We start from the raw sequence: 60948 nt of genomic DNA, 5'->3' as shown, positions 1-60948 counted from the left end.
AGTTGAGCCAAGTTAATTGATACCCATAATTAAGCTAAGTTGACCTAAACTTAGGTAGAGCCGAGTCGGGGTGGACCTTGATCAAATTAAGCTAATTCAAGTTAATTCAAGATAGTTTTGGTCATACCTAGAGTTTCACGACATATGGGACGTCCAACACACTTTTTCATACCGAGATATATCTCATGTGTGGAATTATATATTAATGGGTGATTCAATAATAAGTGGAATAATATGTCCAATAAATATAAATCTCATTAGGATCTAATCGACGTAAGATATGAACCCATATACACCTATCATTTAAAAATAATACATTAGTTTATTTATTTTAGTAATGTATAAAGCTATATGATGTTATTTGAGTGGTAACATGTTGAATTATGGCTTGTTATCTATTTTAGTATTAGCATGATGTTTGTTTAAAAATATTTATAAATATTTTAAAATATGTTATTATCCGTGAATACCTAACAAAAATTTTATAATTTTTTTAAATAAAATTATAAAAAAATATAAAGTAAATTAAAATTTATTTTTAATTAAACTTAATACAAAAAAACATATTATAATTGTAATTTTAATTTTTTTAGACAAAGATATCTATGAATACGGGTGTTTTTACCATCTTAAACAAAATGTATTGTTTGTCGGAAAACATGCCTACGATCTTTGTTAATATATCATTATTTTATCATATATTCAGTGTTAGTTGCATATGGTAAGAAAAAACAATTTAAGTGGTTAATTTTGAAGACATAATAGATGAATATTTACATGAAAGAGGAAGAAAAATAAAAAACATAATTGTATTATGGAGTAGTGGTGTGTGTGAGTCTTAAGTGGATGTGTTTTAGAAAAATTCAGTGATTGTGCAATAGAACCAGAGATACTGAAGCTACGCATTTATCACTGGGTTTGATTCTTGCTCTTCGCATATTCTGAAGTGCAATGACAGCCTTTTGACTCTGTCCAGCCATAGCATAAGCATCAACAACCAAACTACTCATCATCATAGTAAATGCAAATGTCTTTCTGGAAACTGGGTGGTAGAAATTGGGTTATACTCTTATCGTTGGAAAGAAAAAACGGGGATAGAAATAGTATGAACGAAAAGACATAGCTACCCTCAACCCTTTCTTCTAACGGAGGGTAGTTAAATAAATTCACATGCACCGGAACTGTAATCTTCAATCCTAAACTGTTTCACTCTCTGCCATTACTGCCATAACTTGCTTTAGATCCCCAAAACGTAACTCGCTCTTCCCGTAACTCACTGAGTCAATTTGCGGCCATTTCTCTGCGAGTTCCACCAGCCGGAGCGAGAGGATCCTAGGTGCGTCACTGAGCCGTGACTCGTTCTTAACTCGGGAATGGCTTCTTCGGAAGCCGATTCCCGTCTGAAGCAGGTGCTCGTTCCCGCGCTCGAGAAAATCATCAAGAACGCGTCGTGGAGAAAACACGCGAAGCTCGCACACGAGTGCAAATCCGTGATCGAAAACCTAACCTCACAGCCGAAGCCTCAGTCGCCGGCCTCCGACGACGCCGCCGATCTGGAGGCATCCGTACCCGGCCCGATCCACGATGGAGGTCCAGTGGAGTACTCGCTCGCAGAGTCGGAGTCGATCCTACGCCCGCTCATCGCAGCCGCGGGCTCCGGCGTCGTGAAGATCGCCGATCCCGCTGTCGACGCCGTACAGCGACTCATCGCGCACGGATTCCTTCGCGGTGAGGCCGACTCCGGTGGCGGCGCGCCCGAGGCCAAGCTGCTCGCGAGCCTGATTGAGGCAGTGTGCAAGTGCCACGAATTCGGCGACGACGCCGTCGAATTGCTCGTGCTGAAGACTCTCTTGTCAGCGGTGACTTCGATTTCGCTGCGAATTCACGGCGATTGCTTGCTGTTGATTGTGAGAACTTGTTATGACATATTCCTAGATAGTAAGAATTTGGTGAATCAGACGACGGCGAAAGCGTCGTTGATTCAGATGTTAGTGATTGTGTTTAGGAGGATGGAGGCGGATTCGTCCACGGTTCCTGTTCAGCCTATTGTTGTGGCTGAATTGATGGATCCTGTAGAGAAATCTGACGCGGAAAACTCCATGACGCAGTCTGTACAGGGTTTTATCACCAAGATTGTGCAGGACATCGATGGAGTTCTGAATCCGGTGGCGCCGTCATCTTTGGGCGCACATGACGGTGCCTTTGAGACAACAGTGGCGGCAACCGTGGAGGCTGCGAATCCAGCGGATTTGTTGGATTCCACTGACAAAGACATGTTGGATGCCAAGTATTGGGAGATCAGTATGTATAAGACGGCATTGGAAGGGAGGAAAGAGGAACTGGTGGATGGCGAGGTGGTGGAGAGGGACGATGATCTGGAGATTCAGATTGGGAATAAGCTCAGGAGAGATGCATTTTTGGTGTTCAGGGCCCTTTGTAAGTTGTCCATGAAGACGCCGACGAAGGAGGCATCTGTGGACCCTCAGTTGATGAAGGGGAAGATTGTGGCCCTGGAGTTGTTGAAGATCTTGTTGGAGAATGCCGGAGCTGTCTTCAGGACTAGCGAAAGGTAAATTAGTGGGGTTATCATATTGCATTGTCTTTTTGGGATTTAGCTTAAACATTGAAATGCTAGCATGTTTTCTTAGTCAGGGTGTAGACGGGCTTTGATTTAAATATGGTGATGTACTGTGATAGTCAACTAGGTGGTGTAATTGTGTGTTGATGATATTGTAAAGTGGTAATGTGACTACATTTTGTCATAGTTCTGTTGAGGTCGATATAGATCACATTTTGCTCTCTTCAGTACATTTTTAGCCAATTCGGGAACAAGTTAGAATTGTTCTTGAGAGCTTCTCTACTAGAAATATGGAGCTTTAAACTCTCTAAAACACATCTAGCTTCGTATCCAAATAGACTTTATGTCATTTGGATTGTTACCGTGAAAATGAAATTGTGGAGAACTATCTGGAAAAGTTTAGACTGATGTTGATGGGGTTATGATATATCTAGAGATAAGTATGAAATTGTGATTTTGTTATATTGCTAGATTAGGTTTTCAGGCGTGGGGAACAGATTCGGAACTATGAAAAACCTGCTTTGGTCGCATGATTTACATTACGCAGAATTTGTATGATTTCTGCTTGGATAGAAATTCTGTGTTTAAAGAAAATAGAATTCACAGGGCCAGGTATTCAACTTCTTTTGAAGCTTTTTGTTTTGGTCCTCTATAACAGTGGTAATCATTGTCCACTATAATAATATTTGAAAGCAATATGGTGCTTATATTAGTAGTGTAAAGGTTCTTGTTGTTATCATCTTATCTCAATCCATTCCACATACACTTCACACTTTAAAGTAGTGCAAGTGGTCTTAGTCAACCTGTGAATCCAATCAATCAAATATACATCAAATTCATAAGAATTAACTAATTATTCTAATTCTGCCAATATGTTGTGTGCGTTACAACCCTTAGAAAGAACATAGGCAAAACAGAGTTGTGGCCATGTCTTCAGCTAATTCTTGAATGCTTGCCTAGAAAGAATATGCAATGTAAGTGGAATAGTTTAATATCAACAAAATGTTATGAATGTCAGAAGAATTAATCTTTCTCCAGCAGCAACTGTTAAATAATGTTGTAGGGTGCTTGATGATAAGAATGCAAAATTAGAGTAGGTTTTAATAGAAATGAATTTTAATTCATTAGCCACTTAAGCAGAATCTTTAATAGTTTTGGGTGTAGAGGGATTAATTTTTAAATTACACGGGTTAAAAATATCAATTTCAAATTTGAGGACAAAAAAAGCTTACTCCAAATTCGAAAGACTAAAAGCATATTTGATTGAGACTTATTTTAATTAGTTAACCTGATAACTCTATATGAACCAACCCAACTAAAGTTAGGGCTGTTTGGGCCTCAAACAAAAAGCAGCAAAATTGAACCTGCTCAACTATGTTTCATTGGGTTGAATCTAAATTTTGACCAAATTCAACCCCATCCATGTCACTTAAATCCCTACTATTTTCTCGAGTTAATAATCAAGATCTAAGAGCAAGCTAAATATGATGTTTAGATTCCAAGTATTCCTATTCCTAGAGTTGATATTCCCTCCAATGAATAGACAATATTTTTTGTGAATCTCCTGTCAATGCAACAACCAACCCAATATGTATCACAATACCCTAAGATTTTAGTATTTCCCTTTTCGTCATACAATAATCCCTATCCTGGATCCTTTTTTTATATTTGAGAATGTGAAAACATTTAGTTGTCAATGTGAGGATTCTAAATGAATTGACTAACAACTCCAACTGCATAAGAAATAGCATCTTGGTTCACCATTAACTTTTGATTCGGGTTCATAGGAGTATAGATGGGCTTTGAAATTTTCCAATCCTATCTCCTCTATAATATCAAGAGCATATTTCATTTGTGAAACTGGAATACCTTCCTTTGACTAAATAACTTCAATACCAAAAGAGTATTTCAGACAGCCAAAGTCCTTGATCTGAATACGATTGAATAAGTGTTCTTTCAATTGACAAATCCTAGTGGCATTGTTTTTGTGTAATAACTGTATTTATATAGACAATTAAAAAACCCTTTTTATCATAAGCATAACCAATGAATATGCATTTAGCACCTCTAGGGTCTAACTTCCCACAAAACTAATTGTGAACATGGATAAACACAACACACATAAAAACATGACTAGGAAGGTTAGACGGGAAAGGAACGTATGGAAAGAAAGAAGATATAGATTCAACAAGACAACATCTTTCTAGAACCCAAGAGGGTAATCGGTGATGAAGTATGTAGCAGTGAGTGCAACCTCTCTCCAATAAGATTCAGGGATATTATTTTGAAAGAGTAGGGTCCATGTCACTTGAAGAAGACACCTATTTTTTTCTTTCAACAATGTCCTTTTGTTGAGCTCATGAACAATATCATTTTCTGAAAGGAATCTAAACACATCATGGTTTATACATTCTTTCCCAATATCAGAATGCAAATGTTTAATTGACTTTTCAAATTGTGTATATCATGCTGAAGAGTTTTACCAGTAAGGGAAAAATTTCAAATTCTCCTTTCTCTAGGAAAATTTGTGGCATAGATGCAATCATAAGGAAAAGTAACAAACCATTTAACACCAAATATACTAGAATTAAATGCAAACCCCAAGAATAACCATTTTTTTTTATTACTAAGAGAATATGTGACACGATGGTGCTTTGCAAACTGACATATGTCACACTTGACTGACTCAACAAACTCTTTGAAAAAAAGGAAACATAGACTTGACAAATTAAAATTATGAATATCCTAGTTGTGTTGGATTGGAGACAGAAGGTTGCCATTTGTTTACTGATCCTTGGTTCCTTGGCTTTTAAGACAATATAACCCTCCATGTTCCTTAACAATTACAATAGTCCTCCTTGTGACATGATCCTAAAAGAGACATTAGAGGGAAAGAAATTGATAAAGCAATTTAAGGTCGTGAGTAAATTTTGAACAGAAACAAGGTTATTAGAAAGTTTTTGAACAAGAATATCTTTATGGTTAAGAGATGGCAAAAGAAAAATATTACCATGTCTAGTTATTGAGCACAAGTTCCATTTGCAACAATGTGATTACTGGAAAGAGGAACATATGATGTCAAAAGAAGGGAATGAGGTGGCATATGGTTAGTTGCACTAGAATCCTGAAGCCAAGAATTCTCACATATAGTTTCAGAAACGCCAAAAACGGAATTGAAGTTATTATTAGTTATGATTAGAGGCAAGTACCAAAAGATAGCCTACTGGTGGAATCCTTAAGAGGTTTTAGGCATTCAATCTTAGCACATAAAGCGTGCATTTCAATTGATGAGGATGAAGTAGCCTTGCCAATACTATTACAATTCAAATTGCTTGATGAGCCTTCCTTGAGGATTGAACTCAGAGTTTTCCAAACAAACAAGACTCTTTACCTTTCCATGCAACTTGAAGCAAGTCTCCTTGGTGACCAAATTTCTAAAATTGAGAGCACTAGCAGTCCTCCTTGCCTTTTGAATTAAGCTTCTATTCTCAAGGTTTTTAGGTCTCAGGTTTAAAAGCCTTTCCAGAGAGCAAGGCTCCCTTTGCTGGTGGCTCATTCATCATGATCATCAAATGAGTCTCCTTTCCCTGAAGAATATAGAAAGACTTCAGAAAGAGAGAAAATTCTTTCCTTGCAAAGAACGTGTGCCCTAATGGGGTCATGATCATGATTCAATGTCGATAATAACTTAAAAATATAAGATTGCTCAACAAAGTGAGCAAGAGTGACAACATCGCTATTAGTTTCGAGTTTCAAATTCTCATACTAGTCTCGTTCAGTTCATAGATCCTTTAGGACTCCATAGTATTCCACAATTGAAACTGTGCCTTGTTTGGCACCTAATATCATACCTTCTAGCTCATAGCAAGTAGAGATATACTGTGTTATAAAGTATTTCCAAGATCTTCCTTAGATTTTGGGTATTGAAAGTGAACATGTTATTGATTGATCTTAATAACCATGTTATAATCCAAAAGTCATCATTGTCCAAGGTTTGTGTTAAAACACTAAGACATTTTATTCATACATGAAAAGTGTAAGTTACAAGGTTATGGTATTCTATATATATATATAGAATACCATGACAGAACACAATGACACAATACAACCCACTTCTCAAGTTGGGTACTCACTCACAAAACAACATCAAACAACAACATAAACTTAATACATTTTAACACTCCCCCTCAAGCTAGAGCATATAAATCATATGCACCAAGCTTGGAACATATAAACTGAATCCTAGGCCCTCTTAAAGACTTAGTAAAAATATCTGCAAATTGTTCATTAGAATTGACAAATTCTGTAATGAGATCCTTGGACAATAACTTCTCTCTGATGAAATGACAATCAATTTCTATATGTTTTGTTCTCTCATGGAACACTGGATTGGAGGCAATGTGAAGAGCTGCTTGGTTATCACAATACAACTTCATAGGCTTGTTTTCACAGAATTTTAATTCTTGAAGGAGTTGTTTGATCCATATAAGTTCACATGTACTTATGGCCATAGATCGGTATTCAGCTTCTGCACTAGATCGAGCAACAACACTTTGTTTCTTGCTTTTTCATGATACAAGGTTCCCTCCAAGGAGTACACAATATCCTGTGGTAGATCTTCGATCATTCGGACAACCAGCCCAATCTGCATCACAATATCCTTCTAACTCAGTACTTCCCTTGTTCTCATACAACAGTCCATGACGTGGATTCCCTTTTACATATCTAAGGATGCGTACCACGGCATTCCAATGATCAATATGGGGATTTTGCATAAATTGGCTCACAACTCCCACTGGATAAGAAAGATCAGGTCTTGTTATGGTGAGATATATTAGTTTTCCAACCAACCTTCTGTATCTTTCTGGATCTGAGAAAGGTTCACCATGGTCTTTCATTAACTTTTTATTTGAGTCCATAGGACTATCAATGGGCTTGCAATCTATCAGACCTGTTTCCTCCAAAATATCCAGGGCATATTTTCTTTGTGAAATGATGACTCCTTCTTTTGATTGTGCCACTTCAATACCAAGGAAGTATTTCAACCGACCTAAGTCTTTGGTTTGAAAGTGGTTGAACAAATGATCCTTTAATTGAGCAATTCTCGCAACATCATTTCCTATAATTACAATATCATCAACATAAACCATAAGATAAACACATTTATCAGGAGTAGAATGCCCATAAAACACTGAATGATCTGCTTCACATCGTTTTAATCCGAATTGTTGCACAACATGGCTAAATTTACCAAACCAAGCTCGAGGTGATTGTTTCAAACCGTAGAGTGAACGACGTAATTTACAAACTAACTTAGACTCCCCCTGAGCAACACAACTAAATCCAGGAGGTTGCTCCATGTATATCTCCTCTTCCAGATCACCATGAAGAAAGGCATTTTTAATATCCAATTGGTGAAGTGGCCACTGTCTAATGGCAGCCATGGCAAGAAATAGACGAACACTACTGATTTTGGCCACCGGAGAAAAAGTATCACAATAGTCGAGACCATAAACCTGAGTATAACCCTTTGCGACTAGACGAGCTTTAAGACGATCAATGGCACCAGTAGGACCAACTTTAATAGCATATACCCATCTGCATCCCACGGGTTTCTTATCTGGAGGAAGAGGTACAAGTTCCCAAGTGCCACTTTTGTCAAGTGCCTGCATTTCATCAATCATGGCTTGTCGCCATCCAGGGTGATCAAGTGCCTCACGAACATTATTAGGAACTTTGATGTTAGAAAGGGAGGAAACAAAGGAGAAATATGTAGGAGACAGACGATGGTAACTTAAAAAATTATAAACAGGATAAGGATTTCGAGTAGATCGAATACCTTTTCGAAGAGCAATAGGCCAAGCCTGATTTGAGTCAAGAGAGGACGAGGAGGATGAAGGATCCATGGTCTGGGAATCTGATGGAGAAGGAGCTGAGTCTCGAGGATCTTCAGGCAAGGAGGAAGGTGGTTCAACAATATCTTGTGCATTCTGAGTTTGAGCTGAAGATGGAGAAGCGGGAATGACCAAGGGATCACATAATGGTATAGGAAGCATCTCTTCAACAGATGAAGGATACTCCTTGGAAGACAAGAAGAAGGGTGTATCCTCAAAAAAGGTGACATCAGAAGACATATAATACCTTCTTGTGGAGGGAGAATAACATCTATATCCTTTCTGAATGCGAGAACATCCCAAAAAGACACATTTAATAGACTTGGGAGAAAGTTTATCAAGACTAGGAGAAACATTATGGACAAAACATGTACACCCAAATACACGTGGGGGAATATGATATAGGGCGTCATTTGGAAAAATAACAGAATAAGGAACTTTATTCTCAAGAGAGGAAAACGGCATCCTATTAATTTGAAAACAGGCAGTGAGGATTGCATCCCCCCAATGATGAACAGGAACATTAGTATTTAACATCAGGGAACGTGTTGTTTCAATGAGATGTCTATTCTTTCTCTCAGCTATGCCATATTTTTGTGGATTGTGAGGACATGTTGACTGATGTAAAATTCCTTTGGAAGATAAAAATGAAGAAAATGCAGCAGAAAAATATTCCTTAGCATTATCACTTCTGAGAATTTTAATTGTCTTTCCAAATTGATTCTGAATTTCATTAACAAAGGACATAAAAATGGCTAAAAGTTCAGATCTCTCTTTCATAAGATAAACCCACGTACATCGAGAAAATCCATCAATGAAGGTTACAAAATAGTTAAAACCAAAGGAAGTAACTCGACTCGATCCCCAAATATCAGAGTGAATGGTAGAAAAAATAGACTTACATCGTATCTCAGATTTCTTTGGATAAGAAGATCTAACATGTTTTCCTAACTGACAAGACTCACAATCTAAGACAGGAATGTGTTTAAGACTTGGAACCATCAACTTCAGCTTAGACAAATTTGGGTGACCCAAACGATCATGTAAAATTTTAGGAGATGAAGTTGAAATGCAAGAAACAATAGGAAATACAATCCTCCTGACTCATCCTTCTCCAATTCGACGACCCGTATATGACAAAGGAAGTAGCAGTAAAGGTTATAGAACAATTTAATGAACGTGTCAATTGACTCACGGACATTAAGTTATAAGGACAATGAGGAATATACAAAACATAATTTAAGTTCAGTGAGGGAGATAAAGACACTTTGCCAATTCCTTGAGATGTCAATTCGGATCCATTGGCAATAGTAACTAACTGAGGAACTTTTTGAGAGGTAATGGAGGAAAACAAACGAGTGTTACCAGACAAATGATTTGAGGCACCTGAATCAAGAATCCATGAACCTTGACATTCCGCAGATTGTGAGATACGTGCACTTGACACACTTGGCACTAAAGGAAACTGACAATGGCCAGTGGATTTGTCAGACTTGTATCTCAAAAATTCTTGATACTCTTCATTTGAACATTGCACATACCCACTTCGACTACCATGGCATCCTCCATTAGCTCCGTTCCTTGAAGTGGCAGATAAGGAGAAATTAGTTTTAGTAGACGATGTCATTCTAGATTTGTGAGTAGGATCCAAAAAGAAACAAGGTCTTATGACTATGGGAAATCAGAATCCCTCTTCAACCATACTAAGAAATGAAGCTCATCAATGTGAAATTTAAGGGAGAAAACCCTAGGTGCAAACAACAACTACCAAACTAGCGAAGCAAGGGCCAAAACACACTGAGGAAGCTACGACGAAACTGTCTGCAACGGCGCAGTGTCGACCCAACACAGAGGAGGTGGCGAGTGAGGAACACGCGCCGGAGATTCGCCAGAAACAGGCGGCGCATGAGGACCACGCGCCGGGAACTTGCTGGAGATAGGTGGCACGTGGCGGCGCGTGAAGAGGAGTCTGCTCTTGACTCCGACGAGGTTGGCCGTCGCTCGAGAAGACGGTCCAGATCCGCTGGTCATCGGTCAAAACCGTGACGGTGGCCGGCGTAGATCGGAAAGAAGCTGTGCGTGGAGGAGCGTGTGGAGGTTTCTGAGGAAGCGGCCACCAGGGTTGGGTCGCGCTTCTCTAGGCGAACCAAACCCTCAACTTTGCCTGACAAACGGCGGCGGCGGCGGTGATAGCATCGATGGCGGCGGAAACTGGCGGCGACAGCAGTGGCACACTGGGTCTGGCTCTTGATACCATGTTAAAACACTAAGACACATACATGAAAAGTGTAAGTTACAAGGTTATGGTATTCTATATATATATATATATATATATATATATATATAGAATACCATGATAGAACACAATGACACAATACAACCCACTTCTCAAGTTAGGTACTCACTCACAAAACAACATCAAACAACAACATAAACTTAATACATTTTAACAGTTTGAAAGTTAGGGTTGTTTGGAGGTACAACCTCCCTTTGAATATGATTAAGCCTCCCCGTATCCTTCAATGAGTGTCACATAATTGGACGTAGAGTACTTTCTACTTAGACAGATATGTGTGTGCACTTGTACAAGTGTAATGTGAAACATGCTATGGAACTGTGGTCTTGTTCTTTGTGACTGATGACAACTATCAAATATGTCAGAAAATCACTCATGTAGTTGATGTGTAGGATCTATTTACCAGATTATCCAAACTAATGAGTTTTGGTTGTGTGTATTAGTGTTTTTTATCTTGTGCAATTATCAATGCTAAGTTTTGGTTTCCAACACTACGAAATTATGCATTGTTCACAGACTTTAGCTTGGGTATGATAGTCAGTAGCAAAGTCTTTTTTCCTGCAATCTGTAAAAGTAGATCAGTTATTGTTGGATTGAGTGCATTAAAGGGGAAAACTCAATCCTGCACTCTCTGCATGAATTATTTTTAGGTGTGGTATATACTAAAAATTTCTCTTCTGTCCTCATAATATTAAATTCATAAGGAATTAGAGTAACTGATCAAATTACATAAAAATTGTGTCCATTAATTTCATGAGATTAATACTGTTTAATCATATTTTTTTGCACAAGATGGACTATTAATGTGTTGCTATTTTTAATTCCTGTACTGCCTTTTGAATTTTCTTTTTATATTTTTTTTCAATTTGAACATATTTTAAGCTCTCGTTAATGAAATGTGAAATTATCTTGTCTTTTAGGCACAAGTGGACACTTTTTCCTTCAATTTTATTATGTATCCTTCTGGGATGATAAAAAACACTACTGATGGTTGCATTGACTGTGGTGAAGCAGGTTTTTGGGTGCCATCAAGCAGTACTTATGTTTATCATTGCTGAAGAACAGTGCCTCAACTCTTTTGATCGTTTTTCAGCTATCTTGCTCCATCTTCATTAGTCTGGTATCAAGATTTAGAGCTGGACTGAAAGCAGAAATTGGAGTATTTTTCCCCATGATTGTTCTTAGGGTTCTAGAAAATGTTGCTCAACCTAATTTCCAGCAAAAGATGATTGTGCTTCGTTTTCTGGAGAAGCTCTGTGATGATTCACAGATATTGGTAGACATTTTTATCAATTATGACTGTGATGTCAATTCAACAAACATATTTGAGAGGTCTGCAATATTTTGTTTTATTTGGTATACTATGAACAATGTGTTCTATTTTATATTTATGATATGGATCCCCAATTTATTATAATTTATGTTTTTGGATTTATTTGTGTGGCATTTGTGCTGGTGTGGACTTGGTTGTTTTTATTATTGATTTGTCTATGTACTCTATACTTACATCTAATTGTTGTGTTCCCCTTAGGATGGTAAATGGACTCCTTAAAACTGCCCAGGGTGTCCCTCCTGGTGCAACAACCACAGTTTTGCCACCTCAAGAGGAAACACTGAAACTTGAAGCCATGAAGTGTTTAGTTGCTGTTTTAAAATCCATGGGAGACTGGATGAACAAACAATTCCGCATTCCAGATCCTCTTTCAGGCAAAAAAGTTGAAGCAGTTGATAATGATCATGATGCTGGAGTTCCTCCCACTGCAAATGGGAATGGTGAAGAGCCAGCTGAAGGATCAGATACTCAGTCTGAAGTCTCCAATGAGACATCTGAGGTTTCAAACATTGAGCAACGTCGGGCTTATAAACTGAAACTTCAGGTGACCAAGTTTTAAAATTTGGATTTGGACTTAACTAAACTTTACAAAACCAGTTTACAAATAGGTTTGCACTCCACTTATATATTTTATTTTAACTATATTGTTAGTTGATGTAGGACTAAGCAACCACCTTTAAGTTTGTAATCCAGGCAACCTCCAAAGTAGTCACAACTAAGGTGGGATTGTGGTCACTGCAATTAAGGGGGTTACCGATATTCCCTCTCATATCCAGGACTTCCATCCTAGAGTGTGGCTGTTAGGAATCTTTAGTGTAAGAACCTAACAGTCACCCTCACCACTGATATGCACTCACACAAGACAGAAAGAATCAAACAATGGGTATGTTATTCACAGTAACAATCACTGAGTACCAAGTGTAACTTGAGAGCCTAACCCCTCTCACCAGGTTCGAAACCGGTATGTACAAAGTATACAATTGACTAACTCCCTTACAGAATTACAAAAGGTTTACATTTATAGGCCCCTTGCCCACCTTCTCCAACTGTTCCACTACCCTATCTTATATCCTATCAGTGGCAAATTCAAATGACCCATAAATTTATTTAGGATGTTTTTTGATACTATATTAATAATAGGATTTAGGAACTAACTCTATCTTACGAAATTGATTTGAAATGAGTTTTGTGCTACATTTGTATATTTTATTTACCATATCAGTAATTGATGAGGACACCACCCTTAAGGTGTAATTAGGGCTCCAAATACACCTCAACTAAGGTGAGTTAGGTAGGTGTGACCTCAATGGACCAAGAGCAAGTTCTTAAATTTTAGAATAGCAAACAAATCTCTGGTATTTCTTCAACTATCTGACATCTATGAAGCTAATGCTAAGTTTATGGCAGGAAGGTATATCACTTTTTAACAGGAAGCCAAAGAAAGGAATTGAATTCCTCATCAATGCCAACAAAGTGGGTAATTCACCAGAGGAAATAGCAGCTTTTCTTAAAGATGCATCTGGGTTGAACAAGACTTTGATTGGGGATTATCTAGGAGAAAGGGAAGAATTATCCTTGAAAGTAATGCATGCATATGTGGATTCTTTTGACTTTCAAGGGTTGGAGTTTGATGAAGCAATCAGGGCCTTTCTTCAAGGCTTTAGACTGCCTGGTGAGGCACAGAAAATTGATCGAATTATGGAAAAGTTTGCAGAACGATATTGTAAATGTAATCCAAAAGTCTTTTCTAGTGCTGATACGGCGTATGTTCTTGCCTATTCTGTGATACTGCTTAACACTGATGCTCATAATCCTATGGTGAAAAACAAGGTGCGGGTTTATTAGTTCTAGAAGTTGATTTATATATGATTATGATAGATGTAATGAGCTTCTTTTTTGTTTATTGAGTTATGCAGATGTCGGCTGAAGATTTCATAAAAAATAATCGTGGCATAGATGATGGAAAAGATGTACCAGAAGAATATTTGAGGTCTTTGTATGAACGAATATCTAGAAATGAGATCAAAATGAAAGAAGTTGATCTGGAAACCCAGCAAATTCAGGCTGTGAACTCGAACAGACTTTTAGGCTTGGATAGTATATTGAATATTGTGATCCGGAAGCGAGGGGAAGACAGTAATATGGAGACCAGTGATGATCTAATCCGACATATGCAGGAACAATTCAAAGAAAAAGCTCGCAAAACTGAGTATGTTCCTCAGTATTTTCTCATTACGTTATAAAAATAATTCCTAGTCAATGAATTTTCTTAGGTCATGAGTGAACCTTAATCTACATTTTTTATGAAGAACCTTTTGTTGCTGCTATTCAGTCACCTTCTCTTTATAGATCAAACCACTTTTACTAGTATATTTTGGAGGGCTTCTAGAACCCCTCTTATGATCTTCAATTTATAATGATAGAAATGAGATACAATGGGGAGATGAAAGATCAAAAGACTTCCCTAGACTACTTGGTACAAAACTAGGTACAACTCAGAGTGCCGTAGACTCCTAGGTAAAGAACTAGACAAAAATCATAAGTGTAGCAGAAAAGGGTTCCCAACACCCTACTTCTTATGTTGTATTTAATAACACTCCCATTCAAACTAGAACATACAATTATATGTATCAAGCTGGGAACAAATAAACTCATTCGAAATTCTCTTAAGGACTTGGTTATCACATATGTAAGTTGGTCATTTGATCTAACAAAATCCAAACAACTTTTCTTGAATGAGACAATAGATATGAGAACCTTGACTTTGAACAAGGTGCACGTAACATCCCGGGGAGGTGTAACAATAGAAAACAGAATGGTCTCTCTCACTATGTTTCAGTCCAAAGGATTGAACAATGTAGCTAAACTTTCCAATCATAGAAAGATTGCTTTAGACCATAGAGTGAGCGGCACAACTTACAAACCAAACCAATCTCTCCCAAAGAACAGACCGAGGAGGTTGCTCCATGCTCATTGCACCAATATGATGTCATCGCAACAAACACCAGACAAGATGCAACGGAACCAATGGCGATTGAAGAAAGAAACCAAGAGGGGAAAGAGGAAAATTCCCAACCCCAAATTGCTTAATCCTCACAGTGAAATGTATGCCCGAATTATAGAAGTTGTTGTATGATCAAGAAAGCTACTAGGGAGACATTGAGGCTGGGATCAACCATAAAGACATGTAGAAGGTCCTTGGATTTTGAGACCAGAGCACAAGAAAGAGATGATAATTCTAGACACATAGAAACTATGCATTTTAACAAAGCCATCAGTTAGAGGAATTGAATGGCTGATCATAATGGACTTTAAGAGTGTGGTATCAAAATCAAAAGCACAATGAAGTCCAAATCTATTGATTTATTTATCTTTTTATACTTCTTTCCTTTTCTTTTTATTACTGTTTGTTTTGAAATATTTTTTGTGGGGAAGTATTATTGATATTTATTTGCTTGCAAATTGTAGGTCAATCTATTATGCAGCAACTGATGTTGTAATCCTCAGATTCATGATTGAGGTCTGCTGGGCACCAATGTTAGCTGCCTTCAGTGTTCCTCTTGATCAAAGTGATGATGAATTTATAATAGCGCTGTGTCTTGAGGGCTTTCGATATGCTATTCATGTTACTTCTGTAATGTCCATGAAGACTCACAGAGATGCTTTTGTGACTTCACTAGCAAAATTTACCTCCCTTCATTCTCCTGCTGATATTAAGCAGAAAAATATAGATGCGATCAAGGTTGGTGAATAATTCTTTTAGCTGGCTTATAATTCCCTGCATTCCAAATTGATGGGCTATTATTGTTTTAGTTTTGCTTTTATTTAAAATGTCATTTATTATTTTATCTTAGACACTTGGTTATTTTGGAAAAGCTTAGAAAGAATTATACTTATATTCGAATTTGACACCATTGGCAACTACCTCTTAATTATCTAAACGTGGGTAAGGCAACTTTCAAACATAGTCTAGTGGTATTCCTTAAAATGTTGCTTTTCATGGCTTTCACAACTCCATCCTAAAACAAATTAATCATAATTTTCCCTGATTTGATATGAAGTCATTATTTATATCGTCTGGCCCTTTGGTTCTGTAAGGATATTTTTCAATTCCTTCTGCGTAAAAACTTTTCTCTAATGCACTCGGTTCTTGAACCTGTTTTGAAGTATTTCTAAGGTTTCGTGTTGTACTTTTTGCATAAAGTGCTTTCAGCATCAAGTTGTATGCACCACTTTCACGTAGTTTGAACAAGTTTTACTTCCAAAATGGATACTTCTTAATGGTTCAGAACTATCTAAAGCTTAATTCTCTGCAAGTTTTTTCCCACTGCATGCATGTTAATTAAAAAAGGCTGTCCTTTTTGTTACTGAATCACATAAGTTTCTGCTACAATTTTAGTAATTGTGGAATTAATGGAATGATTTTTGGAAGTTTTCCTTCCTGAAGCAGTAAAACAAATCTCTGAAGATGCTTATACTTAATTTCAATGTATACTTATGGCCAACTACATGTCTAAAAGCAATCGTTACACTGTTATGGATTTGACTTCATATTTTGCATATTAATTGTTGATAGGTGATTGTTACTATTGCTGATGAGGATGGGAATTACTTGCAAGAAGCTTGGGAGCATATCTTGACCTGTGTTTCCCGATTTGAACATCTACATCTTCTCGGAGAGGGGGCCCCACCTGATGCCACTTTCTTTGCATTCCCTCAAAATGATTCTGAAAAAACAAAGCAATCAAAATCAACTATTCTTCCTGTTTTAAAGAAAAAGGGACCCGGAAGGATGCAATATGCAGCTGCCACAGTGATGCGGGGTTCATATGATAGCACTGGAATCGGTAGTAATACTTCTGGAGCTGTGACTTCGGAACAGGTGAACAATCTAGTCTCCAATTTGAACATGTTGGAACAAGTCGGAAGCTCGGAAATGAATCGCATATACACTCGGAGTCAGAAGCTGAACAGTGAGGCCATAATAGATTTTGTCAAGGCTTTGTGCAAAGTTTCCATGGAGGAACTTAGATCTCCATCTGATCCACGGGTGTTCAGCCTTACAAAGATAGTTGAAATTGCGTATGTATTATGTTTCTACTAATACTTACTGCTTCCTAGGTTCCTTCTGAAAAATATTTTCTCTTGAGGCTCTTGTTACAGGTTGGGGATTAGTATAAATAAATAGTAAATTCAATGGCATCTTTGGAACCTTGATCTTCTTGGCAGTTTAAATATCCTTTGTTGGTTATAATCAGATAACACTGTTGCCCTGGTTATATTTTTCTCATTTGACAGGTCGCCCCAAATCTTATGCAAAGTTGTAGGTTGGGTAACTTTATCATTTGAACTCTAAACTAGTTTCTTGTCTAATTCTTGTTCTTGTAAAAAAATGTGGAATCTTTGATTGTGAGACCATTCAGAAAGTGTCTAATTTTCTTGGTGAGGTGAAGTTGCAAATGCCCCTAAAAATGACATTGGGAAGGTGCAATTGATCTAGAAAATAATAGTAATCAGGAAAGCATTCGGTTTATAATTTTATTGTTCATGAATGATTAATGTCTATGCACTGCTTTCTTATTTTATTGTTTGACTTTGAGGTGATTATTCTGTAACAGACACTATAATATGAACCGCATCAGGCTTGTGTGGTCAAGCATATGGCATGTTCTCTCAGATTTCTTTGTAACCATTGGCTGTTCTGGGAACCTTTCAATTGCAATTTTTGCAATGGATTCCTTGCGTCAGTTGTCAATGAAATTTCTGGAGCGAGAGGAATTGGCTAATTATAATTTTCAGAATGAATTTATGAAGCCTTTCGTCATTGTTATGAGGAAGAGTAGTGCTGTTGAAATTAGAGAACTTATCATTAGATGTGTCTCCCAAATGGTTTTATCACGGGTCAACAATGTAAAATCAGGATGGAAGAGCATGTTCATGGTAGGCTAATTTCTGTTCCCTAGAGGGCTTCAATTTTCATGTAAAATGTTTGTCTGCTGTAAGTTATTTTTTATTATTTCCACTAATGGCTTGTGGTCTTGATTCCAGGTATTCACAACAGCAGCATATGATGACCACAAAAATATTGTACTCTTGTCTTTTGAAATTATGGAGAAAATTATTCGAGATTACTTTCCATACATCACTGAGACTGAAACCACCACCTTTACAGATTGTGTTAATTGTCTAATTGCATTCACCAATAGTAGATTTAACAAAGAGATTAGCCTAAATGCCATTGCTTTCCTTCGATTCTGTGCCACAAAACTAGCAGCAGGAGACCTTGGATCTTCGTCCAGAAATAGTGACAAGGAAACTTATGGAAAGGTGTCTACTCCTTCACCTCGAACAGGAAAAGAGGGGAAACAAGAAAATGGGGAGGTGACAGACAAAGATGATCATCTCTATTTCTGGTTTCCTTTATTGGCTGGTAAGGACATTGTATTGAGTAAATGCCCTGGCACTAATTAGAGAAAATCTAGATAGCTTATATTTCGTTACTTACTCAAATGGTTAGTTACTACTTATTGCTATCTGTATCGGAAGCTTAGTGGGTTATGCATGTACTTATATTCAACACCTATTTTTTGCAGGTTTGTCTGAACTTAGCTTTGACCCAAGATCTGAAATAAGGCAAAGCGCCTTGAAGGTCCTGTTTGAAACGTTACGCAACCATGGCCACCTTTTTTCACTACCTTTATGGGAAAGAGTATTTGAATCAGTCCTATTTCCAATATTTGATTATGTTCGTCATGCCATTGATCCTTCTGGGAGTAACTCAGAGGTCAATGAATCAGAGACTGACGGTCAGCTTGATCAAGATGCATGGCTTTACGAGACATGCACACTAGCCCTGCAATTGGTTGTAGATCTTTTTGTCAACTTCTATAACACTGTCAATCCACTTTTAAGGAAGGTTTTGATGCTCCTGGTAAGCTTTATAAAGCGCCCTCATCAAAGCCTGGCTGGCATTGGTATTGCTGCTTTTGTTCGTTTGATGAGTAATGCTGGGGAGCTGTTTTCTGATGAGAAGTGGTTAGAAGTGGTTTTTTCACTAAAAGAAGCAGCAAATGCAACACTCCCTAACTTTCAATTCCTTGACAGTGGAGACATTGCGACTGGAAATCATGAACATGCTTCAATGGCTGAAGATGACAGGGATCCTGAGCAGTCTGGCTCACATGATAGTTTACAAAGCGTGAGGACTCAACATCTTTATGCACATTTATCTGATGCAAAGTGCCGAGCTGCTGTTCAGCTTTTATTGATCCAGGTAGATTTATTTTATTTCTCCGTTGTTAAAATGCCCTATGGAAAGAATGTCCTAAAAATTGCCCAGTAGCAAGAAATATGACGAAATATTCCTTTGAAACTTATGGTCTGTAACATTACTGTCGTAGGTTACCATTTTACTAAAATATAATTTTAAAGTATGCTCTAGAGATGAAGAAATATTTACCATTTAATACCTCCCTTCTGTTAAAATCATCAGTATCTAGATTTTAAAAAATGGTGTTAACTCACTGAAATTGGCAGGCGGTGATGGAGATCTATAACATGTATCGATCTCAGCTTTCAGCAAAAGCTCTACTTGTCTTGTTTGAGGCTTTGCATGATGTGGCATTACATGCTCACAAGATTAACAGCAATCTCATTTTACGTTCAAAATTACAAGAGTATGGCTCTATGACTCAAATGCAAGACCCTCCACTGTTACGCCTGGAGAATGAGTCCTACCAAATATGCCTCACATTTTTACAGAACCTTGTTGTGGATACGCCTCCTAATTATGAGGAGATTGAGGTAGAGACACTTTTTGTTCAGCTTTGTCAGGAAGTCTTGAAGTTTTATATTGAAGTTGCAGGTTCTGGAAGAGTATCCGAATCTTCTAATGGTAGGCAGCTGAATTGGTTAGTTCCACTAGGGTCTGGGAAGAGGAGAGAATTGGCTGCACGTGCACCCCTTGTTGTGGCCTCTCTTCAAGGTATGTGTAATTTGGGAGATACATCTTTGGAGAAGAACCTGGATCATTTTTTCCCTCTTATCACTGGCTTGATAAGTTGCGAACATGGGTCAACTGAGGTTCAGGTAGCTCTCAGTGATATGCTTAGTTTATCAGTTGGTCCTCTTCTGCTACGCTCATGTTAATTGATTGGGGTAAGATCAACCCTGAATTTTGAGATATAGGATATTTTTTCCTTAAATCTTTTTGTTCATATTGTCTTTCTTTCCTACGGCTTGCAAAAGTGTAGTTCGATAGTGTTTGAATAGTTGGTAGTGATTTTGTGTTTATACCTTCCCGGCTCTTCTATATATTAGAAGCCTAGGATTACTGATTCCAATTTATCTGTACTACCAGGAGGTTTAATGTTGTATCTTGTATGCGTAATTATTTTATCCCCATTTTTTGAAACAATGAGTTTTTCCATCTTCATTAATTTTCTTTTTCAACTTTAATAGTTTTCTACTTGTACTACGGAATTTGTATTTCTACACTGCACAATGTTTGACAGAAAACATAAAGAATGGGCTTTTAATTTTTGCAGCCCACATTTTCCCCACTGCAACTCCAAATTTTAAATGCCACTTTGGCCATTTTATACCCCACCGCAGCAACTGCACCCAATGGAGTTTCAAACTCCGTTGGTCCCCGACACCACCCTTTTCATCCATTTGTTGTCTCTTTTTATTACCATGACTGATTTTTCAAAACATTGTCATGATACTTAATGAATTTATCTTTTAAGAAATAAAAGAATTTCACGGGAGACCGAAGAAATTATTGTAAAGATGGAGAAAGAAGAATGGTGTGGTGAAATAGGCTATGAGAGACGTGCATGCGAGATTGTTGTGATTGCCTTTGCGTATCATCACAAAATTACCAAAACTCCAATCAATCATATTTAGACAACATACTATAATATTCTAATATTATAAAATAATGTTTTTAAATATATCATAAGCATGAAAATTTTATCTCTGAAGAAAAAATAATAATAAAAATTTTAGTATTTTTGGAATTAATAATTATAATATATTAAAATTAAATGTAAAATTAAATAATAAGCATTATTCTTTTCTTTGTAAGAGTAATATAAAAAAATTGACTTAAATATATTTTAAATATAAATATTATGTCATATCTAGTTTCTGTAAATTCTCTTATACTTTCAAATCTTGGATTTTTTTAGTGGTTTAGTTCCTGTTAAAACAAAAATATTATATACACCTTAGTTTATAATTATAAATTTATCATTTTATTCACAAAACATAATTAATGACATAATATATTAAGATATTATTAATAAAGTAATTTTATCAGTTTTAAGTTATGTAAAAAAAAAGAATAATAAATTATACTCCCCATTTATAAAAAACACAAAAGAGCGTAATTAAAAGTTTTGAAATAACATAATTAAAAGTTTTTAAATAGCACCGAAAAGAGCATATCCCTACAAAGTCTCAAACTTAGACTCTGTTAGGAAACCACAGAACCAGAAATAAACTAAGAGGAAAATATAGTATGAGAAAGGATCATAGATCCTGTTTTATTGATATAAAGGTCAAAAACAGAAGGAATAACCTACTGTCCAGAGCTAGGCTCCTTAAGAGATCAAAACGGTACTCTCCAGTCTATATTTCATTCCACCCATAAACTCCCCTCTCCACACCACTGTCCTGACAATATAAAGGAAATAACAAAAAGGTAAATCTTCCTAGGATCCTCCAATTCTCTCTCTCTAACTAATTTTGTCCACCTCAGCCTCTTTATTTTGTTTTCTCCTGCTATAAACTTGTCCCCACCTCTTTTGCTCTTTTGTTTCTTTATCCACTATATTGTGTGGCCCAACAGGTATTTGGGCTGTATCAATACCGCCCTCTTGAAAGATAGTCTTGTCCTCAAGACTAAAAGTTGGAAATTGGACCTTCATTGACATCTCATCCTCCCACGTTGCTTCTTCTGCTGTTTTTCCTAGCCAATGCACCAACCATTGGTTAACCCTTTCTCCCCCCTTGAGTATGCTTCTAGTAGCCAACACTTTCTGGGGTAACCATACCTCTGATTGGTCCTCTTCTAGCCCTGTGGGCAGTCCTTCTGCTGTTTTATACTCCCCAATGGCTTTCTTGATCAGCGAAACATGAAACACAGGGTGGATTTTTGAATTAGGTGGTAACTGCAACCGATAAGCTACCTCTCCAATCCTTTCAATGACTTCAAAAGGTCCGTAGTACCTTGCACTAAGCTTAGGACTAATGCGCGAAATAACCGAGTTTTGCCTGTGAGGTTTCAGTTTGAGAAACACCATGTCCCCTATCTCAAAACTTCTCTCCTTCCGATGTTTGTTTGCTTGTGCCTTCATACGATCCTAGGAACGCACCAAGTGTCTCTTCAGCTGACGAATAGCTTCATCTCTATCAACTAATTCACGCTGAACTGCCTCAACTTTCACCTCTCCTCTTACAACTGGAATAATCCTTGGGGGAGGCCTCCCATAAACTGCCTCAAAGGGTGTAGTTCCTATAGATTCATGGTAAGTGGTGTTCAACCACAATTCTGCCCGCGGCAGCCAATTAATCCACACTTTCGGTTGATCAGTGATGAAACAACGTAGGTATGTTTCCAGGCATCGATTGGTCACTTCCGTTTGACCATTGGTTTGTGGATGATACGCTGAACTCATCCTTAACTTAGTCCCCTGTAGTCTGAAAAATTCCCTCCAAAAAGCACTTATGAATGTAGGATCTCTGTCACTTACCACTGATTTAGGTACCCCATGTAAGCGGACTACCTCTCTGATAAAAATCTCAGCGATGCTCTTAGCCGTAAAAGGATGTTTTACTAGAATGAAATGGCTATATTTTGTAAGTCTATCAACAACCACCAGCACCGTATCAAATCCCTTGGATTTTGGTAAGTTTGTGATAAAATATAAGCTTATGTCCTCCCAAACTTCTTCCGGAATTGGCATGGGTTGTAACAATCCTCCTGGGGCAGCAGTTATATATTTTTGACGTTGACATGTGTCACATTCTTGAACAAATATCATGATATCCCCCTTCATTCCTTTCCAATATAAGTTCGCCGTAGCCCGTCTATATGTTCGGTAGAAACCAGAATGTCCGGATTGGGGAGATGCATGCAACTCTTTCAACAATTCAGGAATCCAAGGTGATTGAGATGAAATGACTAACCTGCCTTTATACTGCAGTACACCTTGTTGATAGCTGAATCTTGTATACTTACCCTCAATTCTTCCCTCTTTAAGTGCTTTAATAATCTCCACCAGCTCCCCGTCCTTATGCGCCTCATCAACTATTGCAGGGTAATCCATCCAAATTGGCTCCGTGACCAGTTTTCTTAAAGCTGCAGCGTCCTTGCTCTGCGACAGTGCATCTGCACCTTTATTCTCACAACCCGACTTGTACACTATTTCAAAGTTATACCCCAATAATTTTGCTACCCAATTCTGTTGGCTCCCTGTTGTGATGTGCTGCTGCAATAGTTGTTTAAGGCTTTTCTGATCAGAAAAAACCTTAAATTTTCGCCCCAGCAAATATGGTCTCCAATGTTGGATGGATAGAACTACGACCATCAATTCCTTCTCATACGCTGATTTGGACAGATTCTTTGGGCTTAGAGCCTTGCTATAGTAGGCGATTGGTTGCCTGTCCTGCATCAGAATGGCCCCAACCCCAATACCTGATGCATCACACTCAAGTTCAAATTCCTTCTCAAAGTTGGGCAAACAAAGACATGGAGCAGTTGTTATCAATTTCTTCAACTCATCAAAAGCTTTGTGGGCATTTTCATTCCAACTAAAGTTATCTTTCTTCGTCAATTCAGTTAAGGGGCGCGCCACATTTCCATAGTTCTTCACAAATTTCCTATAGTAACCTGTGAGGCCCAAGAAACCCCTCACGCCTTTTACATTCTTTGGCACGGGCCATTCAACCACACTTGTTACCTTCTCAGGGTCTACAAAAACTCCTTTCTCTGATATCACATGTCCCAGGTAGTTAACACTACTTCTCCCGAAACTACATTTCTCTTTATTTGCAAATAAAATATTCTCCCTTAACAGCTGTAGTACCTTAGTGAGGTTTGTTCAATGCTCTTCCCAATCCTTTCCATATATCAATATGTCATCGAAAAATACCAGGACTCCCTTTCTCAACATCTTCTTAAAAACTTCATTCATTAAAGCTTGAAATGTTGAAGGTGCATTCATGAGTCCGAAGGGCATTACCAAGTACTCGTAATGTCCCTCATGGGTTCGGAAAGCCGTCTTCTCGATGTCTTGTTCCCTCATCCTAACTTGATGATACCCGGAAGTGAGATCTAATTTTGAAAAATACTTAGCTCCATGCAACTCGTCCAAGAGCTCTTCAATTACGGGAATTGGGAATTTGTCAGGTACCATCACCTTGTTCAACGCTCTATAATCTACACACATTCGCCAACTCTTGTTTTTCTTTTTCACCAGGATTACCGGGCTCGAGAAAGCACTTTGACTATGTCGAACATGCCCCACTTCCAGCAAGGAACGAACCTGATTCTCTATCTCGTTTTTCTGGTGAAACGGATACCGGTAAGGTCTCACGTTAACTGGTGCACTTCCGGGAAGCAAGTTGATGCAGTGCTCCTTTTGGCGTTTTGGAGGTAGACCTTCTGGGTCCTTGAAAACATCTTCATATTGACCCATCGTCTGTTTTAATTTTTCCAACAGAGTTTGATTAGTTTCCTCTTCCTTCTTAGCCTCCCCTTTGATTTCGAACTTGTAGAGATTAGCACTCAAAGATTCACTTTGCTCTGTCCCTCGCAGTACTTTAATTCCTTGGGTCAAATTAAGCTTCATGATTTACTTCTTCCAATCTACCCGCATCTCTCCCAACGACTCCAACCATGCCATGCCTAGGATAAGATCAATATCCTCAAGTTCGAATAAAAACGCATCCACTACGAACTCCCCTGTTTCAAGAACAATCTTCAATCCCCGACAAACCCCAGCTGTTTCTGTTTGATGCCCATCTCCCATCAAAATACGCATTTTCCGCGTATTTTGCCACTCCCATTCCATTGCTTTCACTAACCTTCTCGAAATGAAGTTGTGAGACGCTCCGGAATCTATCAAAATGAGAAGAGGTACTCCTTTGATCATCCCTTTTAGTTTCATCGTTCTGGGCGCATCTCGAGTCTCTTTCTCCAGCACGAAGAGACTGATTGCACTACAAACTTCATCGGCTTCCTCCGTTTCGCCCTCGTCGTCACTTGTTTTGGTTCCTTCTTCATCTTCACATTCAATCTGAATTTCATTCTCGGCTACTATGGCCCTTAATTGTTTAATTGGGCATTGATGATTTGGCCCATACGACCCACCACACTTGAAACACAGCCCTTTATTTTTTCCTATCCACCAAACCCTTACACCCATACTCTCTTTGACCCACTCGTCCTATTACATTGGATCTAGTTTTGTGACCCGACTTGTCACCTCCTATTACCTGTGCTTCGTTCCGCCTGTGCCACCCTCTGCTTCGTCCCGACACCTCTAGGTCAACAGCACGAGCAACATTCATCAAACGTCCCCTGGTTAGAGGGTTTGCGATATGTAAGCTTCGTACCTTCGCTCGGACCTCCTCCCTGAGCCCATGGGTAAAATATGAAAAATATTGTTCATCGTGGAGCTTAGGAATTTGGGCGATCAGGCATTCAAATCGTCCAATATATTCATCCATGTTCCCTGTTTGGTTCAGCGTCGTCAGTTGATCATATACACTCCCTTCCCCCATTCCTCCGTAACGTTCAAGCAACTCCTTCTTCAAATTATCCCATGACAACACCTCATAATCGTTTAACAATGAATTAAAAAAGTGGATTGTCCCTCCTTCCATGCACAAATGAGCCAGATGTACTTTCACCGTCTCGCTGGTCTCCTGGACCTTGAAATAAATCTCCGCTCTTGAAATCCACCCAGCCGGATCCTCGCCCGTGAATGCTGGTAATTCAATCCTTTTTACTGATTGTTGAAACTCTGCCAAAGCATCCCCTTCTAGGGCTGTAAAACCCGCTCCACCCTTGGTATTTTCCTTAGTCTCTGTTTTTTTGTTTCCCACAGAACCTTCACCCTCTTCATATATTCTCTTTTCAAAACTCCTAGTCATCAACTCCATTTTTGTTTGATTTTCTGCAGTTTCTTTTCTCATCTCTTCTAGTGTTGAATAATTTTGAGTTGCTTGCAGACGCAACTCTTCCATGATTGCCTTCATTCGAATAACTTCTTCTTCTACATACCCTACCCTCTCCTCCATTTTTCCTGAAACCACTGGTTCTCCTTGTTTTCTGCTGTCTGCTCGAGTGTTAACCATTCACCCTCTAATGAAGTTATCCGGCAGGTCGGACCAGAATTGTTAGGAAACCACAGAACCAGAAATAAACTAAGAGGAAAATATAGTATGAGAAAGGATCATAGATCCTGTTTTATTGATATAAAAGGTCAAAAACAGAAGGAATAACCTACTGTCCAGAGCTAGGCTCCTTAAGAGACCAAAACGGTACTCTCCAGTCTATATTTCATTCCACCCAAAAACTCCCCTCCCCACACCACTGTCCTGACAATATAAAGGAAATAACAAAAAGGTAAATCTTCCTAGGATCCTCCAATTCTCTCTCTCAAACTAATTATGTCCACCTCAGCCTCTTTATTTTGTTTTTTCCTGCCATAAACTTGTCCCCACCTCTTTTGCTCTTTTGTTTCTTTATCCACTATATTGTGTAGCCCAACAGGTATTTGGACTGTATCAGACTCATCGTTGACTAAAAAAAAGGGTTGCTGAGAAAATCCCAAAGAATTTAGACTAACATTATTTGGGGATTAAAATCAAATAGAATCGTATTACATGGGCACCAGTTAGAATGATGATTTTCATTACTTACACAAATCAATAATCAATTACAAATAACAATATGGGGCAGCTCTATGGAATTTGTGGTGGTCAAAATTTGACAAACCAATGTTTAACAACATATTTTCACCATCTCTCCCCTGCCCAAAAACCTCAAATTTTCCTCTCTATAGATTATACATACATTCATTCTGGTCAGTAATGGCTACATAACAAGTAGATGCTAAACCCCTGCTGCTTCACTTAACACAAAAATAGCAAGGTAAGCTACCATTCCATAACTGTGGAACTATTATCAAGTACGTGCCTCACAAGCTGTGGAACAACAATAAATGCGCAGATTCATAATTAATAATCTATTCGTAGGCGCCGCAATTCAGCTTTGAATGTTGAGACAGAACTAAGAGTCCGACGAGCAAGATTCCGTATATCCTCTCGTGAACAATCTCGTGAAATTCGAACAAGCTCCCAAAGAGCACCTCCACTAACCAGGTCCTTTGCATTCACTTCTGTAATGTTTATTTTGAAACATCACATTTTAAAGTTTGCAATAATGTATTATGAAAAAGTGAAACATGATGAGAAGTCTCGTTACCATGCTGTGCCAAGTGGCAGAGTGCAAGCTCTAAGTGACGCCTGATTGGTGCAGCTTCATTATTAGCATTTTGTACTATCCATGGAAGTGCACCATCTTCTATCAAAAAAGATCTGCCACTTTTTATCCCTGTGAGAGCAGAACTATAATTGTAAGGTTTGAAGTTTTCAGTGACTTTGAGGAAGTGAAATGGTGGGAGCAAATTGACTATTGCTTGCTTAGAAACATCAAATACATCTTTAAATAATCATTGCAGGACTGAATTTTTTTGGTGACATTCGTGAGTAACTATTTTGTCCATTTTCTATCTAACTTGAAGCTTAATGTTCTCAGTGTTGAGAATCAATAGGAGAAAAAGTAGACCTTGATTGGAAGCTCGAGACTCGCATTTTGCGAAGTTTGCAATTCCTCGTGCAACTTGGGAAAGGACGTCGGGATGTCCACATCTTACGATTCCCAGTAAAGCCTTAATACCTCCCTGGGATCTCAGAGTCATCAATATTCTATCTGAAGAACATGGAAAACAAAAATATGAAACCTACAGAAAAATACATATGGATGGAAATACAATGATTTCAAATACAAAATCTACTATAGCGCCATCTGTACATATGCTTTAATGTAACAGGAACACTGAATGTAGAATTCTCAATGACATTAAGCTAGAACTGGTTTTATATATGAAAGTCAGCTAAGACAAGAAAATAGAGAAAATGCTCCTGTTATTTCAAAAATAAGTTATACAAAAGTTTCAGCTTTGTATGATTAGTGCAAGACAGATTGTATGAGGCAGCATTTGGACATGGTTCATGTATAAAGGGGTAAATATCAGCAAGAGCAGTGCAAACTATTCAGGATTAGTTGGCATTTTTCTGAGCGTTGGCCATTACAATTTTAGACAATCTTTGTAAAAAGATGGAGTTCACTTAAATGTGGGTTAAAGTAATTTATATTTAGATATCTTATTTGAAAATGATTTCAACATAATGATGATTGTTTGAGGAGAATAATAATCGCGAAAGCAGAAATTCATTATTCCATTCAAACCCATGTTTGACCTTATGTTCACAAAAAAAATGCCAAACAAGATGTCAATTTCTCAACCCACAAGCACATAATGTCCAAAGAAACAATTAGTAGACAATAGTGGAGATTACATCACCAACATAGTGTAATTTTAAGTAACTATCCAAATTGAATTTATCTGATGGCTAAAATTATATTTTCATGCACTTATCAACATAAATAAATGACTTGCTAAAAAACAACAAATTATACCATTTCCACATAAGTTAGCAATTGCCCCAGCAACCATTCGAAGAGTTTGTGGATCTTCAGCATCAGATGCAGTCATTGATAACAGAGTAATTCCTCCTTCAGCCATAATAAGTTCTTGATTCGCTTCTGATTTAACAAAAGAAAGCAAAACAATATCAATTGTAACATTAGGTAAATGCACAACACTAATAAACGAAGGTAGTAAACAAAGTGTGAAGCAAGATCCAATTGTCTATAATATGCAAAAAAATATACTAACGATATTCACCATTCATAGCAAGATTGGCAATTGCCCCAGCAGCTACTCTGCGAACAGTTTCATCCTCATATCTTCGAAGAAGCATCAGCAAGGAAGTAAGCCCCCCAGACTCAACAATTCTCTTTTGATTAGCCTCTGCATATCAGATTGAGAAAAACTACTAAAGGAAATACTACACATAAGAAAATATACATGAGCATATAACAAAACGACCAGTCTTGGTCTTCGGAATGTATGAGCAGAGAAAATGTAGAATGAAAGAATGGTCTAGTGGACAGTGAAAACAAGACGAATTTTATGGAAAACTAATACAGATGCTTTTCAGAAAAAAGTAGAATTTTCCAGATAAATTACAACCAATGATTTAAAAAAATAAATCAAGCTGCAATATATACAACTATCAGAAGACAATCAACATAAAAGAAACAGAGGGACTTTTGATTTATGAAACAATTTTCTATATACATTATTATGTTTTGTGAAAATAGGAAATGAAAACAGAAAATATTTTTCTGAAACTAAACAGACTCCTAACTCAAGTACTGTTTTTAACAATTGTAAGCATTGCCAGAAATTTTTTTTTACAGAAAGTAGATGATCAAATATAGAGCCTTAAGATGAGATTAGCTTCAACCTTCTGCAGCTAGGTTGGCTACCACTTTCACAGCATGAATTCGTACATTGGCATCATCTGACTCCAGCAACGATAAAATCTTTTGCAGTCCAACTGTTAAAATAACGAGTCATTAACACCGATATGATGGAATGTTTCAGTTATAACTCAAAAGAACTCATTCATACCTTGCTCAAAGAGAGTAGCAACAGATGACTTCTGACCATTTGCAGTGTCCTTGAATTGGTTAGGCCGGGAGGAATCCATGGCAGAAAATGTGCTACCAGAGCTTCCATTTTCCAAACACTTTCTCATCTATAAACATAGAATTATATCATACTATACCAAAGATTCAAAGTTATGTCAAAGAACATAATGTAACATGCAGCTAGAAGCAATGGAGAGATCAAAGAATCTTTGATTTGACAACATCTACTACTTCATTAGTTCAGAATGAAATTATGTTTAGGACCTACATTTGGAGCTCTGGTTGGGTTTGTTACAAGAATTTTCTACAAAATTAAATACTGAAGAGCATTGTGCATTTTATGGCCACTTTCATTAAATCAAAGCAAACTCAATGACTCAAAGCATAGAATTACAATCCAAGTTAAAGTTTATTACTAAAGAATATGCTGAATTCTCAAATCTTAGTCAACATAAAACAAATACCTGGTCAGCTTCAAAGTTCAATTGCAATAATTGACTTCTCAATATTATTACTTCTTCTTCAAGTCTTTTTTTCTGATTAGCCTCATCCTCCAAGATGTTCCGCAGCTTTACAATTTCGGCATCTCCTGCCTAGTATACATAAAAGATTTTAGTACAATAAAACCATTTTAGAAAGATGAAGAAACAGAAAAGCTTGCCATTTAACTGAATCTCACCTGTGTTTGTGTGTATTTCCCCAGTTGATTTTTTAGATGCTCTACCTCTTCTTCAGCTGCCTTCCTCCGACTTCTTTCAGTTTCAAGCAGTATTTTGACCTCAGTAACTTCACCTGCTGAAGATGATGCGGGCCCCTGAGCCAAAAAGGCACAAATAGCTAACTAATTAAAACCAAAAATAAAAAGATAAAAATAGTACCTCAAAGCAGCAACTATAATCGTTCAACCAGGCAATTATTAAAACTATGACATTGGGACTGATGAAGATTGATGTGTAAATTACAGTATCGAATTTACCACAAGACTGCTAAGAAAATCATAAAATAAATTATTGCTTAATATAAACATTTGTCATGAAACAACAATCCCAGAAGATTAACTTTGATAAATAAGAACACCTTAATGAATTCAAATTTTATCTCCTTTTGAGATTCTATTGTGACATGTTGAGATCATACTAGTCAATCCCAGACAGCAGACAGCAACAAAAATGAGATAGCAGGATGACTTCTATTCTAATGTTTTTCTTATTGTGTGTGTGTGTCTTTGTATAAAAGAAAAAATGTAGATGAAAGAAAAAATATAAAAGAAAACATAGACCTCTCTTCAGCATGAACAAAATACACCCCGAAAGATGTTAAACAATGTTGCTAAAATTGAGAGTAATCTCGCATGCCCATCATGCAGGCAGACAGCAAGCATTCTAACTAAGGCTCTAACCAAGGAATATACGTGATAGCATCAAATCCAATCTGAGTATGATAGATATCTACCACCCGGATTGAGGGGGAATGTTGGAGATTGCCCAAACCAATCAGAATCACGGATTTTCAGAGCCTAGATCATATCCGAATTATTTGGTGTAAAGATTTTCTTTTTCCCTTTCCAATTTATACCTCATACTGTATCGAGTATGATTCAGGAAAAATATTCATATTTCCTCAAATACAAATGTTCAGTCCAACCTACCAAACAATAGCATACTTGGACATAACCAAAAAATTAGGTTCATTCAACAAATACATTTAAAGAAAAAAAAATCAACACTTGTCCCAGAAACTTAGGACACAGCCAGCAACCAACATTAACCAAAAATGTTGAATGTGAAAACAGTAACACACGTTGATATCTCAAAAAATATGTGACCATTAACTTTTAAAAACAGGGGGACAAAAATCCACCTTCAAGATTTGCAGCGTGATAATATTATTTAAAAAGGAATATACCTCTCCATTACCAGCGACAGAACTATTGCAGTCATGTCTTTCTTGATTCAAGACCAGCTTCTGCTCCAACTCCTTTACCAATTCCATGTACTCCATCTGGCATTTCAGTCTCTCTTTCTACAGGGTACAATCATACAACTCCATATAAGCATTGAGAAAACTATAGAGATGTTACCCCAAAAAGCCTAAAAATTAGCATCTTCGGTGATTTAAGTTTTCCACAAAAATAGGGCATAATGGTTTTGCACGATGTCTAATACAAAATTAAGAATACAAAGCAAAGATATAGAGACAGCCCAAAAAGGCATAAAAAAACATTTGATAGCAAACTGATCAAAAAGTCACACTATATCCATCCTAAAATCTGACATACATGTGAAAGTTTGGGAGAGAAAATCTAATCGTAAAAATATTATTACTGTGTGTGTTGAAGTTTCTATTACACAAAAAAGTCCTATATAAGGAACAATGGGCCAGCACCTAAAAGCCCAAAACTAAAAGTCCAATTATACAATACAATATATTTCAACACTCCCCCTCAAGCTGGAAAATATAGATCATATGCACCAAGCTTGGAACATATAAATTGAATCCTGGGCCCCCTTAGAGATTTGGTTATAATGTCTTCGAGTTGTTCATTAGAATTGACAAACTCAGTAACAAGTTCCTTAGTCAACAACTTCTCTCTAATAAAATGACAATCAATTTCTAGGCACCGTTTGCCGCTGTCCAGGCACCGTTTGCCGCTGTCCAGGTGTCGTTTGCCGCTGTCCAAGTGTCGTTTGCCACTGTCCAGGCACCGTTTGCCGCTATCCAAGCGCTGTTTGTCGCTGTTTGACATCGTTTGTCGTTGTCTGGTGCCATTTGTCGTTGTCCATCTAGCACTGTTTTGCCACTATGACGAGTTGTAGAAGTTTGTCACCATCAACTTTTGTTCCCGACGTCGTTCGTCATTGTCTGCCGCTATCCGTTGTTTCCCACCGTCTGCAGCTGTCTGCTGCCGACCACCGTCCGCTGCCAACCACCGTTTATTGTCCTCCGTTGCCATCTGCTACCACAGTTTAGTCCGACGCCTCCTTGAGCGAGAGGGCTAGTTCTCATCCAGGCGCCGCCATGTGCGCCACATTTGTCCGACGTTCACCTCCGCCATTGTCACATTTTCTCTGGCGAACTTAGGGGTTTTGTGCGCCTCGAGGAGTGCGACCCATCCCTAGTCATTGCCTCATTCTCATCTTGTCACGCACGACTTCTCTCTGAAAAGCTTTCGGCGCTTGTTTGTCACACGCCACCTTTCCGGTGTCGGAATCACACGGCTTCACTATCGTTCGTCTCGCTCGACCAAATAAAAAAAAAAACTCTCTATTTCAGCATTATACCTCTGTTTCAGCATTATTCCTTAGCCTACTTTCCTAATATTTGTTTAGTTTTGCGTATTGGAGCAGTTGTGATGTTCCTGATGGCTTGTGTCATTTATATACAAGTATCCAAGGAGAGTCAGTGCTATTAGTTGGTTAACACCAAGGAATTTTGTTAGACCGTTATTAGTCTATGAGAGAAGAAAGAAACATAGTTAGTTGGTCTAACTGTTTGGTCAATTAGGGGGAGCGGGGAAAAGCTTTTGAACTTGTATAAATAGTTGTGATTAGTTTGGGGGGATCTTTTTGCCTTATTGAATTGTTGATCAGGACTCATTGTCCTGAGGGGGAGAGGTTAAGCTCTCTGTATTCTTTCTGTTGATTGAAAGTGAATAAAAGAAGCATTTCTTTGTCGGTGTGTGTGTTTGAAAAGTAAGGAGTGAGTTTTTCCTAGGTTCTTGGATAAAGAACCTATCAAATTTCAACATCAAAGTCATAGGTTGAAGGTTCCTCATGGCATGAGGGGGAGCCTATTTCTGGCCAGATTCAGAATCTTAGTCAAACAATTTCACCAGTCCCTTATTAGATCTGTTTTTGGATGCTTTGATGAATAAAAGAGACCATTATGATCTCCCACCTTCACGATTTGTCATCGACGGCATCATCATTTCCGTCGTTTGTCGTGAGGGGGAGATGCTTCCAACCACTGCAATATGTTTCCAACCACATGCTCCATCAGTTAATGATGGCAGTCCCTGCAATTTTGTCCTTTCAACCACTGTAGGCCCCCATCACCTCGTTAGTTAGTGATGGCAGTCCCTGTAGTTTTGTCGCTTCCAGCCACTATAGGCCCCATCAGTCAGTGATGGCAATTTAGGCCCTGCAGGCTCTATCAGTCAGTGATGGCAATTTAATCCCTGCAGGCCCCATCAGTCAGTAATGGCAATTTAGTCCCTGCAGTAAGGGGAGTATGTTTCCAATCACTACAGGCCCCATCCTTACTTGATGGCAGTGTAATCCCTGTAGTTTGTCGCTTTTAGCCACTACAATCTCCATCCTTTCTCGATGGAATCCAGTCTTTGTAGTTTATCGCTTTTAGTCATGCAGGCCCCATCCTTACTTGATGGCAATCCAGTTTCTGCAGTTTGTCGCTGTCTACCACTCGTCATTCACTTTTGATGGAAATCAACTTTGTCAAAGTCATTACTTGAAGGTTCATGGTGCTAGATCAAGTTTCGTGGTTGTCCAATATTATTCTCCATAAGCTTATGAGGAGTCTCTTTGGTTACGCTGGTTTGTGAGTCCAATTTGGTTTATAGACATTCTCTCTTGATGGTCTGAAACATATGTGCATCTTGTTCGGAGCCAAAGTTACCACGTCTATTGTCTCGACATTTTAGACAAGTTGATTTTGTTGGATTGATTTTATTTATTCCAAGCTTGACACATACAATTTGTATGCTCCAGCTTGAGGGGGAGTGTTAGAATATTTACCCTATTTATCATGATTATATTGTGTCTAGGATTACCTTATTTATCATGATTATATTGTGTCTAAGGTTACCCTATTTATCATGATTACATTGTGTCTAGAGTTACCCTATTTATCATGATTATATTGTGTCTAGAGTTACCTTATTTATCACGATTATATTGTGTCTAATAAGGTTACCCTAATTATCATGTCCTCTTGTATCAATTTATTTTTATAAATTATGAGAGGGATCAATTAAGCCCTCAAGAATTATTTCTTTTCAATCTCAAGTGTTTCAAAAAATAAAGTCCTCGAGACTCATGTCCTTCTCCAATCAGGCGACTCGTACCATGTTCCTGTATAACAAAGGAATTAGCAGTAAAGGTTACAGAACAATTTAAGGAACGAGTCAATTGGCTCAAGGAGATTAAATTGTAAGGACAATCAGGAATATACAAAACAGAATTTAAATTTAGTGAAGGAGATAAGGAAACTCTGCCAATTCCCTGGGATGCAACTTTGGATCCATTGGCAACAGTAATGAAATGAGGGATTTTCTGAGAGAACATGGAAGAAAATGAAGAAATAGTACCAGAGATATGGTCTGAGGCACCTGAGTCAAGGATCCATGGATTGTGACCTTCCACAGATTGAGATATACAGGCAGTTGACACATTGGACATGGAAGAGGATTGGTCAGGATTAGAAGATTTTCCAGACTTATACTTCAAAAATTCTTGGTATTCTTCATTTGAAATTTTGGGTTCGAGATCATCAGATTTCGAAACATGAGCGACTTTGTTTGGATATCCATGTAAGGCATAACATTTCTCTCGAGTATGGCCTATCCTCCTACAATATGTGCATTGAGGACGCATACCACAGCCACCACGTTCTCCTCGGTTGCCTCTGCCTCCTCCTCTTCCTTGTGGTGCTACCATAGCTGATGTTTTAATACCACCAATTGAACTTTCGTCTTTAACTAATGAAGATACCCGAAGAAGTCGAGTAACTAAGCTGTCCATTGATGGAACTTGATCACCAGCTAACATTTGATCACGAACATGATCAAAATCTGAATGTAGACCTCTTAAAATTAAGACCATGTAAAACTTATCAAGCTTCTTGTTTAGGCCTTTTACAGAATCAGCCACAAAGAAATTCTTCAATTCTTCTACAGCAGCACGGGCCGTTCCTATGTAAGTAACCATATCATGATTGTTTTGTTTGAAGGAAGTCACTCTTTGAGTTGCATCAAAGAGACGTTGCACATTGTTCGCAAAGATATCCTGAGCTTTTCTCCAAAAGGAGGAGCACGTTTTGTAAGGTATCAAAATTTCTAAGACTTCTTGTTCAACAGATTGCCATAGGACAGCACATAGTTGAAAATCAAGCTTCTGCCATTGAGATTTCTCTTCTTCAGGAACGGTGGAAACATCTTGTTCAAGATGATCATGGTATCCTTGACCAAGAAACCATAACTCCAGGGAAGAAGACCAAGATAGATAGTTTTTCCAATTGAGTTTTGCAGAAGTAATGGTTGGTGTAGCAGAGAGAGACGGTGTTCGAAGACCAGCCATTATAAAGCCAAACAAGAAAAGAGGGGAAAAAAGATTGTGGGAAGAAACCCTAAACAGAGCAACCCTCAACGGAACAGCAAATCAGAGACCACAATACACTCAGGAGACGGAGGCGAAACGACCGGCAGTGGCACGGTGAAGATCCGACACGGGAGAGGCGGCGCGTGAAGCCCACGCACCCAAGAGAGGTCAAAAAGAAACGACGCGTGATGGCGCGTCGAGAGAAGGATGAGGCGGCGACCACCAGGGATGGGTCGCGCTCGTCGAGGCGCACCGAACCCTTAACTTCGCCGAAAAAAGATTGCGACGGCGGAAAGCGGCGACGACGGCGGCGGAAGCGACGGTGAACGACAGCGGATGCGGAGGCGGGCAGTGAGCAGTGGCGAACGGCAAACCCTAACCTGCTCTGGATACCATGTGAAAGTTTGGGAGAGAAAATCTAATCGTAAAAATATTATTACTGTGTGTGTTGAAGTTTCTATTACACAAAAAAGTCCTATATAAGGAACAATGGGCCAGCACCTAAAAGCCCAAAACTAAAAGTCCAATTATACAATACAATATATTTCAACAATACAAAAGCACATAAATCTTCATAAAAGTACTCCAGCCACACAGATTGATCATTTTTTAACCTCAACACTCAATCTGAGACATTTTTAAGAAATAACACTTAACAGAATCCATACTTCCTCAACAAGACATCAATCCAGCATAACTAAGGCATAGCCCAGAATTACTAGACTGTCTTTACGTTCTGTTCACAAGATGAGCTAGAACAATACCATCAATTAGAAAGAGTTAAATTAATAATAATGATCCTCCATCACATACTTTAACAATATGTAAACCCTAGGTTATTAGTATACAGCATTATGTATACAGCTACAAAACAGTTCAAAACCACAAGACTTTGGCTTAAAAATTTAATGTAATTTGTAGTCAAGATCCTTCATATGGGTCATATGACAAACCTCCAATGCATCTGCAAAGTTCCTCTCCACCTCGGCAATTCGACATTGGGCCTCCAAATTTATTTTCTCAACTTCATCCTCAAAAGCTTTCTGCTGCCTTTCATTTTCTGCAATAAGCTTATCTAATTGTACCTCAAGCTTTCGAGACAAGCTTTTATAATCAAATTCCTCCTTTATTTTCAACATATTCTCAACTTTCATAGCCTGATGAAACAAAAATGTGTTATTTTTCTGTCACAAAAACAGAAAACCATATCAATTTTCACCAAAAAGAATTCATTTTAAATGATAATGACAATGATGATAAAATTATCATAATGAAATATGATTTGCATTTTGATCAGTGGTATGCCACTGCAACAGTCCAGCATTACTTGCCAGCCCTAGAAATTATTTTTTTAGGGTTGAGTACTATGCTTCTTTCGGTCTTCTCTATTCTTGAATTTGGAGATGGTTCCCATATCAAAATTTGGGATGACACTTGTTAGAAACTCACATCAACTAGAGATATTGTTAAGTTATAGTATATGAATGGGTACAAACTTCACTTTACAAGCTTGTTTTATAACATTGAGTTTGGCCTAATTCAATTTCTAAGATGGAATTGGGCTCTAACCCAATAAGGTCTGCTAGGCCTATTGTTCCATCCACAATCAAAGTGTTGTCAAACCACAAAAAATATGGTCCAAGATTCCACATGTCCAGTCCCTGATGTGAGGGTTTGACAGAAATTTCACATCGACTAGAAATAAGGTCAAGTAATAACATATACAAGTGAAAACCTAACATTACAACCCCAATTTTGTAAGATTGAATTAGGCCTAAATTCACTTTCAAAAACCACCTATCTGTGAGATGTTCCTTTTTCTGAAACGCTTCATAGACTTTATCTTCTTTCCAATCAGCAGTCTCCTTTAATCCAGTTTTGTTCATCTTCTGAATCTACTGCTGTTTCTAGAAATTTTATGTTTTTCAGAAATTTGAATAATAGGGAATTCTCTGATTGACAATCTCTTCTAACCTTGTTATATTCTATCCACATCTATTCAAACTTAGACCAGAGGATTAGGTCACTTGACACTCCAGATGTTTTCCATGTAAATCCTACCATCCATTTTCTCACTTCATCCAGCAGTGTAGCTCCTTCCTTAGGAAATCAATCACTATCTCAAAGGTTAAACCATTTGTATATGGACTGGCGTTCTCGAACTGAATTACTTCATTGTCAAGGATTTACTTCAAATTTGAAGACCTCTAACTGCTTTCTTCCTCTATTTTTGTGCTACGTGCAGATTGAGTTTTCAAAATGTTTTTTCACTTACTTTTGAATCTCCAAGGATCTCCATAAGCTCTTGTGGATTAATTTTAGAAGTTTTGACACTAATAGAGATTATAAAAGGCTTTGACATTGTGCTGAATTTGGAGTTGTTTGGTGTATTCTGTTGGAAAGAAAAGCTAGAATTTTCACTGGTCAATTGATACATTAGAAGATCTTTTTGTGTAGTGTATTGCATTTAGCTGCTGTGTTATGCTTAAGGACATGTGGTTATTCTTTAGTAGATCTTCAGAGATGGTATGCAGCGGCACGTTTTGTGTTCTTAATTTTTAACTTTTGTTCTTGGAATAATTTATCGAGTTACCCCCTTAAATTTGAGCCTCCTATCTCTCAATAAATTATTTGCTTATAATGATGATCATGATAACTAAGGTCACAAATTGGCTCTACTAACAAAAGAGTAAAATAAGATGCCAGCAAGTGTAGTTAATAAACGGCACAAGGACGCACAGTTGAATCTAAGGGCATTAAATTAATAAATTCTGCCAGTACTATTAACATTTGATGCAAGAAATCTCCAACAGTGATTTTTCAAAATAAATTCCAACACTAACATCAAAATAATAGAAATATAGCATACAGTCGATGCACAACGAAACAGATCTCAAGGAGAATAAATTTTATAAAAATCTAAGTATGATATTTAGTTCATATAGAATGAATAACTACATATATGGAAGTATAAATCTAAGTGAAGAAACTGACCCTCTGGCCAAACAATATGGTACTAGAAGTCTCTCCTCGATGACGTGGTGATGGGCCAATAGTCACAATCAATGAAGTCCTAGCTGTGCCTGCAGATTATCAGAAAGCAAGTAGAAAGAGTGTCCAAGAAGACTATTGGCATCTAGTACAAATACTAAGACAAAGATACCATAAATATGTCCATCAAGGATTAAGAAAATAGTTTTGTAAACCATAAATGACATCACACTCAATTTTTTGATCTTGTCAAGTTGAAGATCAGAAGGATATGATACTAAGATATCTAAACAACAAATTATGGCCTCTTACCACCAAAAGAGTCTCGAAGCATTCTGGTAAGCTTTGAATCACGAAATGGAACATGAGCATTGTTCTCTGCTAGAGCATTAATACATTTTCCCAATGAACTAAGTGAAAGATTGATAGATTTAGCTTCCTCTAGCATGTGCCCTTCACTTCCTGATGGGAAAAAGGGTTAAAAATCCAAAGTTTCAGCACATATCAACATAATAAAAGAAGCTACCAAGGTAAGGCAAGGACTATCACTAAATGAACATACAAATTTCAATTCAAAGGCCACAGGAAACAGGGAATATTGGAGCTTGTTTGGTTTGAGGAAAGGTTTGTATTTTCATTTTCTGTTTCCTTTTAATTAAAAAATGTCATTTTATTTTCATTGTTTCCTATTTTCAAATTTTGTATATAAAATAGTGAGAGCAAGAAAAATAATATATTTTTCACTATTACCTAGACAAGTATTTGAAAACAAAAATGAAACCAAGACACTTTTGTAATTAAAAGTGAAATAAAAAATTAAAACAAAAACAATTTCTCAAAGCAAACAGACCCTTAAAGGGTAATGGCTATTTTACAATTTGTATTTTCAATTAATATGCTTTTACTAATACTTACAAAAATATCACACTGCTTTCATTTATCCCTATTTTCAAAATTTTGTGAAAGAAATAGATAAAACATTCCTTCACAAAATCTTAAAAACAACAAACAGTATATAACTAACGGTTGTTTCCAACTTTTCCTCCACAAGAATGTTGATACCAGAATAAAAAGAAAATATGGTGACACTTTTCTAATATATCTCTATTATAATTCAGGATGCTGGCAGAAAGCAACTGGCAGAAAACTATCACATCATATATTTTATACTATTTATGACATATTATTTATTATAATAATTATATCAATATAAACACATGCGGTATACATATAGTGTGATATTAATATAATATTATCTAAAATATTACTATTTAAAGCCTGAAAAAAAAAATAAACAGTCACAACAAAAAAATATGTTATTGTTTATATAACAGGTTTATTGTAGTTATTTTATTATTATACATATTATAATTGAAAAAATAATCAAACAAAACATTTTCTCATGCATTTTCCCAACCATTTGAATATGTTCACATGCACTTTTCGTGTTATTTCAATTATTTTTTAGCCATTTGAGCTTGCCCATTTGATTGAATTGTTTTCAACCATTTTCATCATTATTACCGCCTATTTGCATGTTTTCCCACTGTTAAATATAGTGAAGAAAATTAGGAGAAATCTCCCTTATGTGTTTAGCATACACATAGGGTAGTTTATTTATAATGTAAGATAAGGGTTAAACCCTAAATACAGAATGGGCTAAGCCCAATTAACAGAAACGCACAACTTAACATCTAACACTCCCCCTCAACTTAACATCTAACACTCCCCCTCAAGCTGGAGCATATAAATCATATGTTCCAAGCTTGTTACAAAGATAGTCAATTCTAGGTCCTCGTAAGGACTTGGTGAATATGTCTGCCAACTGGTTGCTTGAGTTAACGAACTCAGTCTTGATATCTCCGGATATGATTTTTTCTTTAATAAAATGACAATCAACTTTAATGTGCTTGGTTCTCTCATGGAAGACAGGGTTAGAGCTAATATGAAGAGCAGCTTGATTATCACATATAAGTGTCATGTGAGTGGCATCTCCAAATTTCAATTCATTAAGTAATTGTTTAAGCCACACAAGCTCGCAAGTAGCAGATGCCATAGCTCTATATTCTGCTTCTGCGCTGGACCTTGCCACAACACTTTGCTTCTTACTTTTCCAAGATATCAGGTTGCCACCAATAGAGACACAATATCCAGAAGTAGACCTCCTATCAGAAGGGGAACCAGCCCAATCAGCATCTGAATAGCAAACAATTTTTGTATCGTTGTTAGGGCCATATAGCAAGCCTTTTCCATGTGATCTTTTAATATACTTCAGTATGCGAACAACTGCATCCCAATGGTCTTCACATGGGGAGTTTAGAAATTGACTCACCACACTAACTGCGAAGGAAATGTCAGGACGCGTAACAGTAAGATAGTTTAATTTACCAACTAATCTTCTGTACCGTTCAGGATCTGAGAAAGGCTCCCCCTGATTTGGTAAGAGTTTGATGTTAGGGTCCATAGGTGTCTCAACAGATTTACAGTTCATTAACCCTGTTTCCTCCAAGATGTCTAACGCATACTTCCTCTGAGATATGACAATACCATCATTGGATTGTGCTACTTCAATACCCAAAAAGTATCGGAGTTTGCCAAGATCTTTGGTTTGAAAATGATGACAAAGGTGTTGTTTCATCTGAGAGATGCCGAGATAGTCACTTCCTGTGAGAACAATATCATCAACATACACTATTAAGTAAATACATCCAGCACTTGAGTGGCGATAGAACACTGAATGATCCGCTTCACTGCGAGACATACCAAATTGTTGAACAACACAGCTGAATTTACCAAACCAGGCCCGAGGAGATTGTTTTAGGCCATATAAGGATTTGTGAAGACGACATACCAATCCAGATGACTCCCCCTGAGCAACAAAGCCAGGCGGTTGCTCCATATAAATTTCTTCATGCAAATCACCATTTAGGAAAGCATTTTTGACATCAAGTTGGTAAAGAGGCCATTGTCGAAGAGCGGCCATGGCAATGAATAGGCGAACAGAGGTCATTTTTGCCACTGGAGAAAAAGTATCACCATAATCCAAACCAAAAATCTGTGTGTAGCCTTTGGCAACCAGTCGAGCTTTCAGACGATCAATTGTGCCATCAGGGCCAACCTTGATAGCATACACCCACCTGCAACCAACAACAGACTTTCCAGATGGTAATTGGACAAGCTCCCAAGTTCCACTTTTCTGTAAAGCACTTAATTCATCCAGCATAGCTTGACGCCAGCCAGGATGACTTAAGGCATCACCCACAGATTTAGGAATTGACACAGAAGAAATGGATGAGAGACAAGTGTAAAAAGATGGAGATAATCTATGGTAACTAAGAACAGTATAATGGGGGGAAGGGTTACGGGTAGAGCGTATACCTTTACGGAGGGCAATAGGCAAGTCAGACTCAGTTGCTGGAGCCGGAGGAGACACAAGAGGCAGCACTGGAAGTGAGTCATGAGGGAGACAATTGCGGCGACTATAAACCTGAAGGGGTGGTGGTGAAGGACGATCCTGTGGTGAATGAGAGTCTAAAGAAGGAGACAAAATGGGTGGAGCATCACCAGGAGGATCACAGATAAGAGGAATATCAACAGTAACAGGGAGAGGTACAGAACTAGAAGATAAATGTGTAAAGTAAAAAGAAGATTCATCAAAAGTAACATCAGCAGAGATAAAATGACGATTGAGGGAAGGGGAAAAACACTTATAGCCCTTTTGTGACCGTGGAAATCCTAAGAAGACACATTTGTGAGACCTAGGAGATAACTTATCAAGACCAGGACTAAAATCATGAACAAAACATATAGACCCAAAAACTCTAAGAGGTAATGGATGTAGAAGGTCTTGAGGAAATAATATAGAATGAGGGATTTTGTTTGCTAGGACGGAAGATGGCATGCGGTTGATAAGATAACATGCCGTGAGAACAGCATCACCCCAAAAACGTGAGGGTACTTGACCATGAATGAGAAGGGTACGAGTTGTTTCAATAAGGTGTCTATTCTTGCGCTCAGCCACCCCATTTTGTTGAGGGGTATAAGCACAAGAGGTTTGGTGAAGAATGCCATGAGAAGCCATAAAATGTTTAAACTGTTGAGAAAGGTATTCACGGCCATTATCACTACGTAAAGTGCGAATAGAAACCCCAAACTGAGTTTTTATTTCATTGAAAAAAGTTTGAAAAATAGAAAACAACTCAGAACGATTCTTCATGAGAAACAACCAAGTACATCTGGAATAGTCATCAATAAAGGTAACAAAATACTGAAATCCTAAAGTTGACTTAACACGACTAGGTCCCCAAATATCAGAATGAACCAATGAAAAGGGGGATGACGCTCGTTGTGAAACACTACGAGGAAAGGAACTACGAGTATGTTTACCTAACTGACAAGACTCACACGACAAACTTGATAATTTGGACAGACTCGGAACAAGTTGCTGCAGTTTGGCAAGACTGGGATGACCTAACTGAGCATGAAGAAGGGATGGTGACTCCATGATTACGCCAGCATGTGGAGAAGGGCTGAGATGATATAGGCCATGAGACTCACATCCTGTGCCAATCATGTGTTTCGAACTTCGGTCCTGCAACCAAACAGAATCTTTGGTAAATGAAATAACACAATTAAGGGAACGAGTTAGACGACTTACGGACAATAAGTTAAAAGGAGACCCGGGGACATAAAGTACATTATCAATGGATATGGACGGAAAAATATGAACAGTACCAATACCATGAGATGAGACTCGAGACCCATCAGCCATCGTTACCGAGGGTAAATTAACCGGACATGACAAGGAAGAAAACAAGGACTTGTTACCAGTGATATGATCGGTGGCACCTGAGTCAAGGACCCAAGATCCGAGAGAGTGAGTCAGACCGACAAAAGGAGTACCTGTGCGTGTAACAGAAGTAGATGTAGTGGAACTAGAGTGTTGACGGTCCTCATACCATCTGAGAAATTCCTGAAAGAGTAAAGGGTTATTTATGGTATTTGATGAAGTAGGATGGTCTGCAGACGGTGATTGGGGAGGTGGATCAGAATTAGCCATTGCTATAGGTCGAAGAGGACGTCCATGAAGTGCATAACATCTATCAATTTTGTGGCCTAGCTTGCCACAGTGGTCACATTTTGGACGTCCGTTACCGGGTTGGCGAGACCGACTCTGATCATCAAGTTGGGCAACCATGGAGAGGGAGAAACCCTAAAAATTCAAAATGCTCCGATTGACGCAACGACCACAGATCCAGAAAGAGGGCGAGGAGGCGATCATGGCGGTGCTGATCGGTGGAGGAAAGCTCTGGCACGCGCGGCGGCAGCGGCGACTCTTGCGGCGGCGCGTGGAGGCGCGTGAGAGGTCTGTTCGCCGCGATCTTCGTACGACGGTGGTCGCCCGGCCGAGACGCTTCCGATGGTCTGGTCACCGGTCGATTCTGGAACTCCGGCGACGGCGGCGGCGGCGACTGCGACAACAGCGGCAGTGATGGGTGCCGGAGACCGTAGAGTTGACTGGAACTATTCCTGTGCTCTGATACCATGTTAGTAGTGGGTTTTAAGCCTAACTCAACCCCACAAAACCGGCTTGTAGGGTGAGGTTTGCACCCACTATAAACTAAGAATTGACCTTATCTCTAGTTGATATGGGACTTCCAACACACCCCCTTCACGCCGAGGTATAGACATCTCGTGCGTGATAGTAGAAATTGGGTGGTCCGATAACGGCCCGATAGCGGGTGGAATAGAAGAATAGAATGCCCACTTAGAACTCGCTAGGATAGGCTCTAACCATGGCTCTGATACCATGTTAAATATAGTGAAGAAGATTAGGAGAAATCTCCCTTATGTGTTTAGCATACACATAGGGTAGTTTATTTATAATGTAAGATAAGGGTTAAACCCTAAATACAGAATGGGCTAAGCCCAATTAACAGAAACACACAACTTAACATCTAACACCCACTAACTTGAATTATTCTCTCCTGACCCCATTTTATTTCACACTCATCTGGGGATATTTTTGGGCCATTTGAAACTCTTTCACATAGTTTATCTTCCTGCTCATTTGAATGACTTTTCCTCCCATTTTCCAGTATTCTGCATGCATGCAAACACAACAAATGCTTCATGGAGAAGCCACTTTCAGACAATTTCACAAGAAAAATTCATTTATGGCACCCATATTTACACATAGAGACAGCTTTTAAGTTCAGCACAAACCGGACTTGTGGACACGTTCTGAACCTGCCAAGTCTACCACAACCAACTTGCTCTTCCGAACAAGTGGTTTTGAAGGTTTAGTCAAATGAGAGGCATCGCCATTTTGACTGGATACAATATCTTCACTTTCCAAGACAGACCTCTTAATATGAACCTGTGAGAAACAATAAATTTATCAAGATTGGATATTATTTTTAAGAAACAAAAAGCAGTAACTAAGTAGTTTCCTTGATTTGCGACCTTTGGAATCAAAGATAAAGAAAATAAAAGGTAATCCAAACAGGGAATATTCTATCACCATCAGAATAGCATGACTGCGAGAAGATTCAGTATTCAATTTTGTGTTAGCAGCAATTCTATTAGCTTCCCCTACTCTTAACAGCTCCAGAAAACTATGTTGGTCTGTGATTTCTACAAGAGTTGCCCCAGGCATAGATACATCACCACTTCTTGGATCCTCCACTATAGGAATATTATCATTTACTGGATTAAGCAAGTCCTGGAGAGTCTCCATGTAAAGCTACACATTTTTTGCAGACAAAATATGAGTAAAATGGCCTAGAATGCTTATAATACAAAACAAAGAACACTTTCTTGATCAAACAAAATGAAACACAACACAATGGCCACTAGAAGATAAAAGTAATAATGATGCAAAAAGCAGTAATGCACACGTAGGTATCAACCTGCAGATACGAGACTGTGACAGAATCAGTATTGGGTGACAAGTCAGCAAAAATATCCTCCATGGAACGGACCATGATACCACGATCAGAAGTGTCAACTTCCCCAAGTCGTCCAAGTGTAAAAGTTTTCCCAGTTCCAGTTTGACCATAAGCCATCACAGTCCCATTATAACCATCAAGAACACTCTACAAACCAGACATCAAAAACGTGTTAACCTATAGAGTATTGAAGAAATATGGCAATGGATAGAATCCATTAACAATTAAACCAAGGAATGATGTCATCAAATCATAAAACATTAACATTAAGCAAAACTAGATAGGGATATCTCAGTAAAGGATGTTCACGAACAATTAGGATATGCACCAGTACAACAGACCTCCACAACTGGCTTAGCCACAACTTCATAGACACGTTTCTGTGATGCAAATTCAGTAAGCACCTCATCAAACTCATATGTGTCAGAATCCCAATTGTTTCTACGAAGTTTCAGTCTTTTAAGCTGAAGGACAGTAAAAACACAAAAGGCTTACATTAAACAAGATTCGTACGTAAAAAAAATCCAAGATATCTATAAAGCAAAGAAAAACCTAACATCTACAATTAATAGTAAATTAAATAGAACGAATGTACCTCTGGTTGTAATTCAACACAGTCAGCAAAATCAGTATCAGCCATCATTTCTTCAGCATTTCGTGGTCTCAATCTTACAGCCACCCGAACTCTTCCAGGCACTGTTCAAAGAAATGATAACATGACAAGTGTAGTATAGCAATACCACCATACCAGATAGAAAATTAGATGGAAAATTTTTAATAACCATCTTGTTTTCAAGCATTAGCTTTCACTCAAAATATAAAAAAGTACAAGTATAACAATGCAGCCAAGAAACTAAACTTCTAGTCCCTATCTAGAATTCAAGAATTACTGGTGGCCATAAAGGGGCCCTTAAACACTACATCCTCCTCATACAATGAGCTGTTTTGTAGCCTTTTTCACCATTGTTAATACCAAAAATCTTCTTAGGAACCTCCATTTAAAGTAAAGGGTCTACCCTGAATTGTATTATTTTCCAGGATTTTAAGAGTGGTTTCTCCTCTCCATCAAACTACCAAAACCTAGTTGATCCTCTCCCAACCTCTACAATGCTGCCACGAAACTAAACTTCTAGTCCCTATCTAGAACTCAAGAATTACTGGTGGCCATAAAAGGGCCCTTAAACACTACACCCTCCTCATACAATGAGCTGTTTTGTATCCTTTTTCACTGTTGTTAATACCAAAATTCTTCTTAGGAACTTCCATTTAAAGTAAAGGGTCTACCCTGAATTGTATTATTTTCCAGGATTTTAAGAGTGGTTTCTCCTCTACATCAAACGGTACCAACACCTAGTTGATCCTCTCCCAACCTCTACAATGCTGCCACGAAACTAAACTTCTAGTCCCTATCTAGAACTCAAGAATTACTGGTGGCCATAAAAGGGCCCTTAAACACTACACCCTCCTCATACAATGATCTGTTTTGTATCCTTTTTCACTGTTGTTAATACCAAAAATCTTCTTAGGAACTTCCATTTAAAGTAAAGGGTCTGCCCTGAAATTGTATTATTTTCCAGGATTTTAAGAGTGGTTTCTCCTCTACATCAAACGGTACCAAAACCTAGTTGATCCTCGCCCAACTACGAAAGGAGTACTCCAAACCTTCATTCAGCCAGTCTCATATCATATACGCATGGAACAGGAAAACCCTATTAAAGTATAGGCTGCCACCCAACATCAATAAGGCTTTAAGGAGTGGATTCTTCTCTTCACTACAACAGCAAGTTCCAGACAAGCTGAACATAACCACAAGATGCTACTTTGGGACTAGCCTTCCAAGAAATGAAAATGACCTATGTCATCTGGGTCTGGATATTAGGATTTCAAATTAATTGGGATTGTGACATTCAAACCCATATTTTCCCTATAATAACTGCGACAATCCACCCCTAACCCGCTAATATACAACCTTTGAGACTGAATTAGACCCCACCTGTTCTCCATTCTAATACAAAGGTTGCAGCTAAGAAAATTGTCACTTATTACCATAAGAATTGAAAAACTGTAACACATTAGAAACATTTGCTAGAGTGTAGAAACTCTACTTATAAACCTTCTACAACATAATGCAGAAGATTAGAAGGAGATAAGAAATGGGAGGATGATTCATTATCCTCAAAAGCAACAAAGCACAGAAGACAGCAAGGAACCGATGCAAGTAAAGATCAAGAACAACCACGCAAGCTAATAATCAAGAACCAAACACCCCAAAAGAGAAAAGAAGAGGCACCCAAACCAAACAAACAGGTTATTATAGAATGAAAACCTAAAAGAAACACTTCGTACCACTCCTTTAAACCGCTTTCCCACACACAAAAACATCACCAATCAAAAGCAAGCAAACACTTTAACGACCAATACAAAGTCTGCACTCGCATCTTCACCCCAAGCTCAAACCACACAGCATATCCAAATTCCAGATCTAAAATACACGCGAAGTGGATCATTAACTAAACAATGTCCACCCTCCAGAGAAAAACAACTAAACGGTTGGTCCTACCACATCCAAAGCTTTCTTCTACTCCATCTAACCAACTAAAAGTTTAAATTTCCAAAAAAAACAGATATTCCACACATTGAAGACCAGAACATAAACACCGAAAGTCCAAGCAATGAGTGTTCATAAAAATATGAACAAAACGAGACGTATCTTAAGCAATCGCTCCCCGAAGTAACGAACTCTCATAATTGTAGGCCATACGAAAAGTCACAATCATAATCATCCACAAATAAAGAAGGAGCGCACTTCATCATTGCGACCTAAACGCGGTTACCAGTCAGTTAGAGCTTCATTACACTCTCTCCACCTACGACACATCTACACTCGCAAATTCAAACACAGACTCTCTATGATTGTAAGAGTCTAGGGTTGGGAAAAGGACTGACCGGCGTCTGCATTTCTGGCGGCGGGGTTGGCGCGGCGAAGGGCGGATCCCGGCGAGGGGGAGGAGGGGCGGGGGCGGGGCTTGAGAGGGCGATCGAACTTGGCACTTCCTCTTTGGACGCCGTTTCGGTTCGACGCCATGGAGAAGACGGTGGTGAGTGAATGAGGTAGCGGTTTCGGAAACACGAAGCGAAGCAAGGAAGAGAAGTGAATGAAGAAGTCATGGTGGGGCCCACGTGTGAAATGTGGGGTAGGTGGTTCGTTGTGGGGCCCACCCTGACTTGGATCGTGCCTTGATAAGGAAAGAGAAAGAGATAGTGTTACTGTTGCGTGCGTCCGTGTCTTGTCTTCCCTCCCTCTTCAATTTTATTTTAAATTATTCAAAATGAAACTGCTGTAATAATTATATTTTTATTATTACATTTTACCACATCCTTACCTTAACTATTTTACAATTTAAATAATTATTTACCAAGAATTATTTTGAATAAAAAATGCAAGTAGCTAATGATTATGTCCTTTTTTAATTAACTAATACCCTGTGTATTATTATTGCCATGTACTTGTAGGCCTACCGAAAATAAAGATAATGCAAATATTTTTATACCCTAATTATAAACCATATTAAATGGAAGTGTTTTAATTTGCATTTAAGAGTATTAATTAGTGGTGATATATTATGCAAATGATAGAGTCGTTATGGTTTATAAGATTTTGTTGTTGATAACTAAGCATAAGTTTGACTTTGTAGTGTATTAATTAGAGAGGTGTATGTAGCAGAACCAAAAAACATATTTAAGAAATTGTGAGAATGTGATTGACACATTCCTATTGAAAGGTTTGTGAAATGTTGTTTGGTGAGAGTTTGATTGGTACGGAGTCGAAGGAAAACAAAGATGTCATGTTACAACTTACAACTCACGCACCGTGAAGTGTCTGCAGGTTGCTGTTCAACGTTATGGTAGGAATTCAAATAATGTAATGTTGAATATGCACCCTAAAATAGTTGCAAGAGAGAACGTAAAGAGGAGAGAAACTAAGATAAATTAAATGGTAACTATTACAATGTAATAAAAAAATAGACGGAGCAAATATAATTTTAATTTTTAAATTATGGTTCGAAATTTGATTTTATTTTTGTTCAAATTTTGATAATGTTTAATTTTAAATTGTATAAATGAATGGATATAGTTATTGTTACAAATTTATTGACATGATAAATTTATTAACATGTTAAAGGATGCTGAGATCAATACACATGTGTAAACACATAAACATATATATGATAATGTTTTTAGTCAAGTCAACAAATCTATAATACCATTTAGTGATTATTATATTTTAAGTTTACAATCAAATACTATCAAAATTTAAAATAGAGAAAAAAATTCAATTTTATACTATAATTTAGGAATTAAAAGTTTATTTAATCCAAAATAAACACTAACCAATTTTTATCACATATATATATTATTTTATTTTCACATATATGTATTATTTTATTTTCACATATTAGATTAATCCGACATAACTAATATATTACGTGTTTTTATGGTAAAATAATTTACAATGTCTTAAAAATAGAAAATAAATTTTAATGTATTTAAAATTTTCAATTTTATATATATCTATAAACAAAATTTTGGACATTTTTAAAATATTTATTGAAGATATATCCTTAGGTGCGTGATAACATTGCATTGAAGGTGCATACTATACCTAATTTGTTAAAAGCGTGATGTACTTTCTATATATTCAAATAAAAAAAATATATTGATTGCCATGATTGTCTTCTGTTTATAAAAACTTCCATATAAAAGGTGGGATGAAATTATTCAGCTTAATCATGGCTCACATATTGAGAACATTGATGAGAAAATCATTTCTACGCTAGATACTCCATCAAACAAATGAAAAATATCTAAAAATAAATACTCAAAGCTGAATCAACTAAAAAAATTAATTGAAATGAAGCTCACTTGACATTTCTTAATTTTAAGAAATAATATCACATAGTTTCTAAAACTTTAGAGATTAAATCAGGCGTTTATTCCAAGATGAAAAACAGCCAGAAAAAGTTGTTTTTTAATATATATATATATATATATATATATATATATATATATATATATATATATATATATATATATATATAACACAACTCATTTATTGAATTATTTTAAAAGTAATTATATTTAAATTAAAAAAAATAGTTTAATATAAAGCAAATTAATATCTTATATCCCAATATAATCATATTAGAATGGGATATAATCATCCAACTAAAATTAAGTGGAATTAATTATAATTAGGTTAGATATTTGTTTTATAATTTTTATTTTAACATAATTTAATTACTTGGCCAGCTTCTTTTTATGATACATGTTATTTTTTGAATTATTTTAGCCTTTAAGACCACTGCATTTAAAATTTGACCTGAATTAAAAGTTGTCCATTCCTTATTTTTAGGCGTGCCTCGATTACTTTTTAGGTTTGCATATTTATAGAATATATTTCTATCATTGCGCAAGAAAAGACGGGTAGCTAGAAACAACACAAATATATTTTCTTTTTCCTTTACACATTTGCTTTTATTTGTTTGAAGAATATAAAACTATAACTAGACTTAGATTTTGTTCACTTGAATGTATTTGGGAGAGAGTGATTAAGGGGATTTGAGGATAAATTTTTTTGTTGTTTATTTGTGTGGATTTGAAGGTAAGTGAGAGTGGATTTGGAAGTAAATTTTTTTAATATGTCAGATCAATCAAATCCTACACTAATTCTCACAAACTTTACTTCCTAATCCACTCTCACCTACCTCCAAATCTATTAAAAAAAACAACAACAAAATTTACATTCAAATCCTCTCAAATCACCTTAATCACTCTCCTCCAAATCCATTCAAGTGCACAAAGCCTTAGACAGGGATGAGCAAATAAATTGGACCGTCTGAATTTTATTCATCCGAAAACAAAATTTGATGCACGATTAGTTTTATGTGGATTCAATTTATAATGGATAATGGTATTTGGATAAAAGTAAGTTATAACGGTTGGATATGGATATCAACTCGACCTGAAATCACTAATTATAAAAACATAAGTTTTCCTTAATTCTAATTTCATTTTTTTCTCACATTAAGATGAGAGCCAAGACGTTGAAAGTGAAGGAGGTGGCAAAGCTAACGACATTATTAGTGGTATTCTCCCAAATTTATATATTGGTGGAGTAAAAGACTCAACTCATAAAGCCTAATGTGAGCTTGTCATTGTCTTTGACTTTGATGAGTCGTAATTGATCGCGAATGAGATAGAGGTGTCACTTTAGAAGATAAGATTGGATGAGTCAAAGGATTGAAAGTTAAAGGAGAAGACATTGGTTATGTTTGCGTGGGTGAGAAGCATAAGGAAGAGGGTTAGGGAGAGAGTGAAGACAATGGAGAAGTTGGAGGAAGCCTTGGCTATAAGGTGATGGATGTTGGTGCTTAAGGATGAGTTTTTCTCTAATGTTTCATCTGGCTTTTTTCCCTACCTTCCATTTGGATAACCTGCCATCCATCCATATTTACTCTTAAGATTTTGGTAAGCACCAAATTATGCAAGTAATAACCAATAAGACTTGATATAGTTTTTTAAAGGACTCGTGCAATACCAAATAATCATACATTAATGACTAATCTAGACTAAAAATATTTTCATAAAATTTAGTTGTACAAGAAAGTAAATTTGTGCATAAACAAGTAGGGACAAACTTTGGTAGTTAAAAACACTTAAATGATGTAAAAAACGATAAAAAGATATGGAATGTATTGTTGGGGTTAGATTTTACTGACTTTACTCTCATACATATAAAAACTCACACTATCTCCATTAATATACTAATGTCAATCCAAAAGTCTACTCAAACCCTAATCCCTTAGTAGAATGAGTCTAGGTTTTCTTATTAAGAGTCAATGCCTTGAACTCCTAATAAACAAACATACTTTTATGAACTATGGTTTAAGACAACTAATGGGTCAAGCTTCATTCCTAGATACAATTTTCATTAGGTGTCTTGTTCCAAGTATAGGTTTCAAAATATATTTTCCAATACTCAGTGAAGCAAGCATCAAGCTATGAATGGTCAAGTCAAAACAAGCATTAAATAAACAAACAATAATACTAGCATGTAATGGAAAAAAAACACACACACACACACACACACACATATATATATATATATATATATATTCAAAGCACTCAAAAAAATATTAAAGAGTTTAGTGGTTGCATCTACCCCCAATAATGGATTTAGCTCTACATTCTCAAGGAGAGCCCAAGCTTACAAAATAAAGAAATGGAAGAAAAATAAGATACAAGGAGGAAGAAAATATTGTTCCCACAAGTTCTCGCAGGCCACCCAACTCTCCATAACGAGTTGCAAAAAAGTAAATTGATGCATAAATGAAAGTTAAAGACACTTAGACGGTGGAAAAGATTAGAAATGATATGGATTGGTATTATTGAGATTAAATTTCACCAACTTCACTCCATGCCTTTAAACCACTCGACTCCTCTCCATTAATACACATGAGCCTACTCAAACCTTAATCCCTTAGTAGAATGAGCCTATGTTTTTTTATTAAGAGTCAACAATCCCTTGATCCCTTAACAAACAAACATGTTTTAAGAACTAAGGTTTAAGACAACCAACGAGTCAAACTCCATTCCTAGACACAAGCTCTATTTGGTATCTTGTTTTAGATATAGATTACAAAAGATATTTCCCAACACCTAATGAACCATGTATCAAGCAATGGATGGTCAAACCAAAGCAAACATTAAGTAAATAAATAAGAATACTAAAAATTAATGGAAGAGACATATATATTCAAAACATTCAAAGACATGAGAGAGTTTAGTGGTTACATCTATCCTTAACAAAATGGGTTTAGTTTTCCATTGTCATGGAGAGCCCAAGCTTACAAAATGCAAGGTGGAAGAAGATGGAGATACAATAAGAAAGAATGGATGGTTCCCATAATCCCTAAGAGACATCCAAACTTTCCAAAATGTGTTTTCCGTGCTCGAAACGTTTAAAGATAGCTTTCCTTTGAGCAATCAAGAAGAAACCGACAAAATTGTCATATTTTCATTAGTGGTAATCAGCCCACATCTTCTATCACTGAACAGTAAAACTCGTATCTAGCTTCTATGAACATGGTACCTAGCCTTCCTGATGGTACCCAAGGTGACATACAAAGATAAGTGTAACGCCTAACGCCATAATATGCACGGGTGAGCATTGCAACAATGTCATTTATCCATAACTGAAATAACCAAAATCCAACTAATCTTAAAAGTTAACCAGTCAATTATAAATTTGAAATATTAAATTTAGATTGAATTGGATTCAAATCCAATCCAACCTTGACTCGATCCTAAAGATAGAGATTGCATGTTTTTTTTAAGCTTTTAAGATAAAAAATTTCATTATTCTTTTTGTCCCATACTAAGAAATATGTTTCTTATTCTTTGTTTTTCCTAAATCATTCACCCACTCACTTTCTTTTATTCAAATTTAGTGATGCATCAAAGAGATAGAAGTACAAGTTTTTTCCTAGAAGTATATACAAAAGATATTTTGTGTGTAGTTTCACATATAAAGATTACCAACTACCACGAACTAGTTTACATTAGCAAACACAATGTATTACCAAATACTAAAAATTACATATTTTATTATTTATTTTAAATACGAGTTATACACATTAATTTTGTGTTTGAGTTTATCATACAAAATAATTACGTCGTACTAGTACTTAAAATATTGAACACATATCGTGTATTAAATTTTTTTCAATAAATAATAAAGGCAACGTATAATATATAGAGTTTTCATTCACAAACTCACTCTAATATGGAAGATTACATATTTTATCGTCTATCTAAAAAATACATATATTTTATTGAGTCTCTTTCAAAATTATTTTATACCAAAGTAATTAAATTTATGTTCAACATTTTTATTTTAAATTGATCACATTTACCATCCAAAATTTTAGCACTAAAATATGTGTAACTCTATTTTTTTATTATGAATAAAAATATGTAGGAGTAAACTCAATTAGTACAAGACCTCAATATATATTTTTATTAGAAATACCTTTTATAAAAAGTAAATGATAATTTTTTTCATTGTAAATAGAAATTTGTATAAACACGATCAATTCTAGTATGATTCAAGTATTTTCACTACAAAAATATTTATAAAAAATATGTAAACTGTGAATGAAGATATAAAGGAGTACGTTTAATTATTTTTGGATTCAAATAAATAGAATAAATTATGTTTTATTGTCTAAACTATAACGTAATTTTAATTTTTGTTTCTATTTTGATCCTTCTTATAATTAAATGTATAAATACTATCTTCTTCGTTCAATAATGTTAATTTTTTTATGTGACAAATAATGAATCAAGTCAACCCCTCATGTTTGAACATGTTTGTAAAAAATTTTAGTTAATTTTATAATTATAATAAAAATAATAATTTTATTATATTTTATCATCATAAAAAAAGTGTTTTTACTGTTTTCTCTATCTATCTATCTATCTATTTATCTATCTATCTATCTATATATATATATATATATATATATATATATATATATATATATATATATATATATATATATAATATCCTAATTTCATATATAATAAATAAAGAGAAATTACATTTATAGTTTTTAAGTCTTGGTTTTCTAGTAAGTTAAATGTTACTATTAGGACTACCCACAATAATACAAATAAATAAATGATAAACGAGAGAACGTATTATTTACATAAAATAATTGACAACCAATTTTATACTAAATTACTTTCAGAGAGTTAAAGTAAATTATATTTACAAAAAAGTCAAATTTTTTTTAATTAATTTCTTCTAAAAATATTGGTTGGCAATAATATGTATATCATAAGTTGATGATCAACATCGATAGGGTCGTCTACATGAAAAGGATTTCGACTCGTTGTTATCTCAATAATTATACAAAGAAAGTTTTTTTTTCTCTTTTTTAATCGATTTATCAAAAACATTTATTGACTTGGTAGGAAAGCTATCGTTCTTTTCATATAACACTTCCTTCAGACATGAATAATATTTTTTACTAATAATAGTTAATTTTTTTTATATAAATCTATCTTATATTTTTATAACATGTATTAAATGAATATAAATGTTTATCATTTTATCATTATTTTTTTAATAATTAAATAAAGTAAAGTATGGTGGTTAATTAACAGTGAATCGTGTGAAGAAAACTAACATGAAAATATGTCAGCTTTGAAATATTGTATCCCTTGAAGTAGTGTTAAACACGTTCGGAAGAAATCTTCGACGTGTTTATCTTCAAAGTTTTTGGATTTTGAGTTCATTTATGACTCCAAAACACGATGCTTCTAAATTGGGCCTTTTTAAAATACATTTTTGGAGGTTTTCTTCTTACACTCCGGTAACATAAACAAATACTAATGTATGTATCTATCTACCAATTTTTATATTTAATTTTAAACTATTATATTCTGGAATATATAATATCAGATATTTTCATATTAAATAATTTGAATTTATAATATGTCTAAGATATATTATAAATTGATTGTTTTTTAATATTATAGAGTGAAAGAAAAAAAAATGAAGTCAAGGAAGAATAACCAGTTTATTAAAATCCAATGTGTCATGGAGATAATACAGCTCTAAAAAAAAGTATAGTAGATAATTCCACGCGGTACATATTTTACATTTTATATATCATATATAAATAAATGAGTTTGTTGGCAATTATTTCTTAATATTAGAATTAATTTTTTTTTTTTGGAGTCATTCTGTCTTTTAAATGGAGGAAGCGTAACAACATATTTTTCTATGCTCTACTTAAAACAAATTTAGGGGTTATAAATTTGAATATGTAATAGGAAATTATAAATTTAAAAGTATAATTTTAAATAAGTTTTTTATTCATCACGAATAAGACTTTATTATTAATTTTTTCTTTTACTTTATTTATGTAACTGGTTTTCGTAAATATTATAAATTTGATAAATAATCATATTTATAATCGACATAGAAAATAAGAGTTCGTTTTATAGCTCCGTAGTGGAGAATGCATTCATTTATCACAAAATTTAATCTTTTTAACATTTATTTCTTTCAAATCATAATTTTTTTTATTTTAAAGTGAAGGGTCAATAGTATTTTAAAGAAACTATCAATAAGTTGATGAAATATGATTTCGAGTTCTTATTGTAAGACAAATTTAACTTTGTTATTATCCAATATCTACAAAGGGTTATGGTTCGTCTACCTTCTTTATACGGAAGGTTTTTTTGTTTGATGTTGTGTAGGTTTAATATACACACATATCCATGGATGTCCCTACTGGCAAGATATTGTCCGCTTTGGCCTAAACTTTCACGGATTTGCTTTTGGTACCACTCTAAAAGGCCTCTTTCTAAGGAAAGTATCTTATGTGTATATAAATCCATGTGTATTTCGTATTTTATTCGATGTGGGACTTTGTTTGTACCCAACATACACAACTTACTTTTAGTTTTTCTTCAATTTAAGAAATTATAAAGGATTCTAAATATTTGACAATTTATTATTTTTAGAATTTGTACTTGATTATTGCACATGCAAATATTTATTGTTCTAATGAATAAAAAATTGTTTGATTATTGTTTTAAAAAATTGGTTGAATTTTATTTAAGTAATTATGAAGTATCAACTTATTCTGGTAATGTTACCATGGATTTAATGTTGTGTGCGAGAAGATTAAGATACTCTTACATACAAATGAAGTATTAAATCTCTTTTTTATATCAATATACCTCTATATACCTAACGAGTCTTTATCGATGACTCATATTGTAAATTCACATTTATAATTTTATTGCATTTTTAAGTGTTTTTTCTTTTCTCATTTATTAGTTCTAGCATATATTTATATTTCCTACAATATGATTTTTCTAAATACTATTTATATTTTATATTGTTATGTTTTCAACTCACATAATCTTAATCTTTGCTCATTGTTTTCATCATAACTCTTTCAATAAATATTATTTAGGATGATATTGCATTGTATTTTCTAAGGTTTCTAAAAGGATATATGGTTTACTAGGTTTGAAATTATTTGCCCCTTTTATGATTCTTGGAAGTTGAGATAGTTTTACTAAAATTTTGTAAAGGAACTTCACATATTAGATTTTGCTTATATTAGTTTAGGCTTTTTGTAATTATGAACCTAATTAAAGCCTATGATTAAGCTCACATTTGTTTTAGTTTTCAAAGTCTATATAATGTGTAATTGTGCTTAAAATAAAGAGACATGAATCTCTTGTAAAAATGATTCAAAACGATATAATTCAACTATATTTTTAGTTCATTTGATGAGATATTACATAAGTTAAGTTTAGTCACATTATTAGTATACTATCATGTTGATATCTAGCCAATTTATATGCACATGCTAGACCATAAGTAAATCTAATTATGAAATCACAGTATTGACTATCAACCCTAATATACATGACCTAATGATACTTCTCAAAAATACCATTTAATGCATATTTTGAGACAGATCATTCGATCTTTTATACAAGGTGACATATATGCCTCCACAATGTGCAAACTTTTACGTAATAATGCTTTAACTTCATAATGTTTCAATGTTATTATCTTGTAGATTGTTTCTTAAAAATTGCATAAGTTTTATGTACTAATTTGAAGCAATTTCTCCAAATTTCACCTTACAAATTAATTTCATAACTATAAACAATTTTGTCACACAAACTAACCATAACATATAAACAAAACACAACCATTATTTGTTGTATTTCCTAAATGCATCACTTTATTCATTTATATCTTAACCAACTTTTCTTTGTGTGGAATTACATATATATGTCTTTCATATATTCAATGAATACAAGTAATGGTGAATAAATAACTTCATAACATTGAATACGATATTTTAATGATTCACAACTAGAACAATATATGACACCTCTCCAAACATTCATCACCTACTCTCAAGGCTTTGCAAGATGTACTGAAATTTTATATTTTGTTTTAACATTTTTGTTAATGTGAAATCAACATAGAAGTTTACAACCTTTAAGAAAACAAGTGCAATTGCATTTGTTAAAGAAAGATCCTTATCAATGGTCAAAATTTTGGAAAGGAATATCCATTATGAAAAACAACCTTTTAAGTCTTTTAAGAGCCTAAGTAAAATTGTTCTTTTGTTTGTATACAAAGAACAAAAATACCACATAGAAAATCAATCTTGTGGATGTCATGCTAACAATCTCTAATTAAAACAAAATATAGCACTTAGTTTTGCATGCATTATCCATTAAAAAAACAATATTAAATGCATACAATAATTTCATTAAATCTAAGTGTGTCCACGATATCACAACCTTTGAACTCTCATGAACCCTATTTATGATAAATATATTTGTCACACTAAATCAACTTCACTAACTTTTACATTTGAGTTTTGAATTGTCTTTTTAATCTTTAATATACAAATTTCATATTACTTCATATTTCATACTTGTGACTAGTGCTGTCTAAATGGGCCACTCGACCCTACTCAACTCAGTCCATCACAGGTTGGTCACTTAGTGAGTCAATATAACCTGGGTAGCTTATTAGCGAGTTGAAAAAAATTTGAACCCGGTTTGACTCACCACGGGTTTGTGAGTTAAACGGGTTGATTCATTGGCTCACTTATTGACAATTTATTTTACAACTCCAAAAAAAATAACAAAATATTCTAATTCCAATATAAATCAATTTCAATCTAAAATGATGTTAAATTCCAAAGACAATTTAAAATGAAAATAATAATACAATTCAAATACACTAAAAAGTCATCTTAAACTCCAAATATAATCCAAAAACAAGCACAAAAAACAAAGTTAGGTGAGTTGGCAAGCTAACCTGGCTCATCACGGGTTCAATCCGGGTGAGCCAAGTTCTTAGTAGATCGGGCTAAAAATAGACCCGTATCAAAATTTCATTTTTTTTCAACCAAACCCAGCCCGAACCCATGGTGGGCCGGGACTGGGTTGACTCACGAGTTCCAACCCATTTTGACAACATTACTTGTGACATTATCTTTGTTGTATCCTTTCAAAGTAAATAAAATTCTTCCAGACTTTACTCAACTCTCAATTATGTCAACAAACATGAGTTTTTCATTACTTCTTAATTTCTCAATATATGGATGACCTATTGATAACAGTTGAAAAACTGTTATTTTCATGCTTAAAATTGATACTAAAAGCAACCTTTAAACTTAGGAACTAGCTTGAAATCATACTTTTATCCATATTTTCAGAAATAAGAGAGCTGGACAGGTTTATGCTTGATTTCAGTGTTTTTGTGCAGGTTTTAAGGTGAATTTAGTGAAAGAAGTGAAGAATGAAAGAGATAGAATCAGAAAAGGAATCGAAGAGTGCAAAAAGAAGAAGTCGAAGTCACCGCTCAGCGACATTTTACCGCTGAGCGGCACTCAAGAGGTTGCGGGAGGTCCGCTGAGGGGCAGAATGGCCGCTGAGGGGAGAAAACGAGACGCACAATCACCGCTGAGCGGTATTTTACCGCTGAGCGGCACTTTAATGGGCTTGGGCTTGACTTTTTGTAATTTACGAATGATATTTAAGCTTTAGGGTTTCCTAGGGTTAGGTATCTTTGGCAGAAACGAGGCAAACAC

The 60948-nt window shown here is 36.2% G+C and overlaps 2 protein-coding genes across 4 annotated transcripts; one reads left to right on the top strand and one right to left on the bottom strand.

Moving 5' to 3' along the window:
• The first annotated feature begins 1079 nt into the window (after positions 1–1079).
• On the top strand, positions 1080–20514 carry LOC108327690 (brefeldin A-inhibited guanine nucleotide-exchange protein 2). Of its 3 annotated transcripts, none has more exons than XM_052872330.1 (11): positions 1080–2569; positions 11780–12100; positions 12300–12645; positions 13509–13931; positions 14018–14310; positions 15570–15843; positions 16678–17183; positions 17720–18041; positions 18150–18531; positions 18695–19374; positions 19638–20514. In XM_052872330.1, the coding sequence occupies exons 1-11, from the start codon at positions 1374–1376 to the stop codon at positions 20247–20249; spliced, it is 5355 nt and encodes a 1784-aa protein (XP_052728290.1). In that variant the 5' UTR covers positions 1080–1373; the 3' UTR covers positions 20250–20514. The 3 variants fall into 3 exon arrangements, with proteins under 3 accessions (XP_052728290.1, XP_052728291.1, XP_017416866.1); XM_017561377.2 differs by having other exon boundaries at positions 1083–2569; positions 11783–12100; XM_052872331.1 differs by lacking the exon at positions 11780–12100 and having other exon boundaries at positions 1082–2569.
• A 6538-nt stretch (positions 20515–27052) lies between these two features.
• LOC108327693 (kinesin-like protein KIN-UB) lies at positions 27053–49376 on the bottom strand. Its single transcript, XM_052872329.1, has 19 exons — positions 49181–49376; positions 46830–46930; positions 46576–46698; positions 46196–46381; positions 45808–46029; positions 45510–45663; positions 39597–39746; positions 39288–39376; positions 37247–37450; positions 31864–31980; positions 30638–30772; positions 30423–30551; positions 29939–30065; positions 29772–29864; positions 29147–29272; positions 28879–29004; positions 27964–28107; positions 27601–27729; positions 27053–27514 (listed from the first exon to the last, which is right to left on the bottom strand). Exons 1-19 carry the CDS (start codon positions 49317–49319, stop codon positions 27354–27356), a joined length of 2655 nt encoding a protein of 884 aa, XP_052728289.1. The 5' UTR covers positions 49320–49376; the 3' UTR covers positions 27053–27353.
• Positions 49377–60948: the final 11572 nt, after the last annotated feature.

The sequence above is a fragment of the Vigna angularis genome, chromosome 2 (assembly GCF_016808095.1).
Source record: "Vigna angularis cultivar LongXiaoDou No.4 chromosome 2, ASM1680809v1, whole genome shotgun sequence".
Classification (NCBI taxonomy): domain Eukaryota; kingdom Viridiplantae; phylum Streptophyta; class Magnoliopsida; order Fabales; family Fabaceae; genus Vigna; species Vigna angularis.
This window is presented reverse-complemented; position numbering and strand designations above follow the sequence as displayed.

Bases quoted from the DNA above. Each gene is read 5' to 3' on its own strand.
- LOC108327690 (XM_052872330.1), top strand. From the start codon at position 1,374: ATGGCTTCTTCGGAAGCCGATTCCCGTCTGAAGCAGGTGCTCGTTCCC. The intron at 12,101-12,299 runs GTCTGCAATATT...TGTTCCCCTTAG, and splicing joins TCAACAAACATATTTGAGAG to GATGGTAAATGGACTCCTTA. The intron at 12,646-13,508 runs GTGACCAAGTTT...AGTTTATGGCAG, and splicing joins CTTATAAACTGAAACTTCAG to GAAGGTATATCACTTTTTAA.
- LOC108327693 (XM_052872329.1), bottom strand. From the start codon at position 49,319: ATGGCGTCGAACCGAAACGGCGTCCAAAGAGGAAGTGCCAAGTTCGAT. The intron at 46,382-46,575 runs GTCTGTTGTACT...TCTGGTTTGTAG, and splicing joins TGGCTAAGCCAGTTGTGGAG to AGTGTTCTTGATGGTTATAA. The intron at 39,377-39,596 runs GTAAGAGGCCAT...GATAATCTGCAG, and splicing joins GCTTCGAGACTCTTTTGGTG to GCACAGCTAGGACTTCATTG.